Source organism: Salvelinus namaycush, chromosome 4 (assembly GCF_016432855.1).
Source record: "Salvelinus namaycush isolate Seneca chromosome 4, SaNama_1.0, whole genome shotgun sequence".
Lineage (NCBI taxonomy): Eukaryota > Metazoa > Chordata > Actinopteri > Salmoniformes > Salmonidae > Salvelinus > Salvelinus namaycush.
This window is the reverse complement of record NC_052310.1, coordinates 4,225,171-4,297,259: the sequence shown is the minus strand read 5'-3', so window position 1 is coordinate 4,297,259 and position 72,089 is coordinate 4,225,171. Positions and strand designations below refer to the sequence as shown.

Here is a 72,089-nt window from a genome sequence, read left to right as displayed (position 1 = left end):
AGTGGACATCATGTTGTAGTGGACATCCATGTTGTAGTGGACATCATGTGGTAGTGGACATCATGTTGTAGTGGTAGTGGACATCATGTTGTAGTGGACATCATGTTGTAGTGGACATCATGTTGTAGTGGACATCATGTTGTAGTGGTAGTGGACATCATGTGGTAGTGGACATCATGTGGTAGTGGTAGTGGACATCATGTTGTATTGGACATCATGTTGTAGTGGACATCATGTGGTAGTGGACATCATGTGGTAGTGGACATCATGTTGTAGTGGACATCATGTTGTAGTGGACATCATGTGGTAGTGGACATCATGTTGTAGTGGACATCATGTTGTAGTGGTAGTGGACATCATGTTGTATTGGACATCATGTTGTAGTGGACATCATGTGGTAGTGGACATCATGTGGTAGTGGTAGTGGACATCATGTTGTATTGGACATCATGTGGTAGTGGACATCATGTGGTAGTGGACATCATGTTGTAGTGGACATCATGTTGTAGTGGACATCATGTTGTAGTGGACATCATGTTGTAGTGGACATCATGTGGTAGTGGACATCATGTTGTAGTGGACATCATGTTGTAGTGGACATCATGTTGTAGTGGACATCATGTTGTAGTGGACATCATGTTGTAGTGGACATCATGTTGTAGTGGACATCATGTGGTAGTGGACATCATGTGGTAGTGGACATCATGTGGTAGTGGACATCATGTTGTAGTGGTAGTGGACATCATGTGGTAGTGGACATCATGTTGTAGTGGACATCATGTTGTAGTGGACATCATGTTGTAGTGGACATCATGTTGTAGTGGACATCATGTTGTAGTGGACATCATGTGGTAGTGGACATCATGTGGTAGTGGACATCATGTTGTAGTGGTAGTGGACATCATGTGGTAGTGGACATCATGTTGTAGTGGACATCATGTTGTAGTGGACATCATGTGGTAGTGGACATCATGTGGTAGTGGACATCATGTGGTAGTGGACATCATGTTGTAGTGGACATCATGTTGTAGTGGACATCATGTTGTAGTGGTAGTGGACATCATGTGGTAGTGGACATCATGTTGTAGTGGACATCATGTTGTAGTGGACATCATGTGGTAGTGGACATCATGTTGTAGTGGACATCATGTGGTAGTGGACATCATGTGGTAGTGGTAGTGGACATCATGTGGTAGTGGACATCATGTTGTAGTGGACATCATGTGGTAGTGGACATCATGTGGTAGTGGACATCATGTGGTAGTGGTAGTGGACATCATGTGGTAGTGGACATCATGTTGTAGTGGACATCATGTTGTAGTGGGACATCATGTGGTAGTGGACATCATGTTGTAGTGGGACATCATGTGGTAGTGGACATCATGTTGTAGTGGACATCATGTGGTAGTGGACATCATGTGGTAGTGGACATCATGTGGTAGTGGACATCATGTTGTAGTGGACATCATGTTGTAGTGGACATCATGTTGGTAGTTGGACATCATGTGGTAGTGGACATCATGTTGTAGTGGACATCATGTTGTAGTGGACATCATGTTGTAGTGGACATCATGTTGTAGTGGACATCATGTGGTAGTGGACATCATGTGGTAGTGGACATCATGTTGTAGTGGTAGTGGACATCATGTTGTAGTGGACATCATGTGGTAGTGGACATCATGTGGTAGTGGACATCATGTGGTAGTGGACATCATGTTGTAGTGGACATCATGTTGTAGTGGTAGTGGACATCATGTTGTAGTGGACATCATGTTGTAGTGGACATCATGTGGTAGTGGACATCATGTTGTAGTGGTAGTGGACATCATGTGGTAGTGGACATCATGTTGTAGTGGTAGTGGACATCATGTGGTAGTGGACATCATGTTGTAGTGGACATCATGTGGTAGTGGACATCATGTGGTAGTGGACATCATGTTGTAGTGGACATCATGTTGTAGTGGACATCATGTTGTAGTGGACATCATGTTGTAGTGGACATCATGTTGTAGTGGACATCATGTTGTAGTGGACATCATGTTGTAGTGGTAGTGGACATCATGTTGTAGTGGTAGTGGACATCATGTTGTAGTGGACATCATGTGGTAGTGGACATCATGTGGTAGTGGACATCATGTTGTAGTGGTAGTGGACATCATGTTGTAGTGGACATCATGTTGTAGTGGACATCATGTTGTAGTGGACATCATGTTGTAGTGGACATCATGTGGTAGTGGACATCATGTTGTAGTGGACATCATGTGGTAGTGGACATCATGTTGTAGTGGACATCATGTGGTAGTGGACATCATGTGGTAGTGGACATCATGTGGTAGTGGACATCATGTGGTAGTGGACATCATGTGGTAGTGGACATCATGTGGGGACATCATGTGGTAGTGGACATCATGTGGTAGTGGACATCATGTTGTAGTGGACATCATGTTGTAGTGGTAGTGGACATCATGTGGTAGTGGACATCATGTGGTAGTGGACATCATGTTGTAGTGGACATCATGTGGTAGTGGACATCATGTTGTAGTGGTAGTGGACATCATGTTGTAGTGGACATCATGTGGTAGTGGACATCATGTTGTAGTGGACATCATGTTGTAGTGGACATCATGTGGTAGTGGACATCATGTTGTAGTGGTAGTGGACATCATGTGGTAGTGGACATCATGTTGTAGTGGACATCATGTGGTAGTGGACATCATGTGGTAGTGGACATCATGTGGTAGTGGACATCATGTTGTAGTGGTAGTGGACATCATGTGGTAGTGGACATCATGTTGTAGTGGACATCATGTGGTAGTGGACATCATGTTGTATTGGACATCATGTGGTAGTGGACATCATGTTGTAGTGGACATCATGTGGTAGTGGACATCATGTGGTAGTGGACATCATGTGGTAGTGGACATCATGTGGTAGTGGACATCATGTTGTAGTGGTAGTGGACATCATGTTGTAGTGGACATCATGTGGTAGTGGACATCATGTTGTAGTGGACATCATGTTGTAGTGGACATCATGTTGTAGTGGACATCATGTTGTAGTGGACATCATGTTGTAGTGGTAGTGGACATCATGTTGTAGTGGACATCATGTTGTAGTGGTAGTGGACATCATGTTGTAGTGGACATCATGTTGTAGTGGACATCATGTGGTAGTGGACATCATGTTGTAGTGGTAGTGGACATCATGTGGTAGTGGACATCATGTTGTAGTGGACATCATGTGGTAGTGGACATCATGTGTAGTGGTAGTGGACATCATGTTGTAGGTGACATCATGTTTAGTGGACATCATGTGTAGTGGACATCATGTTGTAGTGGACATCATGTTGTAGTGGACATCATGTTGTAGTGGACATCATGTTGTAGTGGACATCATGTGTAGTGGACATCATGTTGTAGTGGACATCATGTGGTAGTGGACATCATGTTGGTAGTGGACATCATGTTGTAGTGGACATCTGTGGTAGTGGACATCATGTGGTAGTGGACATCATGTTGTAGTGGACATCATGTGGTAGTGGACATCATGTTGTAGTGGTAGTGGACATCATGTTGTAGTGGACATCATGTTGTAGTGGTAGTGGACATCATGTTGTAGTGGACATCATGTGGTAGTGGACATCATGTTGTAGTGGTAGTGGACATCATGTGGTAGTGGACATCATGTGGTAGTGGACATCATGTTGTAGTGGACATCATGTGGTAGTGGACATCATGTTGTAGTGGACATCATGTTGTAGTGGACATCATGTGGTAGTGGACATCATGTGGTAGTGGACATCATGTTGTAGTGGACATCATGTTGTAGTGGACATCATGTTGTAGTGGTAGTGGACATCATGTTGTAGTGGACATCATGTTGTAGTGGACATCATGTGGTAGTGGACATCATGTTGTAGTGGACATCATGTGGTAGTGGACATCATGTTGTAGTGGACATCATGTTGTAGTGGACATCATGTTGTAGTGGACATCATGTTGTAGTGGACATCATGTGGTAGTGGACATCATGTTGTAGTGGACATCATGTTGTAGTGGACATCATGTTGTAGTGGACATCATGTTGTAGTGGACATCATGTTGTAGTGGTAGTGGACATCATGTTGTAGTGGACATCATGTTGTAGTGGACATCATGTGGTAGTGGACATCATGTTGTAGTGGACATCATGTTGTAGTGGTAGTGGACATCATGTTGTAGTGGACATCATGTTGTAGTGGACATCATGTTGTAGTGGTAGTGGACATCATGTGGTAGTGGACATCATGTTGTAGTGGACATCATGTGGTAGTGGACATCATGTGGTAGTGGACATCATGTGGTAGTGGACATCATGTTGTAGTGGACATCATGTTGTAGTGGTAGTGGACATCATGTGGTAGTGGACATCATGTTGTAGTGGACATCATGTGGTAGTGGACATCATGTGGTAGTGGACATCATGTGGTAGTGGACATCATGTTGTAGTGGACATCATGTTGTAGTGGTAGTGGACATCATGTGGTAGTGGACATCATGTGGTAGTGGACATCATGTGGTAGTGGTAGTGGACATCATGTGGTAGTGGACATCATGTGGTAGTGGACATCATGTTGTAGTGGACATCATGTTGTAGTGGTAGTGGACATCATGTGGTAGTGGTAGTGGACATCATGTGGTAGTGGACATCATGTGGTAGTGGACATCATGTTGTAGTGGACATCATGTTGTAGTGGACATCATGTGGTAGTGGACATCATGTTGTAGTGGACATCATGTGGTAGTGGACATCATGTTGTAGTGGACATCATGTTGTAGTGGACATCATGTGGTAGTGGACATCATGTTGTAGTGGACATCATGTTGTAGTGGACATCATGTTGTAGTGGACATCATGTGGTAGTGGTAGTGGACATCATGTTGTAGTGGACATCATGTGGTAGTGGACATCATGTTGTAGTGGACATCATGTTGTAGTGGACATCATGTGGTAGTGGACATCATGTTGTAGTGGACATCATGTTGTAGTGGACATCATGTGGTAGTGGACATCATGTTGTAGTGGTAGTGGACATCATGTGGTAGTGGACATCATGTTGTAGTGGACATCATGTGGTAGTGGACATCATGTGGTAGTGGACATCATGTGGTAGTGGACATCATGTGGTAGTGGACATCATGTGGTAGTGGACATCATGTTGTAGTGGTAGTGATGTCCACTACAAGTAGTAACGGTACTACTTTAAAATTGTTGTAGCCTCAATGGCGCTGCCCATGCTGTCACACACGCTATAATGGCACAGATACAAAGATGAGTCCTCTATCTGTATCGGCTGTTGTTCACATGCGTATCTGCCCTCTCATTGGCAAGAATGGTTCCATCTGGGCTCGCTTCCACCTGACTGCGTTCCATCTTTGAGGATATGCATTTCTATTGTTAGGTCACTTGAATATCTTGTCAATATAATAGACAATCTTCGACTACATGTAATGAGGACATAAAGAAGAGGTCCTTATGGTGTAGCTGACCATGTTCATTCCTGATTCATTTAGGATTTTACACAAATCTGAAGGAGTTGGCCAAATCTCCTGACACATCTTTTAGGAATCACAGTTTTGAGAGAAATATTCTTTATTGCAAGAAATGACATAAGATCATTTTCCTGTTAATATCCTTTGCTCCAGACGAGGGCATTTCCAGGCATAGAGCCAACATGGAAATTAACAATATTGAAAGTATTTAGAAAATTCCCAAAACAAATATTTTCCGTTACATACAGTGCCGGGAAAAAATATTTGCTCCCTTTCTGATTTTCTCTATTTTTGCATATGTTTTATACTAAATGTTATCAGATCTTCAACCAAAACCTATTAGATAAAGGGAACTAAAAAAAGAAAAAATGTATACTTATTTTATTTATTTAATTAACAAAGTTATGCAACACCCAATTCCCCTGTGTGAAAAAGTAATTTCCCCCTTACACTTAATACCTGGTTGTACCACCTTTAGCTGCAATGACTGCAACCAAACGCTTCCTGTAGTTGTTGATCAGTCTCTCACCTCACTGTGGATAAATGTTGGCCCACTCTTGCATGCAGAACTGCTTTAACTCAGCAATATTGTCATGCTTCCACCTGTCACCAGAGGGCGGCAGCGACCACCCTCGAGACTATTATTACACTCAGGTGTTTTCTATTAGTAATTATGATTCCCTTTGAGAGGTGTGTTTTCTGTTATCCTTTGTGACAGCCGGTTACAGGATCGGTGTTACGTTCACTAGTTCCAAAAACATCCAGTGATTTTGCATAGCCACATCGATTCAACAGAAATACTCATCATAAATGTAGATGATAATACAAGTTATACACATGGAATTATAGATATACCTCTCCTTAATGCAACCGCTGTGTCAGATTTTTTAAAAACTTTACGGAAAAAGCAAACCATGCAATCTGAGACGGCGCTCAGAACAATAGTCAAATTAGCCGCCATGTTGGAGTCAACAGAAACCAGAAATTACATGATAAATATTCCCTTACCTTTGATGATCTTCATCAGAATGCACTCCCAGGAATCCCAGGTCCACAATAAATGCTTGTTTTGTTCGATAATGTCCGTTATTTATGTCCAATTAGCTACTTTTGTTAGCGCGTTTGGTAAACAATTCTAAAGTCACGAAGTGCGTTCCCTAAAAGCTGATGAAATGTCCAAAAGTTCCGTAACAGTCAGTAGAAACATGTCAAATAATGTATTGAATCAATCTTTAGAATGTTGTTAACATATATCTTGAATAACGTTCCAACCGGAGAATTACATTGACTTCAGATGAGCGATGGAACAGAGCTCCCTCTCATGTGAACTCGCATGGTCAAAGCATGGTCACCTCATGGCAGACCTGACTAATTCTCCTCTCATTAGGCCCCCCTTCACAGTAGAGTCATCAGACAAAGTTCTACAGACTGTTGACATCTAGTGGAAGCCGTAGGAAGTGAAAACTCATCCATATCTCGCTGTGATTTCAATGGGATCTTGGTTGAAAATCCACCAGCCTCAGAATTTCCACTTCCTGTTTGGATTTTTTCTCAGGTTTTTGCCTGCCATATGAGTTCTGTTATACTCAGACATAATTCAAACAGTTTTAGAAACTTCAGAGTGTTTCCTATCCAATACTAATAATAATATGCATATATTAGCAACTATGACTGAGGAGCAGGCCGTTTACTCTGGGCACCTCTGTGCACCTTTCATCCAAGCTACTCAATACTGCCCCTGCAGCCACAAGAAGTTAACCTTTTTCATGTAGACTTGATTATGTGTTTTACATCATTGTCTTGCTGCATGACCCAGCTGCACTTCTGCTCACAGATAGCAGGCCTGACATTCTCCTGTAGAATTCTCTGATACAGAGCAGAATTCATGGTTCCTTCTATTAAGGCATGTCATCCAGGACCTGAGGCAGCATCCCCAAACCATCACACTGGGTTCTTACTGTGGAATGCAGTGTTTGGTTTTCGCCAGACATTAATGGGACCCATCTCGTCTAAAAATGTGACTCAAGTTTGCCAAGAACCACCTGGATGATCACTTGGAATGTTCTATGGACAGATGATTCAAAAGTATAACTTTTTGGATGACATGGGTCCCATTATACCTGACGAAAACAAAACACTGTATTCCACAGTAAGAACCTCATAACAATGGTCAAGCATGGTGGTGTCACGTTCCTGACCGGTTTTCTGTTATTTTGTATGTGTTTGACGGTCAGGGCGTGAGTTTGGGTGGGTAGTCTATGTTGTGTGTTTCTATGTTTGTTAAGGGTGACCTGATATGGCTCTCAATTAGAGGCAGGTGGTTTTCATTTCCTCTGATTGAGAGCCATATTAAGGTAGGTGTTTTCACACTGTTTGTTTGTGGGTGGTTGTCTCCTGTGTCAGTGTATGTTACGCCACGCGGGACTGTTTCGGTTTTGTTTGTTCGTTCGTTTTATGTAGTCAGTTTTCCTGTTCTTGCGTTCTTCGTGTTTCATGTGAGTTCGTCGTCCAGGTCTGTCTACGTCGTTTATTGTTTTTGTATCTATTCAAGTGTTCGTCGTGTTTTCTGTTTTGTTTATTAAAAATCATGTCGTATCAAACCGCTGCATTTTGGTTCAATCCCTGCTCCTCCTCTTCGGATGAAGAGGAAGAGGAAAGCCGTTACAGAACCACCCACCACACCAGAACCAAGCGGCGTGAATTCGAGCAGTGGCCTGCTACACAGGAATCCTGGACATGGGATGAAATATTGGAGGGAAAAGGACACTGGGCTCATATTGGGGAATATCGCCGCGCTCGTGAGGAGATGGAAGCAGCGAGAGCCCAGGAGCGGTGGTATGAGGAGGCAGCAAAGAGATGTGGCTGGAAGCCGGAGAATCAAGCTCAAAACCGCAGATATGAAGGTATGCGGCTAGCAAGGAAGCCCGAGAAGAAACCCCAAAAATTTCTTGGGGGGGGGGGGGGGGGGCTAAGAGGTAGTGGGTCTAGGGCAGGTAGGAGACCTGCGCCCACTTCCCAGGCTAACCGTGGAGAGCGGGAGTACGGGCAGACACCGTGTTACGCAGTAGAGCGCACGGTGTCTCCTGTACGTGTGCATAGCCCGGTGCGGGTTATTCCACCTCCCCGCACTGGTAGGGCTAGATTGAGCATTGAGCCAAGTGCCATGAAGCCGGCTCTACATATCTGGCCACCAGTACGTCTTCTTGGGCCGGCTTACATGGCACCAGCCTTAAGCATGGTGTCCCCGGTTCGCCTACATAGCCCGGTGCGGGTTATTCCACCTCCCCGCACTGGTCAGGCGACGGGGAGCATACAACCAGGTAAGGTTGGGCAGGCTCAGTGCTCAAGGGAGCCAGTACGCCTACACGGTCCGGTATTTCCGGCGCCACCTTCCCGCCCCAGCCTAGTACCACCAGTGCCTACTCCACGCACCAGGCTTCCAGTGCGTTTCCAGAGCCCTGTTCCTCCTCCACGCACTCTCCCTATGGTGCGTGTCTCCAGCCCAGTGCCTCCAGTTCCGGCACCACGCACTAAGCCACCTGTGCGTCTCCAGAGCCCTGTACGCACTGTTTCTTCTCCCCGCACTCGCCCTGAGGTGCGTGCCCTTAGCCCGGTACCACCAGTGCCGGTACCACGCACCAGGCCTATAGTGCGCTTCGAGAGGTCAGTGTGCCCTGTCCCTGCTCCCCGCACTAGCCTGAAGGTGCGTGTCCTTAGCCCGGTGCCTCCAGTTCCGGCACCACGCACCAGGCCTACAGTGCGCCTCATCCGGCCAGAGCCATCCGTCTCCTCAGCGCCATCTGAGCCATCCGTCTCCTCAGCGCCATCTGAGCCATCCGTCTCCCTAGCGCCATCTGAGCCATCCGTCTCCCCAGCGCCATCTGAGCCATCCGTCTCCCCAGTGCCGTCTGAGCCATCCGTCTGTCCCGAGCCATTAGAGCCGCCCGTCTGTCCCGAGCCGTCAGAGCCGGTAGTCAGTCAGGAGCCGCTAGAGCCATTCGTCAGTCAGGATCTGCCAGAGCCGCCAACCAGACAGGATCTGCCAGAGCCGCCAACCAGACAGGATCTGCCAGAGCCGCCAACCAGACAGGATCTGCCAGAGCCGTCAACCAGACAGGATCTGCCAGAGCCGCCAACCAGACAGGATCTGCCAGAGCCGCCAGCGAGCCATGAGCGTCCAGAGCCGCCAGCGAGCCATGAGCGTCCAGAGCCGCCAGCCAGCCATGAGCGTCCAGAGCCGTCAGCCAGCCATGAGCGTCCAGAGCCGTCAGCCAGCCATGAGCGTCCAGAGCCGTCAGCCAGCCATGAGCGTCCAGAGCCGTCAGCCAGCCATGAGCGTCCAGAGCCGTCAGCCAGCCATGAGCGTCCAGAGCCGTCAGCCAGCCATGAGCGTCCAGAGCCGTCAGCCAGCCATGAGCGTCCAGAGCCGTCAGCTAGCCATGAGCGTCCAGAGCCGTCAGCTAGCCATGAGCGTCCAGAGCCGTCAGCCAGCCTGGAGCGTCCAGAGCCGTCAGCCAGCCTGGAGCTGCCAGTAATCCAGAACTGCCCCTCAGTCCAGAGCTGTCTCTCTGTCCGGAGCTGCCCTTCAGTCCGGAGTTGCCCCTCTATCCTGAGCTACCTCTCTATCCTGAGCTACCTCTCTATCCTGAGCTATCCCTCTGTCCTGAGCTACCTCTCTGTCCTGAGCTACCTTGTCCCGGAGCTGTCCTTTATCTTGGTGTTGCCCCTTAAATTAAGTGGGTGGATTAAGAGGGTGGTCATTCTGAGGGGGAGACGTAAGCTGGGATTGACTATGGTGGGGTGGGGACCTCGCCCTGAGCCTGAGCCACCACCGTGGTCAGACGCCCACCCAGACCCTCCCCTAGACTTTTGGTGGTGCGTTCGGAGTACGCACCTTGAGGGGGGGGTTATGTCACGTTCCTGACCGGTTTTCTGTTATTTTGTATGTGTTTGACGGTCAGGGCGTGAGTTTGGGTGGGTAGTCTATGTTGTGTGTTTCTATGTTTGTTAAGGGTGACCTGATATGGCTCTCAATTAGAGGCAGGTGGTTTTCATTTCCTCTGATTGAGAGCCATATTAAGGTAGGTGTTTTCACACTGTTTGTTTGTGGGTGGTTGTCTCCTGTGTCAGTGTATGTTACGCCACGCGGGACTGTTTCGGTTTTGTTTGTTCGTTCGTTTTATGTAGTCAGTTTTCCTGTTCTTGCGTTCTTCGTGTTTCATGTGAGTTCGTCGTCCAGGTCTGTCTACGTCGTTTATTGTTTTTGTATCTATTCAAGTGTTCGTCGTGTTTTCTGTTTTGTTTATTAAAAATCATGTCGTATCAAACCGCTGCATTTTGGTTCAATCCCTGCTCCTCCTCTTCGGATGAAGAGGAAGAGGAAAGCCGTTACAGGTGGTGGTAGCGTGATGGTTTGTGGATACTTTGCTGCCTCAGGACCTGATCTGTTCTGAGCTATATTGGGTTGAGACATAGCTGCAGGATGATTCACTTTGCATAGAGGAAAATATCATAATTTTGCTATGCAGTTGTCATGTCAGAACTTGTGACTGCATGTCAACTTACAAGAAATGCATTTGCAAAATATGTTTCAGACTTCATATTCCATCATAATTGGTGCTAAAGTAGATGTCTAAATTGTGTGTGTCATACACTAGTATGTCACAAATCCCCTGGTGAATCAAACAGTATAACTCAATTGGAAAATTGCTTAACATGTAAGTAGGCCTAGACTTCAGTTCAGCTGACCGCACAACGCATCAGGGTTGTGTCCAGGAATGTCCACTATGTCAACTGTTCATTTGGGTGATGATTTCAGGGTAGGGGAGTTGATTTCAGACTGGAAGTTGTCTTGAAAGACCTGCTGGATCAAATCAAAATCAAATCAAATGTATTTATAAAGCCCTTATTACATCAGCTGATATCTCAAAGTGCTGTACAGAAACCCAGCCTAACACCACAAACAGCAAGCAATGCAGGTGTAGAAGCACGGTGGCTAGGAAAAACTCCCTAGAAAGGCCAAAACCTAGGAAGAAACCTAGAGAAGAACCAGGCTATGAGGGGTGGCCAATCCTCTTCTGGCTGTGCCGGGTGGGGATTATAACAGAACATGGCCAAGATGTTCATAAATGACCAGCATGGTCAAATAATAATAATCACAGTAGTTGTCGAGGGTGCAGCAAGTCAGCACCTCAGGAGCAAAAGTCAGTTGGCTTTTCATAGCCGATCATTGAGAGTATCTCTACCGCTCCTGCTGTCTCTAGAGAGTTGAAAACAGCAGGTCTGGGACAGGTAGCACGTCCGGTGGACAGGTCAGGGTTCCATAGCCGCAGGCAGAACAGTTGAAACTGGAGCAGCAGCACGGCCAGGTGGACTGGTCATCATGCCAGGTATTCCTGAGGCATGGTCCTAGGGCTCAGGTCCTCCGAGAGAGAGAGAAAGAAAGAGAGAATTAGAGAGAGCATACTTAAATTCACACAGGACACCGGATAAGACAGGAGAAATACTCCAGATATAACAGACTGACCCTAGCCCCCCGACACATAAACTACTGCAGCATAAATACTGGAGGCTGAGACAGGAGGGGTCAGGAGACACTGTGGCCCCATCCGATGATACCCCCGGACAGGGCCAAACAGGCAGGATAAGCTGTCCTGTCTCCTGTCCTAATGGATGAGACAGACCAGTGGCTCCCTGGCATCTGCTGCTGTGACCCTCCTGTGACCCTCCTGTAACTGTCCTGTGACCCTCATGTGACCGTCCAGATGGTCAAAACAATCATTTCTGTTCTACACAACCCATTTCTAAAGTGTTACATCCCTTTGAACAGGCCCCGTGTAAATAGGCTGACACAATTTTATCCCTACATTAATTACTGTAATCATTATCTTCAACTTCCTGGTTAGCAACTCCTCCCATACATTAAGCCAATAGAAAGTGATTGGTTGCATTTGTAGACTGTCAATATCAGTCCCAGGCCAAGTCTGGTTTTGTCACTAATTTCATATATCAGCTTGGCAAGCCCTCATTTAGCCTCACATCATAGTGCTTAACTGTTTTCTTTTCAGGACATTCAGGTCTACAAGTAGAATGGAAAAACAATTTGACATAAAAAGTTACATTCATTTGTTTTATTTCATGAGGATCGTCAATAGCGACAGCTTGTCTTACTGGGGTTCGACACATAACTCAAAATACATACAGTAGACAGGACTTCACAACATATATTTAGAAACATTAACATGTAGTTTGCATCTATCAGTTCCACATGTCAGTAGATACACGCAACAAGTCGGTCACATGGGGGAGAGGGGGTTGCTTTATGTCTATTGAAACCAGTTATGCTGTTCACTTCTAATATATAAGATGAAAGAAAGTTCCATTCACTCATGGCTTTGTATAATACTGTACGTTTCCTTGAATTAGTTTTGGACCTGGGGACTGTGAAAAGACCCCTGGTGGCATGTCTGGTGGGGTAAGTGTGTGTGTCAGTGCTGTGTGTAATTTGACTATGCAAATAATTTTGCATTTCCAACACAATGTTTCTTATAAAAACAAGCAATGCAGTCAGTCTTTCCTCAACTCTTCACCAAGGGAGACTGGCATGAATAGTATTAATATTAGCCCGCTGATTACAATGAAGAGCAAAATGTTCTGGGCCAGCTGCAGCTTAACTAGGTTCTTATTTGCAGCACTGGACCATATGACTGGACAATAATCAAGATAAGATCAAACTAGAGCTTGCAGGACTTGCTTTGTGGAGTGTGGTGTCAAAAAAGCAGATCTTTATTTCTCCCCATCTTTACAACCCTTGAATCTATATGTTTTGACCATGACAGTTTACTATCTAAGGTAACAGCCAAGTAATGTAGTCTCCCCATCTTGCTCAACAGCCACACCATTCATTACCAGGTTCAGCTGAGGTCTAGAACTTAAGGAATGATTTGTACCAAATACTGTACATAGCTTTGAGTTGTAGAGATGTTCATTTCCAGTTTATTATTGGCCAAAAACTGACTGCAACTCTTTGTTTAGGATTGCAGTGATTTCACTAGCTTTGGTTGCTGACGGGTATTGGGTTGAATCATCAGCATACGTGGACACACAGGCTTTGTTTAATGCCAGTGGCAGGTCATTGGTAAACATAGAAAAGAGTAGAGGGCCTAGAGAGCTGTCCTGCCTTATATGTTTAACTCTACAAGTGTAACATTAAAGAAGCGTCCATTAAATAAAACCCTTTGTGTTCCATTAGATACAGTAGATAGCTCTGAATCAACGATATGGTAGAGATTCAAAAATCTATAAAACACAAGTTCTCTCAACAACAGGTTATGGTTAATAATGTCAAAGGCTGCACTGAAATCTAACAAAACATACCCCGCCATCTTCTTATGATCAATTGTATTTCAACCAATCATCAGTCATTTGTGTCAGTCCAGTACATGTTGTGGCCTTCTCTATAAGCATGCTGAAAGTCTATTGTTAATTTGTTTACAGAGAAATAGCATTGTATTTGGTCGAACACAATTCTTTCCAACAGTTTGCTAAGAGCTGGCAGCAAGCTGATATGTCTGCTGTTAGAACCAGTAAAGTCCGCTTTACCACTATTGGGTAGCGGAATGACTTTGGCTTCCCTCCAGGCCTGAGGACAAAGACTTTCCTCCAGGCTCAGATGAAAGATATGACAGATAGGAGTGGCTATAGAGTCAGCTACCATCCTCAGTAGCTTTCCATCTAAGTTGTCAATGCCAGGAGGTTTGTCACATCGATGACAATCATCTTCTCACGTCTCCGACACTAACTTACAAAATTCAAACCTACAATGCTTTTCTTTCATTATTTGTTTTTTATTCATGAATATGATGGCTCACTGTTCGTTGTTGGCATTTCCTGCCTAAGTTTGCCCACTTTGCCAATGAAGTGATCATTAAAATAATTGCCAACATCAAATAGGTTTGTGATGAATAAGTCATCTGATTCGATGAAAGTTGGATTTGTCTTTCTGATCATAATTCAATTTAATTTAAAGTATGACAATTTTTTCCATCATTCTTTATATCATTGATCTTGGCTTCATAATACAGTTTCTTCTTCTTTGTGTTGAGTTTAGTCACATAGTTTCTCAATTTGCAGTAAGTCAGCCAGTCAGATGTGCAGCAAGACTTATTAGCCACTCCTTTTGACCCATCTCTTTCAACCATACAGTTTTTCAATTCCTCATCAATCCATGGAGCCTTAACAGTTCTAACAGTCAGTTTCTTAACAGCTGCATGTTTATCAGTAATTGGAAGTAACAATTTCATAAATACAACAAGTCGCTTTATTAATCACATTAAATACTTTTTAACATCATCCGCAGCTCACAGCTTCAGGATAGTCCTCGTTAAGGAAGATGTACGTTCTTTTCAAGTTCATGGCTGTTTTCCAGAAAAAGCTACCAGCTCTACATTGACTAATGTCACTACAAAAAATGAGGTCTGCCAAACAGAAACCTGATAAAAAGGTCTCCACTGTGTGTGTGTGTGTGTGTGTGTGTGTGTGTGTGTGTGTGTGTGTGTGTGTGTGTGTGTGTGTGTGTGTGTGCCCGTGCCCTTCTGACTGTGTAGATAAAGTGTGTAAATTCCTTGTGTCAGTCCGACGGGGAGAATATTTACTATGTGAGTTGTCATTCATCATCAAGTCTCCTGGCTCTGTGAGCCTTTAAGCCTGTTTAGGATGCAGCGGCTGCCTCCTGGCTGTGTGAGCCTTTAAGCCTGTTTAGGATGCAGCGGCTGCCTCCTGGCTGTGTGTGTCTGTCTAGCATCACTATTGACAGCCTCAAGATGAAAAAGCAGAGCTGCCTACAACATAAACCCACTGAACAAGCTGGGTTTAAGAAGGGGGTATATTTGGCAACTTTTCTTTCAAACACGCTCACCTGACTGACAGGTATACAGGATGGAGAGAGAGGAGACAGAGAGACAGATACAGAGATACACAGCAGCAAGATTTGTGACCTGTTGCCACAAGAAAAGGGTAACCAGTGAAGAACAAACACCATTGCAAATACAACCCATATTTGTTTATTTATTTTCCCTTTTGTACTTTAACCATTTGCACATTGTTACAACACTGTATATATACATAATATGACATTTGTAATGTCTTTATTATTTTGGAACTTCTATGAGTGTAATGTTTACTGTTCATTTTCATTGTTTATTTCACTTTTGTATATTATCTACTTCACTTGCTTTGGCAATGTTAACATATGTTTCCCATGCCAATAAATCCCCTTGAAGAGAGAGAGCAACAGAGTGAGAGAGATACAGAGAGAAAGAGTGAGAGAGATTCTGACAGAAATAATACTTGAAAAATATTCTGGAAATATTATTTTATGTCATTAAGACACATTGAATAAAGCTGAAAACAACACTGCTCAGTGAGTGATCTTGTCTAACCCAGCGAGCAAAACCACAAAATGGAGAGAGATAGAGATAGTGAGAGAGATAGAGAAAGGGAGATAGAGAGAGAGAACATGTGTCCTTGCTAAACGAACAACACTAAACAACCGTAAAAGCTCTTTCAAACAACAGGCGTCCCAAAAGAACCGCAGGGCTCTAGTGATGGCACCTTATTCGGATTTCCCAACTGTAGATTGATTGACTCTGTTATATTCTACTCTATTATATTCGCTATTCTATGATCTTTGACACACACCCTTCAATGATGACACTGACTCTACCTGTATATGAACTGAGTCAACAGAGTTTTACTTGCAGAGTCATACTGATATGGTTTCCTGTGTGTGTGTGTTTGTGTGTGTGTGTGTGTGTGTGTGTGAGAGTTGTGGGTGGGTGGGTGGGTGGGGCCTTAATACAGCGAGGGTGTGGGCGGACTCAGTCATGTCATCATGACAACATCAACAAGTGTGTTGTGAACACCATTAGCGTGAGCAACAATAGTGGAATTGGCAGTTCGCATTCAAAATAAAAGTCCCCCTTGAAACTAATGCAAATGTATAGAAATAGGGGAATCATGCCACAATTGTACTATATAATGCCAAACAAGGTTGTTATATAAATTCAACAAAAGACAAATATTAATTACTTTTACTTTTGATATAGTATATTTTAAATCCAAATACTTTTTGACTGTTACACAATTAGTATTTTACTGGGTGACTTTCACTTTTACTTGAGTCATTTTCTATTAACATAGCTTTACTTTTACTCAAGTATGAACATTTTAAGAAGTGCTAAGACACTAATAGATGTGTAAACTCTATAAAGTTGTATTCTGTGGATGTCACTGAGTAGGCTGATACCCCATTTCATGGGTGCAACATCCATAGGTCAGGCTGTACATATAAGTAATGCCGCAAATGCAATTCTGAATTTAAATACATCCACAGTGCGATTTCAACTGATTTGTTTTGGGTAAAATGAAATAATAGTCTTTTGGTGAATTTGTATAACAACATTCAAACCTTGTTTAGCAATATCTAGAACATTTGTGGCATGATTCCACAATTTTTATCGGTGTGCATCAGTTTCAATGGAGTACTTTTATTTTGAAGGTAAACCGACGATTCCACAATCGTTGCTATGAATATTGTTCACAACACGCTGGTACAACCTTGGTGTGACTGTTCTCATCTAACAGCATTCTGGAGTGAAATGAGGAGAGAGAGAGAAGGAGGGTTGTTCAGAAGCAGAGCCAAACTACTATTCCAAATTAACTCAACGAGCTCCACTAACGTGTCTCTGTATGTGCGAGAACATAATAAGTTGAAATTGACGGAGCGACCTGTTAACGCCGTGAAAGGGTAATTCGTTCGTTGTGCCGAAGCCCCTTGGACATGGAGCGCTTATGCGGACCAAAGCTTCCGTTCTGGGTAAGTAGGGCTTGTCGGATGGCAGGCAGTTGAGTTCACGGTTGTGATCACCTCGTGCATATCACAAGGATCTGAAACAAGGACGTTGTGTAAGCCGCAGAAACTGTTGTGTATAGTTTACTAATTTAACAATGTTACATGGTTTTGGAGGTGCGCAGTTACAGTACAACCATAACCCTACAGATATAACAATGAGACAGATATCACTGGGTGTATAAATGTGAAGCATACGGTTGGCGCTTCCTCTCACTACCAAATATGGTAGTGAGAGGAAGCCCACTGGCGGGCAAGTGGGAGAAGATGGAACGAGAGATTTTGGCCAACATTCTGCACATTTTCTCATCAATTAAACATTTGATCTCATTTAAATATTCGGTTTCAAAAACTAGAATCAGTTATGAACAGAGTGGACTAAGTTTTGGAGACTTTACTCTTTTCCGAAGTTAAAAAAAATATCGCGCTGTTTAGGAGTGCAAAGGCAAATTGAGTTATTGCACAGGCGCTTTTCACAGAGTAGGCGTTCCGTAACGGAAATATGCGGCTGTATACTAAAACGCGCCAATAGGATATCGCTAGGACGTGCTTGGCTCGGCCCACCTCCTTGCTTGTTCTGCCGATTATGACTCATTTGTTTGCGTTGGAAACGACAAGGTGTGGTTTATCTTGGTTTAGTTATACATCTTTGAAAACTTGGTTGGTGTTGGTGATTTTAAACAAGACACTGAGCACAGTTAAAGTGTAATAAACCAACAAGGAAATGTATTTGATCCTGGATGCTTGCGTAAACTGTAGCCAACCCATTTCAGAACAAAATGTCGAAAATTAGTTTTAAATATGTCTACGGCCAAATTTCACCTATGCATAATTTCACTTTTTTACATTTTATTGAACCTTTATTTAACTAGGCAAATTCTTATTTACAATGACGGCCTACCCAGGCCAAACCCGGAGGACGCTGGGCCAATTGTCCGCCTCCCTATGGGACTCCCAATCACAGCCAGATGTGATACAGCCTGGATTCGAACCAGGAACTTTTTTATTTATTTATTTCACCTTTATTTAACCAGGTAGGCTAGTTAAGAACAATTTCTCATTTGCAACTGCGACCTGGCCAGTGTAGTTAACTAGTGATTATGTTAAGATTGTTTTTTATAAGATACGTTTAATGCTAGCTAGCAACTTACCTTGGCTCCTTGCTGCACTCGCGTAACAGGTAGTCAGCCTGCCACGCAGTCTCCTCGTGGAGTGCAATGTAATCGGCCATAATCGGTGTCCAAAAAACAGATTACTGATTATGAAAACTTGAAATCGGCCCTAATTAATCGGCCATTCCGATTAATCGGTCGACCTCTAGTTATGAGAGGTGAGGACCTTGAGTGTTTGTGCTGCCTGTCTTTGCTTGTTCTAGGCCAGGGCTTTTCAAACTGGGATCCGCAGCCCTCTAGGAAGGGGGGGATGTTTACTTTATGAATAGCGCTAGCTGCAACAGAATACCATTTTTATGCCTCTGTGTCCAGTATTAGGGAAATTAGCACTGGGTTGTGAAACTACCTCAAACTAGCTTCAGCACAATGACTTGAAGTCTACAGCACGCAACAAACTTATTCCACGGAGGGCCGAGTGTCTGCGTGGTTTTCCCTCCCTTGTACTTGCTTGATGAATTAAGGTCACTAATTAGTAAAGAACTCCCCTCATCTGGTTGTCTAGGTTTAAATTGAAAGGATAAAAAAACAATAAACCAGCAGACACTCGGCCGTCCATGGAAAGGATTTTACACTCCTAGTCTACAGCGTGTTAGATGTTTCTGTTGATCTGACTCTAGGGAAGTAGATGAATGGCTTCATTGCCGAGACTCACACTATCCCGTTAATATGGAGGAAAAACAGTAATTGGATCTTATTACATTTAATTTGCTTTACTAAGTGGTCATTTTCGGGATGGAAAAACTGTTTCTGCGGGGAGAACATTTATGTTTTATAGTTCATTTCCTGGAATTCTACACATTTTGCCATGGGGCATCGAGAAGATTTAACAATTTTTTAAACTAATTTCCTGCAATTAAACACATTTTTGCCGTGTAGAGAAATGTTGGCAGTTTTTAATATGATACCTGACTGAGAGTGATGAACAAAATCAATAGGGGGCCCCCCCGGTCGGTAATTCGACCATGAATACTACTAAGTTTTGATAGCTGACTGCTAGACCAACTTACCCATCAAAAATGTTTTACTTGACATTGGCTAATTGAGTGACTGTCAGTGACTGACGTAACAAGAGAAACTGCTGATGCACAACCAAATGTCTATTCTAAGAGGAGGGAGAATGGATGGGGAGAGATGGGAGAGGGAGAATGGATGGGGAGAGAGGAGAGGGAGGGAGGATGGATGGGGAGAGAGAGGAGAGGGAGGGAGGATGGGGAGAGATGAGAGAGGGATGGGGAGAGAGAGTGGTATAAGGAGACAGGGCGTAGTTAACAAGATATGGTAATATGGGAAGAGAGAGTGAGAAAGGGATTGATGAGGAGAAGAGACAAACATGGACAGTGAGAGAGGAAGAGGGAGGGGGTGACTGGGGAGTGAGAGGGAGAGGGGGATTTAGTGAAGAGGATTGAGATTAACACAGAAACACACAGGTGACTGCGCAGATCAGCCCCCTGCCCCGAGGATCAGCCCCCTGCCCCGAGGATCAGCCCCCTGCCTCGAGGATCAGCCCCGAGGATCAGCCCCCTGCCCCGAGGATCAGCCCCCTGCCCCGAGGATCAGCCCCCTGCCTCGAGGATCAGCCCCGAGGATCAGCCCCCTGCCCCGAGGATCAGCCCCCTGCCCCGAGGATCAGCCCCGAGGATCAGCCCCCTGCCCCGAGGATCAGCCACGAGAATCAGCCCCCTGTCCCGAGGATCAGCCCCCTGTGTAGCATGTGCTCATCATACCAATGATGTTCTCAGTAAAGGAATATACGTACTGTCTGTCTCGCTTTCTGTCCCCCACTCTCCGTCGCTCTCTCTCCTGTGTGTGTGTGTGTGTGTGTGTGTGTGTGTGTGGAATGTAGTGAATGTACAATCGTCCCCCCCCCCCCCCCCCCCTTTATTCAGTAAACTAACCTAGAGCCAAATATTTAGAGAGTTGGGCCAACTTTGAGAATTTTGAGTATTTAGACATTCAGTAACACAGCATGATTTAAATATTCCCCATGTAATGTTAATGGGGCGCTAACAGGGCTGCCGTAGAATGTTCTAGTGTCGAGAGGATGGGAGAGGAGAGGAGGGAATCTGAAGGGCTTTACTGCAGTGCAGTGGTGGCTCCTTCGATGTGGTTTAAGGCTCCTAGGATAGGGAGGATTATAGTAATGTCTTTGACACAGATGGACAGCATATAACGTGACACAGATGGACAGCATATAACGTAACACCTAGCCTTCAGTTCTTCACCAGTAATTGCCTCTGCTGCAACAGGTGTACTATTGATATTTGCGGTAAAGCTGATTTATTTTGTGAGTGAACCATTTTGTACAACATCCAGTGGGGTGAGTTTTTTTAAAGTAGAAAAGTGAGCTAAAGACACGATTCAACTTTCTTTATATTCTACAGTTGAATAGAGCTGACCTGGGAAACTGTGTGTGCCGTTCATTAGTCTTTAGGAAACTGGGTTCAGGACGTCTGAACTGAGAAGTGACTGAGTTCTTTAGTTGAAAGAGAGAAATGGTGACACCGGACTGAATGGTGAACATCCATGTGTGTTAAGGACATTTCATTTCAGTTTCATTCACTTCCAATTGTAGTGTATTTAAGGGAAAACTAAGTTTTTGACACAATAGATATAGAGGTTTTTAGTGTCTGTAAGCGGTCAAGTGCTGTTTGACTCGGGGATATCCTACGGACACTTTTTAAAGGGATAGTGTGAGATTCTGGAAACTAGGGTTAAAGCAAAGAATAGAAGTCTCTTGGAATGGTTATGTTCGCTGTTCTGGTAGACTTCTAGTCATTGCGCTAACACTATTTAGCAATAGCTGCAACTTCCTTTAAACCGCACACAGAGACATAAACATTTAATCCACGAGATTATCTGACTCTGAGTAAGTAGAAAAAGGTCTTAATTGCCAGAATCTCGCAGTATCCGTTTAAGACTCCAGTAGTGTTTTTTTTTACACTGTTAACTAGTGAATTGCTGAAATGCTGACTTGACAAAATATATTACAGTCATCATGACTCTGGCTCCCCTCACTTTGATACAGTATTGACTTATTACCTCAGATGAGCTTGTGAGATTTCAGAGATGATTCACGTTTCTTTGGTTCCTTAATTAAGCAATACATCATGAACCCCTTGACTTATTCCACATTTAGTTGTGTTACAGCCTGAATTCAAAATGTGTGTGTGTGTGTGTGTGTACACTTCTTTTCTTTGGATATATCCACAATAATTAGACTGATGTATGAATCTGGCTCAGAGAAGTTGTCAGTCTGGACACATGAATTTTCTATGGCACAGTGGAGATCACAAAAACTGCACCATTGTTGCACAGCTCATAGAGACAGGAAGCAAGGTTAAGACAACCCCCCCCACCCCCCCACTGCTGAAAATCAAATAATCAGCTAGAAAGCTAGAAGCATGGGGAAATAACGTCTAGACTCTTCTTCTCTTTTCTGTTTTCAGGGGAGACGAAGGTTATGAATTGCCTGGTTGTGCTGTGGGACAGCGGATGCGTATTGATAATTCAAATGTAACTGTTAGCAGGCATTACCAAAACGATTGTCATGAATAACTCCCTCCCAAATCCATTTTATAATAAGTATTGTTGAAACTTCCACTTTTTCAGATAAAAGACTTCAGATAAATACAACATGTAAAAAAAACAGAGTACAACATTCACTGGAGGTCTCTACTCAAAATGGAAATGTTAGCTTTAAAGTCATGATTCAATGTTCTTTGGTTCTAAACACTGTTTTCCAGTGATTTTCAATCTGTGATCAGTGTTTTACAGTGTATTGCTAACTGTCTGGTAGGGCAGACAGTACACAACACTGATCTGATTAACAAATCCCCTCCGGTTACTCACTATCTGGCGATTGTATAGTGAGAGGGAGAACCCATGCAGAGGTGTGTGTTTTGTGTTAGAGAGTGAGATTGTGTAAGAGGGGGCACACGGATAGTGAAAACATGAGGGGGATCTGTGTGTGACGCGTGTGGGATGAGTGGTGTCAACAACAGTGGGATTCCATAGAAGCCTACTGTGTTTTAACCTGTACTGTATATTTCCAAGGCACTACCATTTGCTGTGTTTAGTCGGACAAAAGCCTGCACACCCAGTAACTCCCAGGACCAGAGTTGGGTGGAGACCACTACTTTGCAATACTGCTTTGCACTGGTCCAATTGCAACTTTAGGGACAGACTATAGGCAGTACAGACAGGCTGGCTTCTGTAGATATCTTCTATGCCATTATTATGTTTATACACCAACCTTTATGCTTATGCACCAACCCCCCTATGTTCATACAACAGCAACATCATACCAATTAGGTGCATATGGTTCATAACATATTGTTCATAACATATGTTAAGTGCTAATTAGGGAAAGGGGGGATACCTAGTCAGTTGTACAACTGAATGCCTTCAACTGAAATGTATCTTCCGCATTTAACCCCTCTGAATCAGAGAGGTGCGGGGGGCTGCCTTAATCGACATCCACGTCTTCGGCGCCGGGGTAACAGTGGGTTAACTGCCTTGCTGAGTGAGAGGCAGAACAAGCTAAATATTTAAGCAATAAGGCCCGAGTGGGGGTGTGTGGTATATGGCCAATATACCACGGCTAAGGGCTGTTCTTAGGCACAATGCAACGCGGTCTGATATACCGCGGCTTTCAGCGTTCAGGGGCTCGAACCACCCAGTTTATAAGGATCATTAGAGAACACAGATGACATCAGACAAATCATTTATGAATGCTTGCTTCTAATGCCACTATGAATAACATTTTCAGCACTGTGATAGTTATAGAATATACAGTTGAAGTCAGAAGTTTACATACACTTCGTTTGGAGTCATTTAAAACTTGTTTTTCAACCACTCCACAAATTTCTTGTTAACAAACTATAGTTTTGGCAAGTCGGATAGGACATCTACTTTGTGCATGACACAAGTCATTTTTCCAACAATTGTTTACAGACAGATTATTTCACTTAGTTCACTGTGTCACATTTCCAGTGGGTCAGAAGTTTACATACACTAAGTTGACTGTGCCTTTTAAACAGCTTGGAAAATTCCAGAAAATGATGTCATGGCTTTAGAAGCTTCTGATAGGCTAATTGACATAATTTGAGTCAATTGGAGGTGTACCTGTGGATGTATTTCAAGGCCTACCTTTAAACTCGGTGCCTCTTTGCTTGACATCATGGGAAAATCTAAGGAAATCAGCCAAGACCTCAGAAAAAAAATTGTAGACCTCCACAAGTCTGGTTCATGCTTGGGAGCAATTTCCAAACGCCTGAAGGTACCACGTTCATCTGTACAAACAATAGTACGCAAGTATAAACACCATGGGACCACGCAGCCGTCATACCGCTCAGGAAGGAGACGCGTTCCGTCTCCTAGAGATGAACATACTTTGGTGCGAAAAGTGCAAATCAATCCCAGAACAACAGCAAAGGACCTTGTGAAGATGCTGGTACAAAAGTATCTATATCCACAGTAAAACGAGTCCTATATTGACATAACCTGAAAGGCCACTCAGCAAGGAAGAAGCCACTGCTCCAAAACCGCCATTAAAAAAGCCAAACTATGATTTGCAACTGCACATGGGGACAAAGATTGTACTTTTTGGAGAAATGTCCTCTTGTCTGATGAAACAAACATAGAACTGTTTGGCCATAATGACCATCGTTATGTTTGGAGGAAAAAGGGGAGGCTTGCAAGCCGAAGAACACCATCCCAACCGTGAAGCACGGGGGTGGCAGCATCATGTTGTGGGGGTGCTTTGCTGCAGGAGGAACTGGTGCACTTCACAAAATAGATCATCAGTCAGGAAGTTAAAGCTTGGTCGCAAATGGGTCTTCCAAATGGACAATGACCCCAAACAAAGTTGTGGCAAAAGAGGTTAAGGACAACAAAGTCAATGTATTGGAGTGGCCATCACAAAGCCCTGATCTCAATCGTATAGAACATTTGTTGGCAGAACTGAAAAGGTCTGTGTGGGCAAAAAAGCCTACAAATTTGACTCAGTTACACCAGCTGTGTCAGGAGGAATGGGCCAAAATTCACCTAACTTGTTGTTGGGAGCTTGTGGAAGGCTACCCAAAATGTTTGACCCAAGTTAAACAATTTAAAGGCAATGCTACCAAATACTAATTGAGTGTATGTAAACTTCTAACCCAGTGGGAATGTGATGAAAGAAATAAAAACTGAAATAAATAATTATTTCTACTATTATTCTGACATTTCACATTCTTAAAATATAGTGGTGATCCTAATTGGCCTAAGACTGAATTTTTACTAGGATTAAATGTCAGGAATTGTGGAATAACTGAGTTTAAATGTATTTGGCTAAGGTGTATATAAACTTCTGACTTCAACTGTAGATGACTCATTATTTTATTCGCCATGGGGAAATTCACACTCACCGTAAACACTGACTGCAGCTATTGAGCAATCTTGGCACCCAGACCCAAAACTAAGAGTGTTATGGGAAAAGAAACCTTTTTGTACTCAGCTGTCATTCTTTGGAATAGTCTTGCAAAGAACTTTAAATTATCTCCATGGTTGGTTTCAAGTTCTCACATAAAATGTTTTGTTAAATAGCAGTATACTTACAGTACTGTGGCTTACTTGTGTCAGCCAATGATTTATTTGCATACGGTATCTTTACAATGCAAAGTTATCAAACATGCTCACACTTCCTTTTTCCAACATAACCAGAGGGTGTGTAACATACTTTCACTATAGGGGGGGATGGGAGAAGCTGCAAAGCTATGACTGTTGACATTGTGATGTGTTGATGCCAAAAGGACTATTAACGTTAATTACTAAACAACAAAGTCAACAGAGTTTGATTCCAGAATTGGTCACAATGATAAAGTGAGCAATAATGACCGGCTAAACATTTGCGTTCATTCTCTAATCAGCCTTGTCACTGGCATCAAACGAAGGCTACCATAGTGGTTAGAGCGTTGGGCCAGTGACCGAAAGGTTGCGCCAATGATGTCGATTTTTAAGGCAGCCCCCCAAACCTCTCTGATTCAGAGGGGTTAAATGCAGAAGACACATTTCAGTTGAATACATTCAGTTGTACAACTGACTAGGTATCCTCCTTTCCCTTTGGACCAACAGAGACATTAACTCCACTAGTGATGTGATATTTGTTCAGATGTTTGGGGGGCTGCCTTAATCGACATCCACGTCATCAGCGCCCGGGTAACAGTGGGTTAACTGCCTTTCTCAGGGGCAGAACGACAGATTGTTACCTTGTCAACTCTGGGATTCGATCCAGCAACGTTTCGGTTACTGGCCCAACACTCCTACCCTCCAAGGCTTCCTGCTGCCGCCAATAGATCAATAGTGACGCAGTCAATCTCTCCTCAACTTTGAACCAGGAGAAATGGACATGCGTGCTACTGACGATCATCTAAGTGCACAACGTGCTGCTCTGTTCTGGACTGTGCTGGTAAGAAAGGGGAAAGGGAAAGATAAGACAATTGCTAGCACAAAGAAGGCATCCGCCAGCCTGAGGGTTGATGTGCCATGCAGGCACACCCTACAGAAAGGAGGGCTGGGGTGTAACACAAGTGCATAAATACTTCAGCTAACCATAGCTGTCATTCTACACACCACAACCTACCACTCACACACCACAACCTACCATCCAACCTACCACTCACACACCACAACCTACCACTCACACACTCTACAACCTTCATTCACACACCACAACCTACAATCCAACCTACCACTCACTGTGTGGCTGTTCACTAGTGTGATCTTTATTTGAACTATTGATACTAATTGCCACACTGGGGAGGTGCCTGTTCTGGCGCAACAGACCACGTGGTACAATGACAAGCTAGCAACTTGGTTATTCAGTCACTTCATTCAGTTCAGTCCCCTCGATTTACACAACCATGCTGTGTACCATGCTGTGTATATTGCTGTCCTGTCGTCATACTAATATGATTCAGTCTTGGCCTCCTCTTAAACCCTGGCCTTGCCTGCTCTTAAACCCTGGCCTGTCCTGCTCTTAAACCCGGGCCTGCCCTGCTCTTAAACCCGGGCCTGCCCTGCTCTTAAACCCTGGCCTGCCCTGCTCTTAAACCCGGGCCTGCCCTGCTCTTAAACCCGGGCCTGCCCTGCTCTTAAACCCTGGCCTGCCCTGCTCTTAAACCCGGGCCTGCCCTGCTCTTAAACCCGGGCCTGTCCTCCTCTTAAACCCTGGCCTGTCCTGCTCTTAAACCCTGGCCTGTCCTGCTCTTAAACCCGGGCCTGCCCTGCTCTTAAACCCGGGCCTGCCCTGCTCTTAAACCCGGGCCTGTCCTCCTCTTAAACCCTGGCCTGTCCTGCTCTTAAACCCTGGCCTGTCCTGCTCTTAAACCCTGGCCTGTCCTCCTCTTAAACCCTGGCCTGTCCTCCTCTTAAACCCTGGCCTGTCCTCCTCTTAAACCCTGGCCTGTCCTCCTCTTAAACCCTGGCCTGTCCTCCTCTTAAACCCGGGCCTGTCCTCCTCTTAAACCCGGGCCTGTCCTCTTAAACCCGGGCCTGTCCTCCTCTTAAACCCTGGCCTGTCCTGCTCTTAAACCCGGGCCTGCCCTGCTCTTAAACCCTGGCCTGTCCTCCTCTTAAACCTGGGCCTGTCCTCCTCTTAAACCCGGGCCTGTCCTCCTCTTAAACCCGGGCCTGTCCTCCTCTTAAACCCTGGCCTGTCCTCCTCTTAAACCCTGGCCTGTCCTCCTCTTAAACCCTGGCCTGTCCTCCTCTTAAACCCTGGCCTGTCCTCCTCTTAAACCCTGGCCTGTCCTCCTCTTAAACCCTGGCCTGCCCTGCTCTTAAACCCTGGCCTGTCCTCCTCTTAAACCCTGGCCTGCCCTCCTCTTAAACCCTGGCCTGCCCTCTTAAACCCTGGCCTGTCCTCCTCTTAAACCCGGGCCTGTCCTGCTCTTAAACCCGGGCCTGTCCTCCTCTTAAACCCGGGCCTGTCCTCCTCTTAAACCCGGGCCTGTCCTCCTCTTAAACCCGGGCCTGTCCTCCTCTTAAACCCTGGCCTGTCCTCCTCTTAAACCCTGGCCTGTCCTCCTCTTAAACCCTGGCCTGTCCTCCTCTTAAACCCTGGCCTGTCCTCCTCTTAAACCCGGGCCTGTCCTCCTCTTAAACCCGGGCCTGTCCTCCTCTTAAACCCGGGCCTGTCCTCCTCTTAAACCCGGGCCTGTCCTCCTCTTAAACCCTGGCCTGTCCTCCTCTTAAACCCGGGCCTGTCCTCCTCTTATACCCTGGCCTGTCCTGCTCTTAAACCCTGGCCTGTCCTGCTCTTAAACCCTGGCCTGCCCTCCTCTTAAACCCTGGCCTTCCCTCCTCTTAAACCCGGGCCTGTCCTCCTCTTAAACCCGGGCCTGTCCTCCTCTTAAACCCGGGCCTGTCCTGCTCTTAAACCCTGGCCTGTCCTGCTCTTAAACCCTGGCCTGTCCTCAACCTTAAACCCTGGCCTGTCCTGCTCTTCAACCCTGGCCTGTCCTCAACCTTAAACCCTGGCCTCCTCTTAAACCCTGGCCTGGCCTCCTCTTAAACCCTGGCCTGTCCTCAACCTTAAACCCTGGCCTGTCCTGCTCTTAAACCCTGGCCTGTCCTCCTCTTAAACCCTGGCCTGTCCTCCTCTTAAACCCTGGCCTGTCCTCCTCTTAAACCCTGGCCTGTCCTCCTCTTAAACCCTGGCCTGTCCTCCTCTTAAACCCTGGCCTGTCCTCAACCTTAAACCCTGGCCTGTCCTCAACCTTAAACCCTGGCCTGTCCTCAACCTTAAACCCTGGCCTGTCCTCAACCTTAAACCCTGGCCTGTCCTCAACCTTAAACCCTGGCCTGTCCTGCTCTTAAACCCTGGCCTGTTCTCCTCTTAAACCCTGGCATGTCCTCTTAAACCCTGGCCTGTCTTCCTCTTAAACCCTGGCCTCCTCTTAAACCCTAGCTATTAAGCAGATGGGCCGAAGGTAAATGCCATTAATTCTATGTGTAACTATAGGGGATAGCTATAGTGCCGCATCCATTGATGTCAACTGGTTTATACTGGTTTAATAAGGAAGGAATGGTACATGTGCCTGTGATTTATTTATTTGGATTTAAAATGGCATCTTAACAAAGTAACCTTGAATATCTACAAATAAATGATGACTTGCTTAGAGTATTTCCAAATATTTATACATTTTACTGTCCAGCCGGGGTCTTGCATATTTTCCATGCTATACTGAAGACCATTACAAGAACACCTGGCATGTGTATACTCAAACATGACAGAAATGGCCAAATAGACTCCACTGTCTGTCTATGACTAGAAGTGGTGGATCAGTCTGTGAGATGCAATGCATGGTACATGGATAGTGTGTGCCTTGCGTTTTGGTTTTTCACTTCCTGCAGTAAATTATGGAAGCATTTAGCTGCCGAAATGCAAATGGTCAAATGACAAATCAATATTCTGTTTGGAATTCCTTTTTCTAAGTGGATATGCATTTTTTTTTTTTGTGACACAAATTGAAATGCAAAAAAAATATATTACATTATCATTTTCATGATTTGAATATGGATAATGTCTGCCCATTTTGAAAAATAAATAGCAAAGTGGGTTTATTATTTAATTTCCATGATATTATCCAGTACAATACTAACACATTTAACTTAAACTTAAATGACATTTCTCATGTTTGCAATTTCATATCCTTGTTGTGATTTAGCCTGAGTTGTGACAAAAACAAAATTAATGATCAATAATTCCTTTCCATACTGTGTGTGGTTTAAGACTTTAGTTTCCTCATTTGCTATATCGTTTTTTGACTTGTGTTGATTGTCAAACGCTGCGGGAGGTGTTTGGGTAACATGAGGCGGAAGAGGTTGTGCTTGCTGGCAACAGTCATCTTCGGTCGTGGCTGTATCGATCAATGAGGCATACGGTATCGATGTGGTGTGTTTTGGGGCTGTCCTGGCAACAACAACCAGTATGAAACGCCACGGGAAAATGAAGAACAGCCAGTGTGTGCGAGGAGTTCCCGGGAGAGGACTATAGAGCTCAGCGGAGGGGACTACTACTAGTTAGCTAATATGGCTAATTGACTATTATAAACTCAGCAAAAAAAAGAAATGCCCTCTCACTGTCAACTGCGTTTATTTTCAGCAAACTTAACATGTGTAAATATTTGTATGAACACAAGATTTAACAACTGAGACATAAACTGAACAAGTTCCACAAACATGTGACTAACAGAAATGGAATAACGTGTCCCTGAACAAAGGGGGGGTCAAAATCAAAAGTAACAGTCAGTATCTGTTGTGGCCACCAGCTGCATTAAGTACTGCAGTGCATCTCCTACTCATGGACTGCACCAGATTTGCCAGTTCTTGCTGTGAGATGTTACCCCACTCTTCCACCAAGGCACCTGCAAGTTCCCGGACATTTCTTGGGGGAATGGCCCTAGCCCTCACCCTCTGATCCAACAGGTCCCATCTCAATGGGCTTGAGATCCGGGCTCTTCGCTGGCCATGGCAGAACACTGACATTCCTGTATTGCAGTAAATCATGCACAGAACGAGCAATATGGCTGGTGGCATTGTCATGCTGGAGGGTCATGTCAGGATGAGCCTGCAAGAAGGGTACCACATGAGAAGGAGGATGTCTTCCCTGTAACGCACAGCGTTGAGATTGCCTGCAATGACAACAAGCTCAGTCCGATGATGCTGTGACACACTGCTCCAGACCATGATGGACCCTGCACCTCCAAATCGATCCCGCTCCAGAGTACAGGCCTCGGTGTAATGCTCATTCCTTAGACGATAAACGCGAATCCCTGGTGAGACAAAACCGCGACTCGTCAGTGAAGAGCACGTTTTGCCAGTCCTGTCTGGTCCAGCGACGGTGGGTTTGTGCCATTAGGCGACGTTGTTGCCGGTGATGTCTGGTGAGGACCTGCCTTACAACAGGCCTACAAGCCCTCAGTCCAGCCTCTCTCAGCCTATTGCGGACAGTCTGAGCACTGATGGAGGGATTGTGCATTCCTGGTGTAACTCGGGCAGTTGTTATTGCCATCCTGTACCTGTCGGAGTAGAGGACCTTGTGCATTTCAGGTAAAATAACAACTCAATGTTTATATCCCAGGACAAATTAGCTAGCAACAGCAAGCTATCTAAATAGGACAAATTAACTAGCAAGTGCAAGCTAACTAGCTAAATTGCCATACATGTTTAGTGCTTTTCGACCTGTCCCCAAATTAATTTCATTGGTTCAGAATTTGTCTTGATATTTTAACCTGCGTGTCGTGATCGCGTTTGGTGTAGGAGAACAAAATATATTTATGCACAGCCGGTTTGGGTTCCGTGTAAGATGTCCTGCTAACATAACAACAATATAGAAATGTTCTTGCTATTCAATAAGTTTCTGCAATCCTATGTGTTGTAAAACGTTATCAAGGAAACCTACAGGAGTCGAAGACTTTGTAGATAGTAACTTGTTTTGTTGAACACAGGTGTTTCTAAGAACAAGAATGACTGTTACCTTTAGGACAATGTCTCTATCACAGGTCACCAAGGGTACAGTAAGGTGTATCCTTAATAAAATAATTGGTGATGGTTAATTGTGCATGTCTCTCATTTTCCAGCATAGCAAAGATTATCTGCGTTATTCAGTGTGTGTGTATATATAGTACAGCTTCACCTCATCTTTTTCTTGTTGTCCCAGGTCATGCTAATCACAACAAGGAAATTAAATGGCAAACATGAGAAATTATTTGTCATTTAAGTATTTCGTTTTTAAAATGTGTTAGTGTTGTACTGGATAGTACCATGGAAATTAAATATTTAACACTCTTTGCTATTTATTTATCAAATTGGCTGACATTATCCATACTCAATCATGATAATGATAATGCAATATATAACTTTGAATTTTGTCACAAAAAATGCATACCCGTTGAGGAAAAGGAATTCGCATATAATTTTCGCATTAGAATTAAGTCATCCATAGACTTGTAGTTAATGTGTATGGTGATGAGAAAATGCATGATTAGGGCACACACACACCCCTCATAGGTGTGTTGACAGGCAGAAACATAGGCAGCTGTGTTTATCTAGGGTGGTATCTGGGGGTGGGCCTCTTCTGCTCTGTTCACTCAAACACATTCACCACTGGCTGGTCCTGAAACACATTCACCACTGGCTGGTCCTGAAACACATTCACCACTGGCTGGTCCTGAAACACATTCACCACTGGCTGGTCCTGAAACACATTCACCACTGGCTGGTCCTGAAACACATTCACCACTGGCTGGTCCTGAAACACATTCACCACTGGCTGGTCCTGAAACACATTCACCACTGGCTGGTCCTGAAACACATTCATGGCAGCTGTCATAAGACTGACGTGGCAGCTGTCATAAGGAGTTATAACTGACTTTGACTGGCAAGTAACCTTATTTGCATACTGTATGTACACCAACCTGTAATATATTTAATTTATTTTGCCCAAATTTGATTAAAAGGACATGACCCCTGACATAAATATAATTAGACATAATTTGTGTTCGTTATGAGTCCCAGCCTTGTTGTCCAGTCTCACTGACTCTGTTTTAATTAACTTAACCCCATTCTATGTTAAGATAGCTAACTATGACCATAGGCTATAAATACAGAAATATTCAAGATATCGTTCCGCATTCACATTTGTTACATAGTATTTAGCCTGAAGTGCAAAGAATCCTGCCTTTTCATAGAGGTCTTTTGAGGTAGACTGTGAAATAGTGATTTGTATACGCTTCACTCTTGTGCTTAGATGTAATTTTAAAGCAGTACTGTCTGATACTACAAAACCACAAGATGAGTAGATGTGATGGTGGATCATGCTTTCTGTTGTGGCGCCAGACATTTTACCAGCAACATTTTAATTGACCGGACCCATATGCGTTGGGTGAATAACCTGATTAGGGCGTCCACCCACGGTGCTCAGAATGACAGAAATCCCTTTTAGATGATGCTAATTCATATTAACAGTACATGCACGTCTAGGATGCAGCGATGTGCGGTAATTCTTACCTAATTTTGATGAGCACTTTGAAGGTGTTTGAATGACTGTCCACATTAACTTTTCCTCAGACAACAAGACAAGTAACGAACATCAAAATCACTAGCCTGTCAATCTACTGTCCCCCATAGAAGAAAGGTTTACCTATTCTATTGGTCAGCTTGTAGAGAAATAAATAGTCTATTCCAAATAGACTCTGGGACAGTTGTGGGAAAATATATCCCCAAATTTAGAACAGCCTCAATTTGTCAGGACATGGACTCTACAAGGTGTCAAGCGTTCCACAGGGATGCTGGCCCATGTTGACTCTAATGCTTCCCACATTTCTGTCAAGTTGGCTGGATGTCCTTTGGATGGTTGAACATTCTTGATAAACACAGGAAACTGTTGAGCGTGAAAAACCTAGCTTTCTGTATTTTAATTTCAGCTTGGATTCATTTCAAGAAGACATGCAAAAACGATTTGAGCATATTATTTAAGCAGCATGGGATTAAATATGCTGAGTTTGAGAGTAATGCTGTTTTGTTTAAGTATCTCAAGAAGCTTCCCAATGTCTCCTTGAGTTGCTCTACTTAGTTCTTAGTGTCCATGATGCAACCCAACCCCCAAAGCTGTGCTTTTTCCCTCCATGGAAGTCTACAGGACTATCTCTATCTACGTAATAAGTAAAGTAGCAACCGTAGAAGTTGTAATGAGGCAAAGGATTTTTACGTCTGCGTGCATGTGTCCCCCTCTCGGCTCTCGGCTCTTGAGCCAGCTGATGTCATGCAACATTCCACACGGTTAAACATGACCTGGGGTCAGGGGTCAAGACAGGAGAAAAGTGTCTTGACTACTGATAATATACAATACTGGTGGTCTGGGAGGTCAAGTTCTTCATGACACCCTATTCCATAGGCTCGTACAGTGCTCTACTTCCGTTCATCTTGTCCTCATAGGTTCTGACTAAAGGGTAACTCAGATTGTCCTCATAGGTTCTGACTAAAGGGTAACTCAGATTGTCCTCATAGGTTCTGACTAAAGGGTAACTCAGATTGTCCTCATAGGTTCTGACTAAAGGGTAATTCTGATTGGCCCCGCTGGATATTTGTTTGATTTGACATTAACAGGGTATTGGTCTCATCCCATTGGTCGCCATCTTATTTGATTCCAGGTAGCCAATCAGACGCTCCACACAGACAGCCCAGACCTGCCGGAGTGTTTCCAGCTGTCAGTGCTGTCATGGCTGCCGTGTGTGTACCTGTGGCTGGCTTGCCCCCCCTACCTCTACTACCTCCAGAGGAACAAAATGGGTTACATCATGATGTCCGTCCTCAACAAAGTCAAAACGGTGAGGGACCATACCACACACTGGGCAGCTGTCTCTGTCGCTCTCGCTCTCTCTGTCTGTCTGTGTCTCTGTCTCTCTGTGTCTCTGTCGCTCGCTCTCTGTCTGTGTCTCTGTCTCTCTGTGTCTCTGTCGCTCGCTCTCTGTCTGTGTCTCTGTCTCTCTGTGTCTCTGTCGCTCTCGCTCTCTCTGTGTCTCTGTCTCTCTGTGTCTCTGTCGCTCTCGCTCTCTCTGTCTGTGTCTCTGTCTCTCTGTGTCTCTGTCTCTCTGTGTCTCTGTCGCTCGCTCTCTGTCTGTGTCTCTGTCTCTGTGTCTCTGTCGCTCTCGCTCTCTCTGTGTCTCTGTCTCTCTGTGTCGCTGTGTCGCTCTCTGTCTCTCTGTGTCTCTGTCTCTCTGTGTCGCTCTCGCTCTCTCTGTTTCTCTGTCTTTCTCTCTCTTTCCCAGGACATGGACATATGTGATATGGGCAGAAAGTTTAAATTCTTGTTAATCTAACTGCACTGTCCAATTTTACAGTAGCTTTACAGTGAAAGAATACCATGCTTTTGTTTGAGGAGAGTACACATTTATGACCTTTTATAATGTATTAATAAACCAATTAGGCACATTTGGGCAGACTTGATACAACATTTTGAACAGAAATGCAATGGTTCATTGAATCAATCTGAAACATTGCACATACACTGGCCAAAATATAAATTGCGCCTAACATGGAATGGTACATTATGGCCTTTCTCTTGCATTTCAAAGATGATCTAATGTGTTATATTCTCCTACATTCATTTCACATTTCCACAAACGTCAAAGTGTTTCCTTTTCAAATGGTATTAAGAATATGCATGTCCTTGCTTCAGGGCCTGAGCTACAGCCAGTTTGATTTGGGTATGTCATTTTAGGCGAGGGGGGAAAAAAGAAAAAAAAAGGTCAGATCCTTAAGAGGCTTTAATTAATCCACGATAAGGGAATAGTGGGAATGTTTATGAGACAGGCTAATGACCAGTACTGGGAAACGGACCAGACATACATGGTTCTCTCTGTCTCCATCTCTCTCTCTTTCTCGATGCAATCCTGTTTTATGCCTGAGATTTAATTTCCTGTGTCATGCCCATATTAGATTAGTTAGTTAATCCACGATAAGGCAATAGTGGAAATGTTTATCAGACAGGCTAATGACCAGTACTAGGAAACGGAGCAGACATACATACAAGCTTGTCCAGACACTTGAGATGTGTTTTGAACAAATGACTCCTGCTCAGTTTTTGGTCTCTCTTTCTCCCTCTCCTCCTCTAGGTAATTGCTTTGGTGTTGTGGATCGTGTGTTGGACAGATCTTTTCGCCACCTTCAATGAGTTACACCAGGGGGACACACATCCGCCCATCTACTTCGTTACCCCGCTGGTGGTCGGCATTACCATGGTACGCAACCAACAGGACGTGGCGTTGTAAACATACAGTACAGCATTCAACTCACTTCCTGGAAAAAATACCTTGTTGCTTAGCGACAGTTCAACATTTACTGGGGTGGTCCAAAATAGGGGAGGGTTGTCTTCTTTTTCGTGTTTTTTAAATGTTTTATTGGTCACGGGAGGAGTGGATTGTGGATCAGTTGCTGTGTTGGTTCACAATGGTTTTTCTCTCTCTCTCTCTCTCCTCTCTCCTCTCTCCTCTCTCTTATATATTTATTTATATATATATACCCTATGCATGAAGGAGAGAGAGCTGAGCAGAGATGATCCTGCCATGCCCTTTGTGTTTCTGTGCTTATCTAAATCGTGTTAACTCAACCCCTCCCTCTCCTCTCTCCCTCAGTTGCTAGCTACGTTTCTGATCCAGTTTGAGAGGTTGAGAGGGGTCCAGTCTTCAGGGATTCTCTTTATATTCTGGTTCCTGTCGGTGCTATGTGCCATCGTACCTTTCCGCTCCAAGATCCTACAGGCCAAGGTGAGATCAAGGTTTCCCCTAACTTGTACTTTCTGATGTCTCTATCTGCCTCCAGCTCTCTCCTTCATCCCTTGCCTCTCTCAAAAGGTGTTTTCCTCCCTCCTTTCCTAGCTAAAGAACTTACGGTTGTTTAGGCAAGGACTTTGTTTTGGGGGTTACACAGGGATGTTGTTTTGGGGGTTAGGCAGGGACGTTGTTTTGGGGGTTAGGCAGGGACGTTGTTTTGGGGGTTACACAGGGACGTTGTTTTGGGGGTTACACAGGGACGTTGTTTTGGGGGTTACACAGGGACGTTGTTTTGGGGGTTACACAGGGACGTTGTTTTGGGGGTTACACAGGGACGTTGTTTTGGGGGTTACACAGGGACGTTGTTTTGGGGGTTACACAGGGACGTTGTTTTGGGGGTTACACAGGGACGTTGTTTTGGGGGTTACACAGGGACGTTGTTTTGGGGGTTACACAGGGACGTTGTTTTGGGGGTTACACAGGGACGTTGTTTTGAGGGTTACACAGGGACGTTGTTTTGGGGGTTACACAGGGACGTTGTTTTGGGGGTTACACAGGGACGTTGTTTTGGGGGTTACACAGGGACGTTGTTTTGGGGGTTACACAGGGACGTTGTTTTGGGGGTTACACAGGGACGTTGTTGTGGGGGTTAGGCAGGGACTTTGTTTTGGGGGTTACACAGGGACGTTGTTTTGGGGGTTACACAGGGATGTTGTTTTGGGGGTTACACAGGGATGTTGTTTTGAGGGTTAGGCAGGGACGTTGTTTTGGGGGTTAGGCAGGGACGTTGTTTTGGGGGTTAGGCAGGGACGTTGTTTTGGGGGTTAGGCAGGGACGTTGTTTTGGGGGTTAGGCAGGGACGTTGTTTTGGGGGTTACGCAGGGACGTTGTTTTGGGGGTTACACAGGGACGTTGTTTTGGGGGTTACACAGGGACGTTGTTTTGGGGGTTACACAGGGACGTTGTTTTGGGGGTTACACAGGGACGTTGTTTTGGGGGTTACACAGGGACGTTGTTTTGGGGGTTACGCAGGGACGTTGTTTTGGGGGTTACGCAGGGACGTTGTTTTGGGGGTTACACAGGGACGTTGTTGTGGGGGTTACACAGGGACGTTGTTTTGGGGGTTACACAGGGACGTTGTTTTGGGGGTTAGGCAGGGATGAGGCTATGTGGAGAGAGCAAGGGGGAGGAAGTGCGAGGGAGAGAAATAGAGGGAGAGAGTTGAGAAATAATAGGTCTGTTGTCCAATGTTCTGAATTGAATAACATACTGTAGCTTGTGAATTTCAGAGCTCTCATTGGCTATTGCTGATCACCGTTCTCAAAACTTGTCGTTGCACATCTCACACTACAAGGGAATTGCAGATTTTGTGCCGATAAAATTAAACGGGTTTGAAAATATCAGGACGTCTGGGACTGCTCCAAGACTGGATCGGTAGCCCTCAGATTGTGTCTCTGACCCGCTCACGTTAAACGAGCGTCGGTGACGGCCTCCCCGCCCCGAGTGGGCAACGGCATGGGGGAGTGTGTCTCAGATCTCCAAAACCTGTCTGGGACAGACAGACAAATCAGGGACAGACAGACAAATCAGGGCCACGATCATGTAGTGTTCACCCAGCTTTAGTGTCCGTCAAACTCCTTTTAAGAAATGGCCTTCATGACAAAATGTCCTCCAACGGGTCAATCAAGTATTTCTCCTGTCTTGTGTTTCAGAGTGAGATTCCAGACAAGCTTCGTTTCATCACCTTCTATCTCTACTTCAGTCTGGTTGTATCACAGCTGATCCTCTGTTGCTTTAACGAGAAACCCCCCCTTTTCTCCAACGTCGACACAGACCCCGTGAGTCAACACACACACACACACACACACACATTTGTTTTACTATCCTTGTGGGCACCAAACAATTGATTCCCATTCAAAATCTATTTTTTCCTAACCCGTAACTCTAATTGTAACCCTAACCCTTGAGCCTAAAATAGCCTTTTTCTTTGTGGGGTCTGGCGAAATGTCCTCACTAGTCTGAATATTTTCTTGTTTTACTATTCTTGTGAGGACTTCTTGTCCCCGCAAGGATAGGCCACAATGTATGAGTTTTTTTTTTTTACTATCTTCTTACTCTGTTATTTTCTCCTCAGAATCCTTGTCCTCAATCGACTGCTGGCTTCCTCTCCACAATGACCTTCTGGTGGTTCACTAGGTAAAACCATTTCCCCCATACACACACACACATAACAAGTATGTCCCGTTCATCATCATTGTGTCTGTCCTATATATTTGTATGGCTTGTAGCTACTTCATATTCACGTATGTTATTCCGACAATTAATCGGTATATTTGATCAATAATGAATGGAACTGCAAACAGCAGTCTTCTCTGTGCAATGGTTTCCTGGATACTGATAAAGTATTTTCCAGGAACTCTCTCTATACAAAGTTTCACTAATACGTTGTGTCCCTCTCTGTCCCAGCATGGCCATCAAGGGCTATAAGAACCCTCTGGAAGCCAAAGACCTGTGGTCACTGAACAAGAGGGACAGCTCAGAGGAGGTCGTCCCCAAGCTGCTGAGAGAGTGGGACCTGGAGCAGAGCAAGGCTCACAGGTAGGGAGGGAGGGAGGGAGGGAGAGAGGGAGGTGGAGCAGGCCCAGGCTTACAGGGAGGGAGGGAGAGAGACAAATCTTATTGGTCACATGGTTAGCAGATGTTATTGTGAGTGTAGCGAAATGCTTATGCTTCTAGATCCAACAGAGCAGCAATATCTAACAGGTAATATCTAACAATTCCACAACAAAACCTAATACACACAATCTACTATAGGAATGGGATGAGAATATGTAAGTATAAAATATATGGATGAGCAGTGACAGAGCGGCTAAGATGCAATAGATAGTAAAGAATAGATAGTGGAGGATACAGTATATACATATGAAATGAGTAATGCAAGATATGTAAACATTCTTAAAGTGGCATTATTAAAGTGAATAGTGTTCCATTTAATAAAGTGGCCAATGATATCAAGTCTGTAGGTAGGCAGCCACCTCTCTGTGCTAGTGGTGGCTGTTTAACAATCTGATGGCCTTGAGATTGAAAAACAGCTTCTATCTCTCTGTCCCAGCATTGATGCACCTGTACTGACCTCGCCTTCTGGATGGTAGTGGTGTGAACAGGCAGCGGCTTGGGTGGTTGTTGTCCTTGATTATCTTTTTTGCCTTCCTGTGACATCAGGTGTTGTAGTGGAGGGCAGGTAGTTAGCCCCCGGTGATGTGTTGTGCAGACCGCACCACCCTCTGGAGAGCACTGCGGTTGTGGGCGGTGCAGTTGCCGTACCAGGCGGTGATACATTGCGACTCCACTTTGTCTCTATACTGACGCTTTGCTTGTTTGATTGCCTTACGGAGGGAATAACTACACTGTTTTGTATTCGGTCATGTTTCCAGTCGCCTTGCCATGATTAAATGCGGTGGGATGGGCTTTCAGTTTTGCGTGAATTCTGCCATCTATCCACGGTTTCTGTTTAGGGAAGGTTTTAATAGTCACAGTGGGTACAACATCTCCTATACACTTCCTGATAAACTCGCTCACTGTATTCAATAGTTCTTCCCAGCTGTATGTAATAACACTTAAGGTGATCTAGGCTAATAATGTAAGAAATAATACTTAAAAAAACAAAATACTGCACAGTTTCTTAAGGACTAGAAGCGAAGCTGCCATCTCTATCGCCGCCATCTTTCCTCATTTAGATGGAGGGAGGGAGAAAGGGGGGGGGACAGGCCAAGGCTTGGAGGGAGAGCGGGGGGGAGAGAGAGGGAGGCAAGGGATGTAGGGAGGAACAGAGGAACAGAGGGAGGGAGACAGGAATGTGGAACAGGCCAAGGCTCTTAGGGAGAGAGAGATTAACATCCACATGAACATTGGGTATACCGTTGCTCAATTTCCTTAGTCTTTCCTGGAACACGTTCTATTAGGAGACTCTTATCTCAAAGGCTTCCAATGATTTCACTACTTCTAGGTACAAAGAAAAGAGAAACCTGCAAATTTCAATAACATGTTTTAATTATTAATTTTTTACTGTTTAAAAATCACTTCCCTCCTTATCTTATTTTCCTTTTTACAACAATATTGACCCAGTAGTATGAATGTGTAGAGAATGGTTTCTCATGCTCATGTTTAAGGTTACACAGCCTAAGTCAACAGTAGTTTCCCCTTTCAACTCTTTCCCAGAACAGTTGAGAGATCATGAGTTGTCTTTATGAGCTCTGAGTACTGGAGTGTACGTGTGCGAGCGTGATAGAAACCACTGCAGTGTGCAGCACCTTTGTTAGGATAGAAACCACTGCAGTGTGCAGCACCTTTGTTAGGATAGAAACCACTGCAGTGTGCAGCACCTTTGTTAGGATAGAAACCACTGCAGTGTGCAGCACCTTTTGTTAGGATAGAAACCACTGCAGCGTCCAGCACCTTTGTTAGGATAGAAACCACTGCAGTGTGCAGCACCTTTTGTTAGGATAGAAACCACTGCAGTGTCCAGCACCTTTTGTTAGGATAGAAACCACTGCAGTGTCCAGCACCTTTTGTTAGGATAGAAACCACTGCAGTGTGCAGCACCTTTTGTTAGGATAGAAACCACTGCAGTGTGCAGCACCTTTGTTAGGATAGAAACCACTGCAGTGTGCAGCACCTTTTGTTAGGATAGAAACCACTGCAGTGTGCAGCACCTTTGTTAGGATAGAAACCACTGCAGTGTCCAGCACCTTTGTTAGGATAGAAACCACTGCAGTGTGCAGCACCTTTGTTAGGATAGGAACCACTGCAGTGTGCAGCACCTTTGTTAGGATAGAAACCACTGCAGTGTGCAGCACCTTTGTTAGGATAGAAACCACTGCAATGTGCAGCACCCTTTGTTAGGATAGAAACCACTGCAGTGTGCAGCACCTTTGTTAGGATAGAAACCACTGCAGTGTGCAGCACCTTTTGTTAGGATAGAAACCACTGCAGTGTCCAGCACCTTTTGTTAGGATAGAAACCACTGCAGTGTGCAGCACCTTTTGTTAGGATAGAAACCACTGCAGTGTGCAGCACCTTTTGAGCATATTAATATGATGAGTCAGTGTCTTCATCTCTGGTCTTGGTTGGAAAACACAATTGGAGCGGGAAATCACCCAGTTTGCAAAATTACGTTGAAAAGACGTCTTTTATAAGTATTTTCCAGACATTGATATCACGTCCATTTTAGGTGCTAAATGAAAAGGTGAAAATACGTATTTTCCGGACGTTGAAAATAGGTATTTTTCAGTCATTGATTCTATGAACAAATTTTCTCCAGCTGAACATTCTCAATGAAGTAAGCATTATACCACTTAATAGGAAAGAGGAGCCAACTGGAAATTGCTACAGAATATTTATTATTGATCCCATCTGTAACGTTTTTTTCAAAAGCTTTAAAACCTGCATGGAATTCTCCAGTGTTCTCCAAAAACCCCCGAAAATGATCACTGAAGGTGTTAAATCGACACTGATAGTGGTGCATCTATGGACCCATGTAGACTCCGGAATAGTGACACATGGCTTAGTGTAAAGCCTTATTGAAATATTTCCCAGAGTGCCTTGTCTTTTGTGTAAATTGTAGACTTTACCACCCATGACTATATTTGTAAGTGACAGAGACATGGTTGTTGCATTCCTACATTTTTGGACCTATGGATTTCACCAAGGTGAGATTCTAAGCGAATGTTATATATATTTTTTTTTTTACAAAATATCATACATATTTCATAAGGCCTTATTCTGATGGCCTAGTTTTACCCTAATAAAGGGGCCTGAAACTCATACACATCACTTTGAACCAAAACCACGCTCATCATTATCATATTTCCCAGCATGCTCTATTGTAGGTAGATATTTAATTGTTTGTTTCAATATCTATGTTTGCATGTACATTTGATTAGTCTAAAGCTACACGAAGATAAATAACACACATTTTTCTAAATGAATCCAATCAGTTAGATTTTGTTTTGCACCTCTTACTGAAATGTTTGTTCCAGTTTTGATTCGTTAGGTAGTCTCCTCACGGTGTTCCTTACTCTGGCAGTCATTATGAATGACATTCTGAATGCAAGTTACAGGTGAATAAAAATTCCAATTGTTGTATATCCTAATTCTGTCTGTTTTCCAATATGAGTTACACGTCACTTTGCAAGGCAGCACAATGTGACTTGCAGGTAGGGTTGCAAAATTCTTGTAACTTTTTCCAGAAATCATGTTTGGACGTGTCCTGGAAACAGAAGCAGGAAATCCAAAATTCGTCAACCAGGGTTAGTCTGCAACACCACCACTGCAACACCAAAAATATCTGAAACTTTGAATATTTTAAACCCATTATTGAAAAATGGAAAGGATATGGCACCACAACAAACCTGCCAAGAGAGGGCCGCCCACCAAAACTCACGGATCAGGCAAGGAGGGCATTAATCAGAGGCAACAAAGAGACCAAAGATAACCCTGAAGGAGCTGCAAAGCTCCACAGCGGAGATTGGTATATCTGTCCATAGGACCACTTTAAGCTGGGCTTTACAGAAGAGTGGCCAGGAAAAAGCCATTGCTTAATGAAAAAAATAAGCAAACACGTTTGGTGTTCGCCAAAAGCCATGTGGGAGACTCCCCAAACAAGGTATGAGACTAAAATTAAACCCTACACCCATTAAAACCTCTATACCAACTAACCCTACACCCATTAAAACCTCTATACCAACTAACCCTACACCCATTAAAACCTCTATACCAACTAACCCTACACACATTAAAACCTCTATACCAACTAACCCTACACCCATTAAAACCTCTATACCAACTAACCCTACACACATTAAAACCGCTATACCAACTAACCTTACACCCATTAAAACCTCTATACCAACTAACCCTACACACATTAAAACCTCTATACCAACTAACCCTACACACATTAAAACCTCTATACCAACTAACCCTACACACATTAAAACCGCTATACCAACTAACCCTACACCCATTAAAACCTCTATACTAACTAACCCTACACCCATTAAAACCGCTATACCAACTAACCCTACACCCATTAAAACCTCTATACCAACTAACCCTACACACATTAAAACCTCTATACCAACTAACCCTACACCCATTAAAACCGCTATACCAACTAACCCTACACCCATTAAAACCTCTATACCAACTAACCCTACACCCATTAAAACCTCTATACCAACTAACCCTACACCCATTAAAACCTCTATACCAACTAACCCTACACACATTAAAACCGCTATACCAACTAACCCTACACACATTAAAACCGCTATACCAACTAACCCTACACCCATTAAAACCGCTATACCAACTAACCCTACACACATTAAAACCGCTATACCAACTAACCCTACACACATTAAAACCGCTATACCAACTAACCCTACACCCATTAAAACCTCTATACCAACTAACCCTACACACATTAAAACCTCTATACCAACTAACCCTACACCCATTAAAACCTCTATACCAACTAACCCTACACACATTAAAACCTCTATACCAACTAACCCTACACCCATTAAAACCTCTATACCAACTAACCCTACACCCATTAAAACCTCTATACCAACTAACCCTACACCCATTAAAACCTCTATACCAACTAACCCTACACCCATTAAAACCGCTATACCAACTAACCCTACACACATTAAAACCGCTATACCAACTAACCCTACACCCATTAAAACCTCTATACCAACTAACCCTACACCCATTAAAACCGCTATACCAACTAACCCTACACACATTAAAACCGCTATACCAACTAACCCTACACCCATTAAAACCGCTATACCAACTAACCCTACACCCATTAAAACCGCTATACCAACTAACCCTACACCCATTAAAACCTCTATACCAACTAACCCTACACCCATTAAAACCGCTATACCAACTAACCCTACACACATTAAAACCGCTATACCAACTAACCCTACACCCATTAAAACCTCTATACCAACTAACCCTACACACATTAAAACCGCTATACCAACTAACCCTACACCCATTAAAACCGCTATACCAACTAACCCTACACACATTAAAACCTCTATACCAACTAACCCTACACCCATTAAAACCGCTATACCAACTAACCCTACACACATTAAAACCGCTATACCAACTAACCCTACACCCATTAAAACCTCTATACTAACTAACCCTACACCCATTAAAACCGCTATACCAACTAACCCTACACACATTAAAACCTCTATACCAACTAACCCTACACACATTAAAACCTCTATACCAACTAACCCTACACCCATTAAAACCGCTATACCAACTAACCCTACACCCATTAAAACCGCTATACCAACTAACCCTACACCCATTAAAACCGCTATACCAACTAACCCTACACCCATTAAAACCTCTATACCAACTAACCCTACACCCATTAAAACCTCTATACCAACTAACCCTACACCCATTAAAACCTCTATACCAACTAACCCTACACACATTAAAACCGCTATACCAACTAACCCTACACCCATTAAAACCGCTATACCAACTAACCCTACACCCATTAAAACCGCTATACCAACTAACCCTACACCCATTAAAACCGCTATACCAACTAACCCTACACACATTAAAACCGCTATACCAACTAACCCTACACACATTAAAACCGCTATACCAACTAACCCTACACCCATTAAAACCGCTATACCAACTAACCCTACACACATTAAAACCGCTATACCAACTAACCCTACACACATTAAAACCGCTATACCAACTAACCCTACACCCATTAAAACCTCTATACCAACTAACCCTACACCCATTAAAACCTCTATACCAACTAACCCTACACCCATTAAAACTGCTATACCAACTAACCCTACACACATTAAAACCGCTATACCAACTAACCCTACACCCATTAAAACCGCTATACCAACTAACCCTACACCCATTAAAACCTCTATACCAACTAACCCTACACCCATTAAAACCGCTATACCAACTAACCCTACACCCATTAAAACCGCTATACCAACTAACCCTACACACATTAAAACTGCTATACCAACTAACCCTACACACATTAAAACTGCTATACCAACTAACCCTACACCCATTAAAACCTCTATACCAACTAACCCTACACACATTAAAACCTCTATACCAACTAACCCTACACACATTAAAACCGCTATACCAACTAACCCTACACCCATTAAAACCTCTATACCAACTAACCCTACACACATTAAAACCGCTATACCAACTAACCCTACACCCATTAAAACCGCTATACCAACTAACCCTACACACATTAAAACTGCTATACCAACTAACCCTACACACATTAAAACTGCTATACCAACTAACCCTACACCCATTAAAACCTCTATACCAACTAACCCTACACACATTAAAACCTCTATACCAACTAACCCTACACACATTAAAACCTCTATACCAACTAACCCTACACCCATTAAAACCTCTATACCAACTAACCCTACACACATTAAAACCTCTATACCAACTAACCCTACACCCATTAAAACCTCTATACCAACTAACCCTACACCAATATTCCACTACTTGGCCCTATCTGATCCTGCACCGGGCCGGCAGCCTGGGAGGACGGGATACTATTGTTCAACAGACCTTGTAACTCTTCTGAGATAAAATGTTGTACACCCAAGTACTTGTTCTCTATCTTCTGTGTTTTACGTTACATTTCTGCAGTACAGTTGACAACCATGGCTATGAATGCTAAGAAACCAACCTTACTGAAACGCATGTTATTCCTATCACTCTCTGTTAGAGCCGATTTGGACATATTTGTATAAAAGACTGAACATACTGAGCTCCATGTACATTTGTGTAAATATATTAAATATCAATGTATATGATGAAATATTAGGTACGTACCTTTTTATGATTTATATTTACCTGTTCGAGATATATTAATTTGTTGTTAGTGTAACTCAGTTTTTGCCCCCCCCCTTGCCCATTCATTGTACTGTGTTAAGTGTGTTAGTATAAAGGGGGGGGGGGGTCCTTGCTAGATGCAGGAGCGGTATAGTTTTTTGACCATACAGACATACATACAGACATGTCATATTTTGTATTTTCCATATCAAGTTATCTGTGCTTTAAGTTGATTGGATAATCATTTTTTTGTTAGATATAAGAAGAATAAACATTTTTGTGCACCATATCCCTGGATCTCACTGAATGTTTGGCCGTTTGGAAACCTTGAGTGTGGACTGTATGCGTACGAAACAACCCCGCTTCAGGCTTGGGCAGTGGCTATGGTAAAGAGGAAAGGAAGCCACTACACTCTCTATTGGCCTAGGCATACTCACAGGGATCCTCTTAGGATCCCTCGCACCGGACACATCTTCCTCTACTACTCTCTTCACAGCCACCCATTCTAAAACTGACTGCCACTCTTTGTTTAGGGTTGCGGTGGTTTCAGTAGCTGTGGTCAACCCATCTGTGGTCAAAAGGTTTTTAGTGCTCCAAAGATTGAGGGGTGAAATTCGGTACCATTGAAGATACTGCAATTATTTCCCCACCCACATTTTCCCACAATGCATCATAATTTACAGTATACTGCAGTAAGCCTTTCCTTCCTCCCACCCTCCTTTCCTTCCTCCCTTCCCTCCCTCCCACCCTCCTTCCCTCCCTCCCACCCTCCTTCCCTCCCTCCCACCCTCCCTTCCTTCCTTCTTTCCCTTCCTCCCCTTCCTCCTTTCTTTCTTTCCAGTTTCCCTGCCAAGTTCTGTCTGGTTTACTTTCAGTAAACAGAAGGACCAGTAAAGTTATATGAAGGAGAGGCCTAAGCCTGTAATTGGAGGTGTGAATGAGGGTTATGTTTCATTGATGAATCCCCTGTTGAAATCTAACCCCTCCACATTCAGATCTCTGGGAGAAAATCACACAAACATATACAATATATCTGCTAACTTCAAGGAAAAAGTTGACTTTGATGAATGCTTCTTCTACTGGAAACTCATTTCCCCACATTTTCTCCACAGTGCTGAGGACCGGTCCACCCAGGCTCTGTACTCCAAGCCTCTGCCAGCGGGAGAGTCCAACCACGTAGGGGAGGAGAACAGTCCTGAGGAGGTGGAGGTGTTGCTGTCCAAAAAGAAAACCCCCAAGAAGCCCTCCTTCCTCCGCTCCCTCATCAAAGCTTTTGGACCCTACTTCCTCATCGGATCTGCCTTTAAACTCCTACAGGACCTCATCACCTTCGTCAACCCACAGCTCCTCAGGTAAGTAGAGCACCACGAAGCATTATAACCCCTTATGAAGCCTATATGTCAAGATGAACACGTTGAACGTGGCCTGAATACAGTTTGAAGTTCTGAGGAAAGATAGAGATCTGTGTGAAATTTCAATATAACTGCTATAGTTCCTCTGTCAGACCCATCGTAGGAGCATTTGTTTCCTTGTAGCTTTACATGGTGACAGGACAACATTGTTCCTCTCACTTCCACAGTGTTTCCAAGTACCTGGACAGTATTTACCTATGTGGTTTATGGAAGGAAATTATCTACCTAACAATCTATCATGGTCTCTCATTTTCTCTCAAATTTAAGTTTTGCATGGTGTTCGTTCTTCGTTCTTATGGTCTTATTTGTATGTGATGCAAAGCCAACGTGTAAATGTCTTCCCGGTGTAGGCTATCGTGACTGGGTGTGTATTTGAATGATGGCCGCTTTTCTGTGAAAGCATAAACCCCCTCTGTGTCGTAAAGAGGGGTTTATTAATTATGTATTTCCTGGAGAGAAGAGACAGTGATAGATTGTTAGGTAGATCATATCTTTCCGTAAACCACATAGGTATCATGGTGGTTAGCTCATAATGGAAAAACTTCACCTCCCTTTGCTTGTTTTATGTCCTTCATTCTAGGGCTTGCCCTTTGCTCATTGTACTTACAGATCACATATCATTTGTATATATTCAGTATGTTATGCTGCAAAACATTTTCTTAGTAATAATACATTTCAATTTATTTCCATTTGATCTCGCTCTCTCGCTCTTTCTCTCTCACGCTCCCTCTCACTAGTTTATTGATCTCGTTCACGAAGCAGAAGGACGCTCCCACCTGGTGGGGTTATGCCCTGGCATTCCTCATGTTCTTCACAGCCTTCCTCCAGACCCTCATCCTGCACCAACACTTCCAGTACTGCTTCGTCACTGGGATGAGGCTCCGCACCTCCATCATAGGAGCTATCTACAGGAAGGTACACACAGGCAGAATCTCTCACACACACAGAAGCGTGCACACACACACACACACACACACACACAAGAAGCATGCACGCACACACACACACACACACACACACACACACACACACACACACACACACACACACACACACAGAAGCATGCACGCACATACCCATATGCATGTATTCACGCAAACACACACACATTCACTACAGTGGCGAAAGTACTGAATCTCTCTCTTCTGTTCTGCCTCTATCTCTCTCTCTCTCTGTTCTCTCCCCCTAGTCTCTGATCATCACGAACGCGGCCAAGCGTACATCTACAGTGGGAGAGATAGTCAACCTGATGTCTGTGGACGCTCAGCGCTTCATGGATCTCACCACCTTTCTCAACATGCTGTGGTCCGCCCCACTTCAGATCATACTGGCACTATACTTCCTGTGGCAGGTGAGTTCTTACCATGGAGGTGGGTTTATTAGTCCGCCTTAGAATAACTAGACCACTGTAGGGGAAGTAGATCTAATGACATCTGTGTTGATTAGTCATGCCTGGTCTGTCTGTATTGTTGAACCAGGGTCCATCTCTGTGTTGATTGGTCATGATTTGTTTCTGTGTTGATTGGTCATGCCTTGTCTCTGTGTTGATTGGTCATGCCTTGTCTCTGTGTTGTTTGGTCATGCCTTGTCTCTGTGTTGTTTGGTCATGCCTTGTCTCTGTGTTGTAGAACCTGGGCCCATCAGTGCTGGCTGGTGTTGCTGTGATGATCCTCCTGATCCCTTTAAATGCTGCCATCGCTGTGAGGACACGAGCCTACCAGGTATACATAACTCCCTCTGCTACTCTGCGGGCTTATCGTTGGGGACAAGGCGTTGAAGTAGTGGTGATGATGATTGTTAAGATGATAAAGTCTCATAGAAAATAAGTTGGCTGTTTAATCTAAGGGTCAAAGTAGAAACATGTGCCCAACTTTTTACCACAGAAGTGCTAATGGTCCAACAACAAAGCCCTGTATAGATCTGCTGTGAGTTTGTACTATTGTGCTTCAAACTCTGCCTTTTTTTGTCTTTTGACCAACCATATCTTCAGTCTAAGCCTACTAGAAAGTATGTGCCCTCAGGCCCGGAGAGAAGCAAAAAATAATTTCGCTTCCCAAGAATAGTAAAGCCCACTTTACTGGCTCAAAGATCTGACCAATCAGCCTGTTACCAACGCTAAGTAAACTTTTTTTTTTTGGGGGGGGGGGGTGTTTGACCAGATACAATTGTAGTCTGCTGCTGGAAAACGTTTGTTTTATGGCTTTACACCCCCTGCTATATTGTGGATAAAGAGTTACCTGTCTAACAACAGAGGGTGTTCTTTAATGGAAGCCTCTCCATCATAATCCAAGTAGAATCAGGCATTCCCCAGGGCAGCTGCCTAGGCCCCTTACTTTTTCAATATTTATTAATGATATGTCACAGGCTTTGAGCTAATGTGTCTATGTATGCGGATGACTCAACACTATATACGTCAGCTACTATAGCGAGTGAAATCACTGCCACCCTTAACAGAGAGCTCCAGTTAGTTTCAGAATGGGTGGCAAGGAATACGTTAGTCCTAAATATTTCAAAAACTAAAAGCATTGTATTTGGGAAAAATCATTCACTAAAACCCTAAACCTCAACTAAATCTTGTATTAATAATGTGGAAATTGAGCAAGTTGAGGAGGTTAAATATTTTGATACAACAGTAGCTAGGATGGGGAAAAGTCTGTCCATAATAAAGCGTTGCTCTGCCTTCTTAACAACACTGTCAACAAGGCAGATCCTACAGGCCCTGGTTTTATCACACCTGAACTACTGTTCAGTCATGTGGTCAGGTGCCAAAGAGGGACGTAGGAAAATTGCAATTGGCTCAGAGCAGGGCAGCACGGCTGGCCCTTGGATGTACACAGAGAGCTAATATTAATAATATGCATGTCAATCTCTCCTGGCTCAAAGTGGAGGAGAGATTGACTTCATCACTACTTGTATTTGTGAGAGGTATTGACATGTTGAATGTACCGAGCTGTCTGTTTCAACTACTCGGACACCCATGCATACCCCACAAGACATGCCACCAAAGGTCTCTTCACAATCCCCAAGTCAAGAACAGACTATGGGAGGCACACAGTACTACATAGACTCATGACTACATGGAACTCTATTCCACATCAAGTAACTGATGCAAGCAGTAGAATCAGATTTTAATAAAAAACAGATAGAAATACACCTCATGGAACAGCTGGGACTTGGAAGAGACATACACACAGGCACAGACACACATACACATGATAAGACATGCACTCTACACACTTACACATGGATTTTGTATTGTATATATGTGGTAGTAGAGTAGTGGCCTGAGGGACACTAAATGTGTTGTGAAAAGTGTTATGAAATGTAATATTTTAAATTGTATATAACTACCTTGTTGCTGGATCCCAGGAAGAGTAGCTGCTGCCTTGGCAGGAACTAATGGGGATACATAATAAATACAAAAACTATCAAAGCCTCTTTTAATGAGTGTGAAATACTGTATTTTCCCTTGAAATCTGAAAAAACATCAACAGTGAATATGCTCTCTAAAGTAGCATTGTTTTGACATCCTCTCTCTCTCCCCCTCTCTCTCTGTCTCTCTCTCATCTCTCTCTGTCTCTCTCTCTCTCTCCATCTCTCTCTGTCTCTCTCTCTCTCTCTCTCTCTCTCTCTCTCCATCCCTCTCTGTCTCTCTCTCTCTCTCCATTACTCTCTCTCTCTATCCCTCTCTGTCTCTCTCTCTCTCTCTCTCTCTCTCCATCCCTCTCTCTCTCTATCCCTCTCTCTCTCTCTCTCTCTCTCTCTCTCTCTCTCTCTCTCTCTCCATCCCTCTCTCTCTCTATCCCTCTCTGTCTCTCTCTCTCTCTCTCTATCCCTCTCTGTCTCTCTCTCTCTCTCTCTATCCCTCTCTGTCTCTCTCTCTCTCTCTCTATCCCTCTCTGTCTCTCTCTCTCTCTCCATCCCTCTCTGTCTCTCTCTCTCTCTCTCTCTCTCCATCCCTCTCTGTCTCTCTCTCTCTCTCTCTCTCCATCCCTCTCTGTCTCTCTCTCTCTCTCTCTCTCTCTCTCTCCATCCCTCTCTGTCTCTCTCTCTCTCTCTCTCTCTCTCTCTCTCTCCATCCCTCTCTGTCTCTCTCTCTCTCTCTCTCTCTCTCTCTCTCCATCCCTCTCTGTCTCTCTCTCTCTCTCTCTCTCTCTCTCTCTCTCTCCATCCCTCTCTCTCTCTCTCTCTCTCTCTCTCTCTCTCTCTCTCTCTCCATCCCTCTCTCTCTCTCTCTCTCTCTCTCTCTCTCTCCATCCCTCTCTGTCTCTCTCTCTCTCTCTCTCTCTCTCTCCATCCCTCTCTGTCTCTCTCTCTCTCTCTCTCTCTCTCCATCCCTCTCTGTCTCTCTCTCTCTCTCTCCATCCCTCTCTGTCTCTCTCTCTCTCCATCCCTCTCTGTCTCTCTGTCTCTCTCTCCATCCCTCTCTGTCTCTCTCTCTCTCTCTCCATCCCTCTCTGTCTCTCTCTCTCTCTCTCCATCCCTCTCTGTCTCTCTCTCTCTCTCTCTCCCCCTCTCTCTCCATCCCCCTCCTTTTCTCTCAGGTGGAGCAGATGCAGTACAAGGACGCTCGTATCAAACTAATGAACGAGATTCTGAACGGGATCAAAGTGTTGAAGCTGTACGCCTGGGAGAACTCCTTTAAAGACAAGGTTCTGGAGATCAGACAGAACGAGCTCAATGTTCTCCGCAAGACGGCCTACCTCGGTGCTCTGTCTACCATGGCCTGGACCAGCGCACCATTCCTAGTACGGGACACACACACACAGCATCTATATTGTCCTTGTTGTACACTATACACCATTTTTGTATAAGGAAGTTCAACTCCTCGTGATATTTCCAAGACTAATAGCTATTTTAGATGGGGTGAGTCCACTCTGACAGCTGTAGTGCAGACCCACGAGCTGCCCAGAGGATCTACTTCTATGATTTTTTTTGATCTTATTGTCTCCTCAGGTTGCCTTGATGACGTTTGCAGTGTACGTGACAGTGGATAAAAATAACATTTTAGATGCGGAGAAAGCCTTTGTGTCTTTGTCTCTGTTTAATATCTTACGGTTCCCTCTCAATATGCTGCCCCAAGTCATCAGTAGCGTTGTACAGGTAGGCTCTCCTCCTTCTATCACTCTCCTCCTCCTCCTTCTATCACTCTCCTCCTCACTCTGCTCCTCCTCCTCCTCTCACTCTGCTCCTCCTCCTCCTCTCACTCTGCTCCTCCTCCTCCTCTCACTCTGCTCCTCCTCCTCCTCTCACTCTGCTCCTCCTCCTCCTCTCACTCTGCTCCTCCTCCTCCTCCTCCTCTCACTCTGCTCCTCCTCCTCCTCCTCTCACTCTGCTCCTCCTCCTCCTCCTCCTCTCACTCTGCTCCTCCTCCTCCTCCTCTCACTCTGCTCCTCCTCCTCCTCTCACTCTGCTCCTCCTCCTCCTCCTCCTCTCACTCTGCTCCTCCTCCTCCTCCTCTCACTCTGCTCCTCCTCCTCCTCCTCCTCTCACTCTGCTCCTCCTCCTGTGCGTGTGTATTGTGTTGACTCTGTAGCTTCTCATCAGGCCAGCGTGTCTCTGAAGCGTATCCAGGACTTCCTGAGTCATGAAGAGCTGGACCCAGAGTCTGTGGACAGGAATAACACTGCCACAGGTAAACATGGATGCAGCTGACCAAAGAACCAGCCCAAGCTGACCAAGAAACCAGATCAATCTTGGCTGGGCTGGTTCCATTTCACTCCCTAGGCTGTTCTGATAGGCCACAGGTTTTTCACTGACATGAAGGGATAGGATAGAGGAAAGCTAGTGGGACAGGGCCTCTGAGGTAATCTAATGGTCTGTTTAGTCATTCTAATGGTCTGTGTTTCTGATAAGTCATGCTGACGTTGGCCGTTGCCATGGTTCCCCTGTCTGCCATTATTGTAGACGGTTGAGTTTTCAATAAGTAACAATGGGGGGGGGGGTGTTTGTAATACATTTTGGTTCTGCATACTGTAGTCATTACTCTTGGCTTTTGTAATATAAACATTTTGGACTCTACCTTGAGGTGACTTAAGAGAATTAGACACAGGGATTCCACAGTGTATAGTCATGGCTTTTCCTTCTTGGCTCTGAGACCGTTTGAATTTATGCTTCCAGTTTGGTAATGCTGTGTCATGATTGGTGTTTTCCCAACTGCCTTTCATTCTTACACTGTGTTCTCCCCTTCAGATAGCTCAGTGACTGTTGTCAATGGAAAGTTCACCTGGGCAAAACAAGATCCTCCTGCTCTGCACAAGTAAGTTAGCGAGTTGTATCATGAAAAGGACAAATAACCATTTAAGGGAACGAATGCACTTTACTGATGTGCCCTTGTGTGTGTTTGTGCGCAGTATAAACCTGATGGTGCCGCAGGGCTCTCTGCTAGCGGTGGTAGGACATGTCGGCTGTGGGAAGTCTTCGCTAGTGTCCGCTCTACTGGGAGAGATGGAGAAACTGGAGGGACACATCTCCATACGGGTACGTCTGCACTCAATTCAATTATACCAACTGAAGATTGATTGGTGGGTCGATTGCTTGATTGATTGAACGATTGATCGACTGATTGATTGTTAGGTGTTAGGGTTTAGATTGATTGTTAGGGTCTAGTTGTAGTTTTCATCTGTACTGAGTTCCTTCACTCCTCTCCTCCAGGGTTCGGTGGCCTACGTCCCCCAGCAGGCCTGGATCCAGAACGCCACTCTGAGAGACAACATCCTATTTGGCAAGGCCTACAACGAGCAGACGTACCGCTCTTGTCTGGAGGCTTGCGCCCTGACCCCTGACTTGGAAGTACTACCTGGAGGAGACCTGACCGAGATTGGAGAGAAGGTAGGGAGATGGGATAGAATCTAACATGGGTTGTTTTTGGAGCTAAAGGCCATGTTAGCCCACTGAACTAAAGCTTAGGCATTAGCTCTGGGAGCTAACTTGGGTCTTCGAGTCTCAAAGCAATGACTTTTGAGATCAGTGATTTGCTTGTGATTGCTAGCTTGCTAGTGATTTCTCTGTCTATCTGTCCCTCCTTCCCTCAGGGTATCAACCTGTCTGGTGGCCAGAGACAGAGGGTGAGTCTGGCCAGAGCTCTGTACAACGAGGCAGATGTCTACCTGCTGGATGACCCTCTGTCTGCCGTGGACTCCCACGTGGCCAAACACATCTTCGACCAAGTCATTGGCCCACAGGGGGCGCTGCAGGGCAAGGTGAGGAGAGTAGTCAATCTGCTCTGTTCTCCATACATCACAGAATATGAGAGACACATTCTGAGGGGTAGCAGAGAGAAATGGACTGATTAAATATCTTGTCCTTTATCAACAATCTTTGGTGGTCAGTCACTACATAGCCATGTTAGAATGGACAAAAGTGGCAATCTCCTACAACTGACAAGTACATAAGTTATATTCTGTCTAGTTCAGATAGTAAAACCCATTTGAAGAGTCCTCAACTACAGTAGAGGAAGTAGTCACTCTTATTTGTGGTTTACTGTTTTCCATCCTGTCTGCTGGTTGGTTTAGTAGCATATCTATGACTTTGTTGCGCTGATAAGAAACTTGTATGTATATTGCAAAATTTTATCAATACTGATCAAAACAAATGTTCTCATGCTCTCTTGTCTCTCTGCAGCAGATATATATTGAGCAATATGTTTGGAACATCTATTTGCAATAAAATGGCAGTATCGAATGGCAATACATATTGTATCGGCACCTAAGAATACTGATGATTATCGTATCGTGAGGTCCATGGCAATTCCCAGCCTTAATGACAGAGCCTCTTTTTCGTTTACCCCAGACACGTATCTTGGTGACACATGGCATCAGCTTCCTGCCGCAGGTGGACAACATAATGGTGATTGTGGAGGGCAGGGTGTCAGAGATGGGTTCATACCAGGAGCTGCTCCAACAGAACGGAGCTTTCGCTGAGTTCCTCAGAAACTATTCCCTGGAGGACATCATAGAGGACGAGGCAACAGGTACAACTACCTGTTACTATAGCAGAGGGATTCAGAACTTAGTCTCTTGAGGTCCGTAGCACTGCTGATTTTCTGTTCCACCTGGTTTTTATTTGCACCCACCTGGTTTCCAGTCAGTCCCTGATTTATAAGGGAAGAATTTAAGGAAAGCAGTGGGTCTTCAAGGTCCAGATCTATATTTGAGGACTAAAGCAGAAGAGCAGATACTATTGTTGTTTCTGCCCTTGGAGAGATATCTAAAGGAGAAAAACCGATACTATTGCTGTTTCTGCCCTTGGAGAGATATCTAAAGCAGAAAAACCGATACTATTGCTGTTTCTGCCCTTGGAGAGATATCTAAAGCAGAAAAACCGATACTATTGTTGTTTCTGCCCTTTGGAGAGATATCTAAAGCAGAAAAACCGATACTATTGTTGTTTCTGCCCTTGGAGAGATATCTAAAGCAGAAAAAACGATACTATTGCTGTTTCTGCCCTTGGAGAGATATCTAAAGCAGAAAAAACGATACTATTGCTGTTTCTGCCCTTGGAGAGATATCTAAAGCAGAAAAACCGATACTATTGTTGTTTCTGCCCTTGGAGAGATATCTAAAGCAGAAAAAACGATACTATTGCTGTTTCTGCCCTTGGAGAGATATCTAAAGCAGAAAAAACGATACTATTGTTGTTTCTGCCCTTGGAGAGATATCTAAAACAGAAAAAACGATACTATTGCTGTTTCTGCCCGTGGGGTTCTACTGTTCACCCTATACCAGTGCCTATCAATATTTGTCCTGGAAGGCAACTGGGTGTGCAAGCTACTGGGTTTTGCTCCAGCCCTGCTCTAATACATCTAATTCTGTCCTAGTCAGAAGCTGATTAGATTATTCCGGTTTGTTAGAGTAGGGTTGGAACAAAACCCTTTATACCCAGTAGCTCTCTTGGAGGAGAGTTGCCTGCCCATGCCCTACACCTGTAGGGGTGTGTACACCTGCTCCATAATTACCACGGTAACCCTGTGACTCAACACCCCATAGTGGCTTTGAGTGATGAAGAAGAGGACTTCCCTGATGACGTCCTTAGCAACCATACAGACATGGTGGACAGTGAACCAGTGGTCGAAGTAAAGAGAAAGTTCATAAGGTACAGTATAAGCCTCTATAACAGTTCATAAGGCACTCGTAAGCCTCTAACAGTTCATAAGGCACTCGTAAGCCTCTAACAGTTCATAAGGCACTCGTAAGCCTCTAACAGTTCATAAGGCACTCGTAAGCCTCTAACAGTTCATAAGGCACTCGTAAGCCTCTAACAGTTCATAAGGCACTCGTAAGCCTCTAACAGTTCATAAGGCACTCGTAAGCCTCTAACAGTTCATAAGGCACTCGTAAGCCTCTAACAGTTCATAAGGCACTCGTAAGCCTCTAACAGTTCATAAGGCACTCGTAAGCCTCTAACAGTTCATAAGGCACTCGTAAGCCTCTAACAGTTCATAAGACACTCGTAAGCCTCTAACAGTTCATAAGGCACTCGTAAGCCTCTAACAGTTCATAAGGCACTCGTAAGCCTCTAACAGTTCATAAGGCACTCGTAAGCCTCTAACAGTTCATAAGGCACTCGTAAGCCTCTAACAGTTCATAAGGCACTCGTAAGCCTCTAACAGTTCATAAGGCACTCGTAAGCCTCTAACAGTTCATAAGGCACTCGTAAGCCTCTAACAGTTCATAAGGCACTCGTAAGCCTCTAACAGTTCATAAGGCACTCGTAAGCCTCTAACAGTTCATAAGGCACTCGTAAGCCTCTGTAACAGTTCATAAGGCACTCGTAAGCCTCTGTAACAGTTCATAAGGCAGTCCAAAATGCTTGATATTGCTGCAGCAATTCTGATTTTGTCATATTTGTCACATAAATGCACTGAAGGGGTGAAATGTTTGTTGACGTGTTGCTTGATTGAATAATTGTATTATTATAATTTAAAATATAATAATAATTATAATTATAATTTTATTATACTAAAAATTAAGTTTTTGGTCAAAATTGCGAGCCATGTTTTTGTAGTGAGGTGATCGGACGGTTATATGCGATAATATTGCAATGAATTTACTTTTATCTGGTAATAGTGCAGAGATTTGTCAAATTTTCAAACCCTCGCATAATATGCAGGAAATTGTTGATTTTGCCAAAAAATTGCAGACCACAGAATCGCAAAATCCTGAAGGGGCTTCGGTATGTTTAACCCCCTCTGTGATAGACAACTGCTGTATTCTATGTGGTTTTAGACTTCAGTTGCTGTCAAGCATTTTGCGACAAATGTATTTTTGAAAAGTACGATACAAACGATTGATTGATTGACCGATCAATCACTTCCTCCCTCCCTGCAGGCAGATCAGCGTCATCTCAGGGGACCTGGAGAACCCAAGGAGCAAGTCTGTCCGGAGACGTCTGTGCAGCGAGAGGAAGCACGCTGAGCCTGACCCAGAGAAGAAACTACCCAAGGTGGAGAAACTCATCCAGGCAGAGACCACTGAGACGGGCAGGGTGAGTAGAGATATGGAGATACATTGTTTAGTAAACCTGGTTGAGGGTGTGGACTTCTACCCTCTCCTACCTCCAGGTGTATTCCTAGACAGTACAACCTCTGACCTCTACCCTCTTAACCCTGACCTTTTATTAACCTCTCTCCTCAGGTGAAGAGCAAGGTGTTCTGGGAGTACATCAAAGCAGTAGGGCCTCTGCTGACCCTCTTCATCGGTTTCCTGTACGGCTGTCAGAGCGCTGCTGCCATCGGATCCAACGTCTGGCTGAGCCAGTGGACCAATGACGCGGCTCAGAACGTGACTGAGGAGAATGTCAGCATGAGGGTGGGGGTGTATGCTGCTCTGGGCATAACACAAGGTGAGGAGACCTGCTGTTCATCACCTGAGGATAACAATACCTATCCACCTTACGATGACGTCAATGGTGAAGAAAGTATCTCTACAGCTCAATGTTTATAGCGATTAGAACGTGGTTACATTTGTTCATGGTGTTTGGGTCGTTTGTCCCAAAGAGAGGTTTTGTTATTGTAGGTATAGTTGTGCATGTTTAACTCTTTGACTGTATGACGCTAACTATGAATGGTTGGTTTTGTGTGAGGACCTTGGCCTCTACCCCTCAGTAACACTGGAAGCTTGATTTGAATTTCATTGAAAAGGGACTCCGCATTCAGGAGAGAGGACACATACAGAACCCATTGTCTCCTCAACCCTCATCTCCCTCCCTCCCTCCCTCTCAGGCATCCTGGTCATGGTCTCCTCCTTCACCCTGGCCATGGGAAACATCGGAGCAGCCAGGAAGCTCCACTATGCCCTCCTGGACAACAAGTTTCACACCCCCCAGTCTTTCTTTGACACCACCCCCATAGGCAGAGTCATCAACCGATTCTCTAAGGACATCTACGTCATCGACGAGGCACTGCCCTCTACCGTTCTCATGTTCCTCGGGACCTTCTTCTCCTCTCTCTCCACCATGATAGTCATAGTGGCCAGCACTCCCATCTTCGCTGTGGTCATAGCTCCCCTGACTTTCATATACGTCTTTGTCCAGGTATTGGTTCTGTTCCGAGGAGCTAACAGTTGCTTGCTCTACTCTCTAGGACAGGAGTTTATGGTGTCAAGTAATACTTTTCCTTTACATTTTTTGCTTACGTTCCTGAATGCAGCATGCAGCGCCCTGATTGGTGGAGCAGTTTGTGACCTTTGAACTTTGGCTTTTTGTTTCTCTTCAGCTTTTTGTGTTCCTGCTATCCGTTTGAGTTTGCTCTCCTCCTCCCTGTCTCCTCTTCTCTAACCATGCATTCACTTCCTCTCTCTTTCTCTCTCTTTACCTACACACACACACACACACACACACACACACACACACACACAGAGCGTGCCATGTTGATTCACCAACAGCCGGTACAGTAGTGAATAGTGAAGGAGGCTTCTGTTCTCCTGAGTTGTGTTTGTTGACTGAGGCGGTCAAGCTGAGACCCGGAGAACAATGCTGTGTGTTCTTTACAACCTCACATCCTTCTCAGGGACACGCTGGAGAATGGTGATTTTATACTATTTGTATTTATTAATTTTTTTAAATCACCTTTATTTAACCAGGTAGGCAAGTTGAGAACAAGTTCTCATTTACAATTGCGACCTGGCCAAGATAGAGTGGCGTAGGATGAAGTAGCCCCGAGGCAGTACAGTTCTGATGTTTTTCACTTTTGACCAATCAGATCAGTTCTGAAAAAGATCTGATGTCAAAAGATCTGATGTAAAAAGACCAACAAGTGGATAAAAGATTTGGCCTGTATCTAGTGTGCTGCTGCCCTCTGGTGGTAAACGAATGGAAAGACAACTTGTAGTCAGTCTGATGCTACAGGTATCTGTCCACACGGTAGGGAGTTTTAAGAGGTTATTTTGTTTCCTGTCTAACTATACAGGGTATTGATTAGCTTCAGGGTTTCCATACAGTGTCTTTACCCTTTGACCCAGGAAATTAATACGAGGGTCCTCTTGTGCCATAATACTACATACCAGTGGGCTGTGAAGACCTAGTATTAGCCGAATCCCAACTTGAGTTAAGATGAATGAGTGCTGAGAGAAGAGAGAGATGCTTTCATTTCAAGAAACCACCTCCTTTCAACCCGTTTGATCAGTTCCATAGAAAAGATGTAAAGAGATTTTACATTATATCTTGACGTGAAAACGGTTGACTTTGTGTCTGGTTTTGGATGTTTCGCTGAGGGCTACTGGGTCTTATGCTTGGTCATCATTGGTTTTACCAGTGGTCCAGGAGCTAGCAGTTTCCTGAAGTAGGAAAACGGATATATTTCTGCCGGTGAACCATTTGAAACTGCAGTTCTTACGGGTGAATATAAGCCAGGGTTCTGTGTGTTCACGTGCCTCTGGAGATGCTTACTATCTAACTGGAACAACGGCATATGATTCCTGTCTTTTCTTTTGCTTTTGTCAAGGCATACTTTATATCTGCCTGGTCTTTTGTCATGGCATACTTTATATCTGCCTGGTCTTTTGTCATGGCATACTTTATATCTGCCTGGTCTTTTGTCATGGCATACTTTATATCTGCCTGGTCTTTTGTCACGGCATACTTTATATCTGCCTGGTCTTTTGTCACGGCATACTTTATCTGACTGGTCTTTTGTCATGGCATACTTTATATCTGCCTGGTCTTTTGTCATGGCATACTTTATATCTGCCTGGTCTTTTGTCACGGCATACTTTATATCTGCCTGGTCTTTTGTCATGGCATACTTTATATCTGCCTGGTCTTTTGTCATGGCATACTTTATATCTGCCTGGTCTTTTGTCATGGCATACTTTATATCTGCCTGGTCTTTTGTCATGGCATACTTTATATCTGCCTGGTCATTTGTCATGGCATACTTTATATCTGCCTGGTCTTTTGTCAAGGCATACTTTATATCTGACTGGTCTTTTGTCATGGCATACTTTATATCTGCCTGGTCTTTTGTCAAGGCATACTTTATATCTGACTGGTCTTTTGTCATGGCATACTTTATATCTGCCTGGTCTTTTGTCATGGCATACTTTATATATGCCTGGTCTTTTGTCATGGCATACTTTATATCGGCCTGGTCTTTTGTCAAGGCATACTTTATATCGGCCTGGTCTTTTGTCAAGGCATACTTTATATCTGCCTGGTCTTTTGTCAAGGCATACTTTATATCTGCCTGGTCTTTTGTCATGGCATACTTTATATCTGACTGGTCTTTTGTCATGGCATACTTTATATCTGACTGGTCTTTTGTCATGGCATACTTTATATCTGACTGGTCTTTTGTCATGGCATACTTTATATCTGACTGGTCTTTTGTCACGGCATACTTTATATCGGCCTGGTCTTTTGTCACGGCATACTTTATATCGGCCTGGTCTTTTGTCAAGGCATACTTTATATCTGACTGGTCTTTTGTCATGGCATACTTTATATCTGACTGGTCTTTTGTCATGGCATACTTTATATCTGACTGGTCTTTTGTCATGGCATACTTTATATCTGACTGGTCTTTTGTCATGGCATACTTTATATCTGACTGGTCTTTTGTCATGGCATACTTTATATCTGACTGGTCTTTTGTCACGGCATACTTTATATCTGACTGGTCTTTTGTCATGGCATACTTTATATCTGACTGGTCTTTTGTCATGGCATACTTTATATCTGACTGGTCTTTTGTCATGGCATACTTTATATCTGACTGGTCTTTTGTCATGGCATACTTTATATCTGACTGGTCTTTTGTCATGGCATACTTTATATCTGACTGGTCTTTTGTCATGGCATACTTTATATCTGACTGGTCTTTTGTCATGGCATACTTTATATCTGACTGGTCTTTTGTCATGGCATACTTTATATCTGACTGGTCTTTTGTCATGGCATACTTTATATCTGACTGGTCTTTTGTCATGGCATACTTTATATCTGACTGGTCTTTTGTCATGGCATACTTTATATCTGACTGGTCTTTTGTCATGGCATACTTTATATCTGACTGGTCTTTTGTCATGGCATACTTTATATCTGACTGGTCTTTTGTCATGGCATACTTTATATCTGACTGGTCTTTTGTCATGGCATACTTTATATCTGACTGGTCTTTTGTCACGGCATACTTTATATCTGCCTGGTCTTTTGTCACGGCATACTTTATATCTGCCTGGTCTTTTGTCATGGCATACTTTATATCTGCCTGGTCTTTTGTCACGGCATACTTTATATCTGCCTGGTCTTTTGTCACGGCATACTTTATATCTGCCTGGTCTTTTGTCACGGCATACTTTATATCTGCCTGGTCTTTTGTCACGGCATACTTTATATCTGCCTGGTCTTTTGTCACGGCATACTTTATATCTGCCTGGTCATTTGTCATGGCATACTTTATATCTGCCTGGTCTTTTGTCATGGCATACTTTATATCTGCCTGGTCTTTTGTCAAGGCATACTTTATATCTGACTGGTCTTTTGTCATGGCATACTTTATATCTGACTGGTCTTTTGTCATGGCATACTTTATATCTGCCTGGTCTTTTGTCATGGCATACTTTATATCTGACTGGTCTTTTGTCATGGCATACTTTATATCTGACTGGTCTTTTGTCATGGCATACTTTATATCTGCCTGGTCTTTTGTCATGGCATACTTTATATCTGCCTGGTCATTTGTCATGGCATACTTTATATCTGCCTGGTCATTTGTCATGGCATACTTTATATCTGCCTGGTCATTTGTCATGGCATACTTTATATCTGCCTGGTCATTTGTCATGGCATACTTTATATCTGCCTGGTCTTTTGTCAAGGCATACTTTATATCTGACTGGTCTTTTGTCATGGCATACTTTATATCTGCCTGGTCTTTTGTCAAGGCATACTTTATATCTGCCTGGTCTTTTGTCATGGCATACTTTATATCTGCCTGGTCTTTTGTCATGGCATACTTTATATCTGCCTGGTCTTTTGTCATGGCATACTTTATATCTGCCTGGTCTTTTGTCATGGCATACTTTATATCTGCCTGGTCTTTTGTCATGGCATACTTTATATCTGCCTGGTCTTTTGTCATGGCATACTTTATATCTGCCTGGTCTTTTGTCATGGCATACTTTATATCTGCCTGGTCTTTTGTCATGGCATACTTTATATATGCCTGGTCTTTTGTCATGGCATACTTTATATATGCCTGGTCTTTTGTCATGGCATACTTTATATCGGCCTGGTCTTTTGTCAAGGCATACTTTATATCGGCCTGGTCTTTTGTCAAGGCATACTTTATATCTGACTGGTCTTTTGTCATGGCATACTTTATATCTGACTGGTCTTTTGTCATGGCATACTTTATATCTGACTGGTCTTTTGTCATGGCATACTTTATCTGACTGGTCTTTTGTCATGGCATACTTTATATCTGACTGGTCTTTTGTCATGGCATACTTTATATCTGACTGGTCTTTTGTCATGGCATACTTTATATCTGACTGGTCTTTTGTCATGGCATACTTTATATCTGACTGGTCTTTTGTCATGGCATACTTTATATCTGACTGGTCTTTTGTCATGGCATACTTTATATCTGACTGGTCTTTTGTCATGGCATACTTTATATCTGACTGGTCTTTTGTCATGGCATACTTTATATCTGACTGGTCTTTTGTCATGGCATACTTTATATCTGACTGGTCTTTTGTCATGGCATACTTTATATCTGACTGGTCTTTTGTCATGGCATACTTTATATCTGACTGGTCTTTTGTCATGGCATACTTTATATCTGACTGGTCTTTTGTCAAGGCATACTTTATATCTGACTGGTCTTTTGTCATGGCATACTTTATATCTGACTGGTCTTTTGTCACGGCATACTTTATATCTGACTGGTCTTTTGTCACGGCATACTTTATCTGACTGGTCTTTTGTCATGGCATACTTTATATCTGCCTGGTCTTTTGTCATGGCATACTTTATATCTGCCTGGTCTTTTGTCACGGCATACTTTATATCTGCCTGGTCTTTTGTTGACCTTCTCCCTGTCTTTTAAAACTATTAATCACTGGGATTGGTGGTTTATTTGTGGCCCTTTCATTGTTCTACTTGAATGAGTTTTATCTTGAAACATTATTTTATCTTAATCTTTTACAGTGTGTTTTTAAAAGCCAAATCGTATACTACAACACTATGATGGCATTTAAGCACTAATGGAAGTTGAAGTGTTGCTTTTTAGTTTGTAATCAAATGTTTTTTAGTCCTGAATGCTTTAGAATTTGATTTGATAATGAAATAATACTTGTTTCTTAGAATAATTTTGGTGGCCTGGTGGAAAGAGCATCTGGCATTATGATAATTTATGTAAACAGTAGCTAAATATTCATAAAATATATTGATCACTATCAAATTACTCTATACGTCTATCAAATGAACTCTGCAGGTGTTGTGACCCCTGACCTTACCATAGTGTGTTACTGCAGTGTGTGCTTGCTAGTTACTTACTGTTATAGCGTGTACCCCAGGGTTTAGATGTGTTATAGCGTGTACCCCAGGGTTTAGATATGTGTTATAGCGTGTACCCCAGGGTTTAGATATGTGTTATAGCGTGTACCCCAGGGTTTAGATATGTGTTATAGCGTGTACCCCAGGGTTTAGATGTGTTATAGCGTGTACCCCAGGGTTTAGATATGTGTTATAGCGTGTACCCCAGGGTTTAGATATGTGTTATAGCGTGTACCCCAGGGTTTAGATATGTGTTATAGCGTGTACCCCAGGGTTTAGATATGTGTTATAGCGTGTACCCCAGGGTTTAGATGTGTTATAGCGTGTACCCCAGGGTTTAGATGTGTTATAGCGTGTACCCCAGGGTTTAGATATGTGTTATAGCGTGTACTCCAGGGTTTAGATATGTGTTATAGCGTGTACCCCAGGTTTTAGATATGTGTTATAGCGTGTACCCCAGGTTTTAGATATGTGTTATAGCGTGTACCCCAGGGTTTAGATGTGTGTTATAGCGTGTACCCCAGGGTTTAGATATGTGTTATAGCGTGTACCCCAGGGTTTAGATATGTGTTATAGCGTGTACTCCAGGGTTTAGATATGTGTTATAGCGTGTACTCCAGGGTTTAGATATGTGTTATAGCGTGTACTCCAGGGTTTAGATGTGTTATAGCGTGTACTCCAGGGTTTAGATATGTGTTATAGCGTGTACCCCAGGGTTTAGATGTGTTATAGCGTGTACCCCAGGGTTTAGATGTGTTATAGCGTGTACCCCAGGGTTTAGATGTGTTATAGCGTGTACTCCAGGGTTTAGATATGTGTTATAGATGTGTTATAGCGTGTACTCCAGGGTTTACATACTGTATAACGCTGTTTGTCTCTCTTCCCCACGGCTTTAGAGATTTTATGTGGCCACGTCTCGGCAGTTAAAGCGTCTGGAGTCGGTCACCAGATCTCCCATATACTCCCATTTCTCTGAGACCGTCACCGGCTCTAGTGTTATCAGAGCCTACGGCAGACACGATGCCTTTGTACTAATGAGTGACATGAAGGTGGACGACAACCAAAAGAGTTACTACCCTGGTATAGTGGCCAACAGGTAGGTGGTATCTCTCTCCTACTGTACGTTCACTATGGACTCTGGAGGACAGTGGCTGTGTTCCAATTGTCTTAATGTACTTCCTTTCATCGTTACCTTTTTTGGCTCCTGCTGATCTGAAGTGGCTGGGTATGATCCAAGGGCCCTAGGATTCTCTTTACAAAATAACAGATTCATTTAGTGGACAGTTTGGATTTTGAGAATTGTGACATAGCCACTGACTGGTGCTAATGTTGAAAGCTCCACAGACTAACACGTTACATCAGAAATGACAGAGTAAGACATTGGTGTCCCACTTCACAATAAGTGGCCCTAATACTGAATATAGCCTATATTTGCATGGCGATGTAGTTACATAAGCAGGTACAGTGCATAGACATACTGTGTGTCAGTGCTGCTCTAACTGTGTGTCGTGTTCACGGCGTGTGTGTGTGTGTGTGTAGGTGGTTAGGGGTGCGTATAGAGTTCATTGGGAACTGCATCGTGCTGTTTGCTGCTCTGTTTGCTGTGATCGGGAAGGACAATCTCAACCCTGGACTGGTGGGACTCTCTGTGTCCTACGCTCTACTGGTACAGTACAACATATTCATACATCTACTGTCCGTCTGTCTGATACACATTTCCATTAAATGGTGCCCGTTGCCTGCCACTGTGATTCTGTTGTGCTAGTCGTGGAAATGACGTCACGCTGCTTGCTTAGCGAGTATAGCCTCCTGATTTGGCTCATATTGAGGCTCGAACCAAGGACCACTGCCTCGCAAACACACGTGACCACCTTGCTGAAGCGTCTTACCCAGTCGTGCCCCTGAAAAGCTAGCTAAACGGCATTGCAAGTGGGGCCTCTTCAGGCTGAGGAGTTTCACAGATCCCCATCTGCTACACTATGTTGGAGATAGAATCCATGGTTTTTTAAAAGAGATCTGGTATGATGATGTACCATAGCTTAATGACGCTGCTTGTGTTTTCTCCCGTAAGCATCACTCATGCTACAGTACTGTGTTGTCCTGGTAACAGGTGACCATGTCATTGAACTGGATGGTGAGGATGACGTCAGATCTGGAGAGCAACATCGTAGCCGTGGAGAGAGTCAAGGAGTACTCTGAGACCAAAATTGAGGTACAGAGCACACACGCAATGCTTACTAGGGTAGGACATTACATATGGAAATCAACCAATGAACCAGGTCTAATCGCTCAGAAGTACAAGGCAAAGTGACAGTGGAAATGTTGTGTTGTTGCCCGCTGTTTGTTACTTAAGACCACCTGAGTTCTGTAAATAGTATTTATATATTTTTTTACATTTTTCATAAGTGTGTTTTTATTTTTAGCTGTTTGGCTGCCAAATCAGACTCACAACCATAGAAGACTAATACAAGTGGAACTAGATCTATAACTTGGATATTATGTAGCGTACAGCGATTCCCTTTGATGTGGGCGGCTGGGCTATATAGCATACTGTACATTTCAGACTACTTTGATTATTACCTAAATATAACCCCTTCTTTACTGATCATGTGATTGAGTTTCTAGTATACTGTGTTTTCTGAAATATGGCTCTTCTCAACCTCTGTGAAATGTGGGCAGAATTTGCAAGTGTATATAAAGTGTATTGTTGCGCATAATTGTGTTTGTGTATGTTGCAAGGCCCCATGGGAGGTGGAAGACAAGAAGCCTTCCCCTGATTGGCCATCCCAGGGGAAGGTAGAGTTCCTTGACTACAGTGTGAGGTACAGAGAAGGACTAGACCTCGTCCTCAAAAACCTCACCCTCAGCGTCGTTGGAGGAGAGAAGGTGAGAACCACAGGCCTAAATGGTGTAGATTAGTGAGGAAAACATCCATTTTAGACACGATGCCTATAGATGCCGCCTCAAATACAGTCGCAAATCAACGGAGAAACTTGACACCGTGAAAACACCTGGAAAATGTTCATTTTGTGTTGAATAACATTGCTTTCATTTGCCACTCGGGACATGTTAAATGGTTGTTTAACACACTGTTACAGAATGTACCCCCATGAAAGGACGCTGTACTCCTGCCATCACATTTTATACACAGATAAAATGCTGTTTAGTTTATCAGAGCAGGTGCTGATGTGTGTATCGAGCGCGCAGATATCAGGAACAAGTGTTTTGAATTGAGACTGGTCAACTACAATGCTCGCTGAGCGTGCAGTTTTCCGGGGGTTTCATTATGTTGGCCTGCATGTGTTACAGATAGGTATCGTGGGTCGTACTGGGGCTGGTAAGTCCTCTATGACACTGTGCCTGTTTCGGCTGTTGGAGGCGGCAGGGGGAGAGATCACCATCGACGGGGTCAAGATATCAGAGATAGGGCTGCATGACCTGAGGTCGAAACTCACCATCATACCACAGGTACACACACACACACACACACACACACACACCCTACACGTTCCTCACCTCCACCTCCACTACCCTCTCTACGTCCCCAGGAACCAGTGCTGTTCTCTGGCAGTCTGAGGATGAACCTGGACCCCTTTGATAAGTACAATGACGGGGAGGTATGGAAAGCTCTGGAACTGTCCCACCTCAACAAGTTTGTCAGCAACCAGCCGGCTAAACTGCAGTTGGAGTGTTCAGAGGGAGGAGAGAACCTCAGGTAACATAATCCCAACCACTTAACAACTGCATGTCTTCAGACACATTTGCACCTGTGAAAGGCCTTTACCTGTATATTCAGGTGGGAATTAAAACAAAACTAAGAACATTTGGAATACAAACATGTCTTTATTAGGATATTCTCTTAAGGATGTTTACCTTTCTCTGAATCTTTCTTTTAGCTTTTTGTACCTTTTCACATTTTACTCGTCTGGAAAATAATGTAATATATTTGTGTGTGTGTGTGTTCAGTGTGGGCCAGAGGCAGCTGGTGTGTTTAGCCAGGGCTCTACTGAGGAAGACGAGGATCCTGATCCTGGATGAAGCTACAGCAGCCATCGACCTAGAGACCGACGACCTCATCCAGTCAACCATCAGGACACAGTTTGAGGACTGCACCGTCTTCACCATCGCTCACAGACTCAACACCATCATGGACTATACTAGGTAATGTACAATACATTGCACATGCACACACAGACGGACATACATATATACAGTGCATTCAGAAAGTATTCAGACCCCTTGACTTTATCCACATTTTTGTTATGTTACAGCCTTATTCTAAAATGGATTCAATCAAAAGAAATCATCATCAATCTCCACACAATAACCCAAACAGGTTTAGAAATGTTTACATCCTGTTTCCATTGATCATCCTCAACTTGATTGGTGCCCACCTGTGGTAAATTGAATTGATTGGACATGATTTGGAAAGGCACGCACGAGGTCGAAGGATTTGTCAGTAGAGCTCCGTAACAGGATTGTGTCGAGGCACAGATCTGGGGAAGGGTACCAAAAAAATATCTGCAGCATTGAAGGTCCCCAAGAAGACAGTGGCCTCCATCATTCTTAAAGGAAGAAGTTTGGAACCACCAAGAGTCTTCCTAGAGCTGGCCGCCTGGCCAAACTGAGCAATCGGGGGAGAAGGGCCTTGGTCAGGGAGGTGAGCAAAATCCTGACGATCAGAGCTCCAGAGTTCCTCTGTGGAGATGGAAGAACCTTCCAAAAGGACAACCATCTCTTCAGCACTCCACCAATCAGGCATTTTTGGTAGTGGCCAGACAGAAGCCACTCTTCAGTAAAAGGCACATAACAGCCCACTTGGAGTTTGGCAAAAGGCACCTAAAGACTGACCATGAGAAACAAGATTCTCTGGTCTGATGAAACCAAGATTGAACTCTTTGGCCTGAATGCCAAGCGTCTCGTCTGGAGGAAACCTGGCACCCTCCCTACGGTGAAGCGTGGTGATGGCAGCAACATGCTGTGGGGATGCTTTTCAGTGGCAGGGACTGGGAGACTAGTCAGGATCGAGGGAAAGATGAACGGAGCAAAGTACAGAGAGATCCTTCATGAAAACCTGCTTCAGAGAGCAGATGACCTCAGACTGGGTCGAAGGTTCACCTTCCAACAGGACAATAACCCTAAGCACACAGCCAAGACAACGCAGGAGTGGCTTTGGGACAAGTCTCTGAATGTTCTTGAGTGGCCAAGCCAGAGTCTGGACTAAAACCTGATCGAACATCTCTGGTAGGAGACCTGAAAATAGCTGTGCAGCGATGCTCCCCATCCAATTTGACAGAGCTTGACAGGATCTGCGGAGAAGAATGGGAGAAACTCCCCAAATACAGGTGTGCCAAGCTTGTAGCATCATGCCTCAGAAGACTCGAGGCTGTAATTTCTGCCAAAGTTGCTTCAACAAAGTACTGATTTAAAGGTTCTGAACAATTTTAGAATAAGGCTGTAATGTAACAAAATGTGGAAAAAGTAAAGGGGTCTGAATACTTTCCGAATGCACTGTATTTACGTACATATACTAAACAAAAAATCTTAACGCAACATGCAATAATTTCAATGATTTTACTGAGCTACAGTTCATATAAGGAAATCAGTCAATTGAAATAAATAAATTAGGCCCTAATCTATGGATTTAACATGACTGTACAGGGGTGCAGCCATGGGTGGGCCTGGCAGGTCATAGGCCTACCCACTTGGCAGCCAGGCCCACCCACTTGTGAGCCAAGCCCAGCCAATCGGAATTATTTTTTTCCCACAAAAGGGCTTTATTACAGACAGAAATTCTCTCGTGTTGTGAGGTCAGTTGAACGTACTGCCAAATTCTCTAAAACGACATTGGAGGCAGCTTATGGTAGAGAAATGAACATTCAATTATCTGGCAACAGCTCTGGTGGCCATTCCTGCAGTCAGTGGCATTGTGTTGTGCAACAAAACTGCACATTTTAAAGTGGCCTTTTATTATCCCCAGCACAAGGTGCATCTGTGTAATGATCATGCTGTTTAATCAGCTTCTTGATATGCCACATTTTTCAGGTGGATGGATTATCTTGGCAAAGAAGAAATTCTCACTAACAGGGATATCAACAAATTTGTACACACAATTTGAGAAAAATAAGCTTTTTGTGCTTAGGAAACATGGGACCAACACTTTAAATGTTGCGTTTATATTTTTGTTCAGTGTAAATACATACATACATCTTTTGATCAAAGATGCTGTTTTTGTATCTTGTTAGGTTTCTGGAGAGAATATATGACCTAACAAAGTTATGAAAGATTCTACTAATCCATCTTCTCTAATTTGCAGAGTGCTTGTGTTGGACAAGGGACAAGTAGCTGAATTTGACACTCCTTCAAAACTTTTATCCAAGAGAGGAATCTTCTATGGCATGGCTAAAGATGCTGGACTGGCACAATAGCCTCTCTTCTACACATGTATAAAACCTATTGTGCCTTCTGGCAGAAAACAGAGTGCCAGTGAATGTATACTTTTATATGCTGCAGTCCACTGCGAAACCAGGATAAAACACTTTTTAATGTTTTTTTTTTTTTTTTTAACATTAAAAAAAAAAGACATTTTTTATAAAGAGTGTGTTTCAGGATGAATCCAGCTATTTTTGTACCGTATTGTTTTTGTTATTTAAGCTATACATTTTATTATTAACAGATGTCTGATGGGGAAATTGGCTCAGTTCAATGTGTGATTCCTTTGTGAACCATGTATGTAAAAAAACTTGAATTCTGTACCACCAAAATATGAAAGATGATAATGCCTTTATTAAAGAAAGTAAGATTGCCTTGTAGATGTTTCTGTGATAGTTTTCATTTTTATACAAGATCATAAAACAGGTTACCTACTCTGGTATAACCTACGCTACAACAGAAACATTGTTACCAATGTAGAACATTTAGCTGAAAACATAGGAATTGACAGGATTTATGGTTTGATACATACAGACTGTCAACACAGAGCATACATACATGGAACATATGGCCTAGTTTAATTAACACTGGAATATTGCAGCCTGCATGTTCGTAGCTTCCACCCCGCATCACCCACAAACACACACCAACTGACACTTACAGCCTGATTGACTGCTGAGTAATATTTATTTTTTTATGTCTCTGTTACGTTAGGCAGCAAGGGCTAAAAATACACCATAGTAATATATATAGCCTTAGAAAAAGGTTCATAAACCATTTGCTAGCATCAGACAACATTCATATATTGGCCATCTCTGAGACTCACTTAGATAATACCTTTGGCGATACAGGGATATAACATCTACAGAAGAGACAGGAATGCCTATGGGGGAGGTGTTGCTGTATATATTCAGAGCCATATTCCTGTAATTCTTAGAGCGGATCTAATGCTGTTGAAGTGTTGTGGTTGTAAATTCACCAGCCTCATCTAAAGCCTATTCTTTTAGGGTGTTGCTAAAGGCCACCAAGTGTTAATAATCAGTATCTAGATAGGTTGTGTGAAATGCTTAATAGGTTATGTGATGCAAACAGACGTCTACTTTCTTGGGGACCTGAATATTGACTGGTTTTCATCAAGTGTCCACTCAAATGGAAGCTGCTCACTGTAACCAGTGCCTGTAATCTGTAATCTGTTTCAGGGTATAAATCGACCTGCCAGAGTTTTTACAAATAGTACAGGAACAACATTATCCACATGTATTGATCAAATGTTTACTACTACTGCAGAACTATGTTCTAAAGCTGTATCCACATCCATCTGATATAGTGATCACAATTTAGTGTTTTAT

The 72,089-nt window shown here is 43.8% G+C and overlaps 1 protein-coding gene across 3 annotated transcripts; it reads left to right on the top strand.

Annotated features, from left to right (window-relative positions):
• Nucleotides 1-17,153: 17,153 nt before the first annotated feature.
• LOC120046082 (canalicular multispecific organic anion transporter 2-like) lies at nucleotides 17,154-70,889 on the top strand. Of its 3 annotated transcripts, XM_038991018.1 has the most exons (31): nucleotides 17,159-17,406; nucleotides 33,803-33,979; nucleotides 35,267-35,392; nucleotides 35,786-35,917; nucleotides 37,636-37,761; nucleotides 38,058-38,119; nucleotides 38,390-38,521; nucleotides 47,011-47,250; nucleotides 48,048-48,225; nucleotides 48,500-48,661; nucleotides 48,939-49,031; nucleotides 51,855-52,058; nucleotides 52,267-52,413; nucleotides 52,858-52,945; nucleotides 53,503-53,569; nucleotides 53,664-53,790; nucleotides 53,965-54,141; nucleotides 54,345-54,512; nucleotides 55,102-55,282; nucleotides 56,298-56,403; nucleotides 57,639-57,795; nucleotides 57,945-58,152; nucleotides 58,532-58,842; nucleotides 65,205-65,404; nucleotides 65,848-65,974; nucleotides 66,419-66,520; nucleotides 67,048-67,194; nucleotides 67,618-67,776; nucleotides 67,857-68,023; nucleotides 68,275-68,469; nucleotides 70,625-70,889. In XM_038991018.1, the coding sequence occupies exons 1-31, from the start codon at nucleotides 17,371-17,373 to the stop codon at nucleotides 70,734-70,736; spliced, it is 4,614 nt and encodes a 1,537-aa protein (XP_038846946.1). In that variant the 5' UTR covers nucleotides 17,159-17,370; the 3' UTR covers nucleotides 70,737-70,889. The 3 variants fall into 3 exon arrangements, 2 of the variants coding, with proteins under 2 accessions (XP_038846947.1, XP_038846946.1); XM_038991019.1 differs by lacking the exons at nucleotides 58,532-58,842; nucleotides 65,848-65,974; nucleotides 66,419-66,520; ... (3 more) ...; nucleotides 68,275-68,469; nucleotides 70,625-70,889 and having other exon boundaries at nucleotides 17,154-17,406; nucleotides 65,205-65,398; XR_005476769.1 differs by lacking the exons at nucleotides 53,664-53,790; nucleotides 53,965-54,141; nucleotides 54,345-54,512; ... (11 more) ...; nucleotides 68,275-68,469; nucleotides 70,625-70,889 and having other exon boundaries at nucleotides 17,154-17,406; nucleotides 52,847-52,945.
• The last annotated feature ends 1,200 nt before the right edge of the window (nucleotides 70,890-72,089 follow it).

Coding starts and splice junctions, on each gene's coding strand:
- LOC120046082 (XM_038991018.1), top strand. CDS start 17,371: ATGGAGCGCTTATGCGGACCAAAGCTTCCGTTCTGG. Junction 53,791..53,964: donor AGGGACACATCTCCATACGG/GTACGTCTGCAC, acceptor CCTCTCCTCCAG/GGTTCGGTGGCCTACGTCCC. Junction 55,283..56,297: donor CATAGAGGACGAGGCAACAG/GTACAACTACCT, acceptor AACACCCCATAG/TGGCTTTGAGTGATGAAGAA.